Source organism: Lissotriton vulgaris, chromosome 10 (assembly GCF_964263255.1).
Source record: "Lissotriton vulgaris chromosome 10, aLisVul1.2, whole genome shotgun sequence".
In the NCBI taxonomy this organism is placed as follows: Eukaryota; Metazoa; Chordata; class Amphibia; order Caudata; family Salamandridae; genus Lissotriton; species Lissotriton vulgaris.
In genome coordinates, this window is record NC_141698.1 from 335,398,221 (window position 1) to 335,470,309 (window position 72,089).

A 72,089-nucleotide genomic window follows, 5' to 3' on the forward strand; every position below is an offset into this window, starting at 1 on the left:
ACACTAATTATCCTGTCATTTGTGTTCCATTATGAATTAGACAGTAGATCATATCAATGATTCATATATTATATACCCAACTTCTATTTAATGTGTTGTGGATATAAAAGCCCAAAAGACTTATAGCTAGCCGATGGAATATGGGACCTTGCTACATTAAGTCTGGGACACATATAAACATAATATCATGGCAGTTTCTTTACCTTGACAAATATCAAGCAACGTTGCTTACAGTCAACTGCTTACAATAGTCGGCCACCTTCAGAGTGTACCTACAAAGGTTGATAAATGATTAGTGGTGTATTCAATATTTCATACACCCGCCAAAAGATCTTGCTTTCAAGTTTCAAAAGTGGACAGTAACTTGTCCCCATCCACCTTAAATTGTTTATTTTAATGTCTGAAAGAGAAAACGGTACATAGCAGGTAATGCCTCATGTGCATATCCTGTAATGATTTTGTTGATTATGGTAAATATGCCATAATAAGCAATGTGCCATAGCTCTTATGGTTGTAACAAAACACCTACAAAGAGCCAGTAAGTAGCGCTCCATATTATCAAACTGTAAGGTATCTTGTTAATCTTTTCTACCTTGAATTTTACATTGTTAAACCATTAGGCAACAGTTTTTGTATCTAGTGTTAGCCTGTACAATCCGGATATACTTACTATGGTAACATACCTACTCTATGCTATATCGGAACTCATAAAAGAATTTAGGCAATGGCAGCAGATATACGTGTTTGCACCATATTGAATTTTACCAGCGAAAAAGTCTAAATGTTTTTACGTTAGTGGTAAAGAAATAACCATCACTGATCTCAATTACCTTTAAATTAGTTTTCTTGTGCGTAAAATATGTACTGCACAAAGTTCAAAAGATGTAATCAATCACGTCTACAATACGGCCGACCGACTGAGTTTGTCTCCGTTTCTAGTCAGACCGCCCGCAGCCTAAAACCCCTGAATAATACTAGCTATCAGATTGGTCTAATTAAGCACTCCCACTCTTCTTTCGAATTCAGGCCTTTTCTTACAGTGTTCAGGAATGAAATATGCCATTGTTCACGTAATTTCCGTTTTGTTTGCATATTTCCTCCTCTTTTACCTATGATTATTTTTTCAAGAATAAACCACGCGTTTTAAACTATAAAAACAACAGTCCTCAAAGCGGCCAATATCTTTGGAGGACAGAGGAAACAGAACCCCACGTTACGGCCATTATTGTTATACTAGCAGGTATGTGGATAGAGTGGAACCGCTGGCTTTTGGCTTATGATACACGGATTCATGTAACCCTAATACCGTGTTCTGCTTAATATTGTTTTAGGCTGCGGGCGGTCTGACTAGAAACGGAGACAAACTCAGTCGGCCGGCCGTATTGTAGACGTGATTGATGACATCTTTTTAACTTTGTGCAGTACATATTTTACGCACAAGAAAACTAATTTAAAGGTAATTGAGATCAGTGATGGTTATTTCTTTACCACTAACGTAAAAACATTTAGACTTTTTCGCTGGTAAAATTCAATATGGTGCAAACACGTATATCTGCTGCCATTGCCTAAATTCTTTTATGAGTTCCGATATAGCATAGAGTAGGCATGTTACCATAGTAAGTATATCTGGATTGTACAGGCTAACACTAGATACAAAAACTGTTGCCTAATGGTTTAACAATGTAAAATTCAAGGTAGAAAAGATTAACAAGATACCTTACAGTTTTATAATATGGAGCGCTACTTACTGACTCTTTGTAGGTGTTTTGTTACAACCATAAGAGCTATGGCACATTGCTTATTATGGCATATTTACCATAATCAACAAAATCATTACAGGATATGCACATGAGGCATTACCTACTACGTACCGTTTTCTCTTTCGGACATTAAAATAAACAATTTAAGGTGGATGGGGACAAGTTACTGTCCACTTTTGAAACTTGAAAGCAAGATCTTTTGGCGGGTGTATGAAATATTGAATACACCACTAATCATTTATCAACCTTTGTAGGTACACTCTGAAGGTGGCCGACTATTGTAAGCAGTTGACTGTAAGCAACGTTGCTTGATATTTGTCAAGGTAAAGAAACTGCCATGATATTATGTTTATATGTGTCCCAGACTTAATGTAGCAAGGTCCCATATTCCATCGGCTAGCTATAAGTCTTTTGGGCTTTTGTATCCACAACACATTAAATAGAAGTTGGGTATATAATATATGAATCATTGATATGATCTACTGTCTAATTCATAATGGAACACAAATGACAGGATAATTAGTGTCCATAAATGTTTTTGGTTGACACTGCGTATATACAAGTATAAATGAAATCTAATGAAAATCCACAGGTTTTATGGTGTGAATGTTATGTGTAGTAGCAGTTTTGTAATCACATGCTTTATTGTATTATGGTTATAGTCATATGTTGTATATCTTATTTTATATATTTTCATTTTCAGATATTATTTTAAAGTGGGATATCATTATTTTAATCCTGAGGAAGGTTTTTGGCCTTGAATATCTGTGTGCCATAACCGAAACGCGTCGATGCACTTTGTGTGGAGAAACATTAAGTTATACAAATAAGAAGCTCATGTGACTGTGAAATCTGATTTACCTTCCTGGAGCATATCTTATTGAACTATTGAAACTGGTGTTCCTTTTCTCCCCTTTTTAATTGGAATTATTTTCCTTTTATATTGTCCCATTTTCTGTGTAATGAATTTATGATGTATTATAATATGTTCATTTAAATCTGGTTTTTAATTTACTGAAATAAAATGTACATTTTTTCTGTATGACTATTGCATGTTTTTTATTAACTGCTCCTTTTTTGTGAATGTGGGTGAATTCTTTTCACGTCTAGTGTAAAACTGTGGTTTGCGTTTAAGTTCACCCAAAGGGGAAAACTTTATTGACAGTTGTGTCTTTTGGTACCCTACCCCTTTTGGTTTGATTGGGTCCCTCTCTTTTGTTAGAAAAATAAAAACTAACCTGAAACACCTGCAAACCAACTGAAAATGTATAAAACACACCCACACAAGGCCCCAGAGCTCAAAATGGCTGGTCTGTACCTGATGGCGAGGAGGATGCGGCTGCTAGGTGCTCGACAGAGAAGGAGGCGAATCAATGAACGCATATTCAGAGTGCGCATAACTTTGCTTGGGCAGCAGGATGACGAAATACACGATAAGTATAGGCTGAATGAACAAATGATACTTGATCTAATTAATGAATTGGACCCCATTCTTCAACGACAGTCACATAGGACCCAAGCCATCCCAACGCACATACAAATATTACGTTGCCTACACCTACTGGCATCAGGCAGTTTTCAGGGAGTAATTGCAGTAGCCGGAGGTGTCTCACAAAGTGCATTATCAAGAATGTTGAAAGCATTCCTTGATGCCATGATGTCCCGGATACATGCACATATAAGTTTTCCTACCTCAGCCCATGACCTAGCTAAGACTAAGCAGGAATTTTATCAAATAGCTGGCTTCCCACAAGTAATTGGTTGTATAGATTGCACCCATGTTGCAATATGTCCCCAGCTACACAGGAATATTTGTATAGAAATAGGAAATGCTACCATTCCCTCAACATTCAGGTTGTGTGTAATGCCAAAACCACCATAACAGACATTGTTGCGCAATTTCCTGGCAGTGCACATGATTCATTCATCTTCAGGCAAAGTGGCATGCAGACCCGACTTGCAAGGGGAGAGTTTGGAGAGGGACATTTGCTAGGTAAATATGTTCTACACAGCATTACAAACTTGTCACAAATGCATATCTGAAACATATAGTTGACATATCTTCTTTTCTCACATGTAGGCGACAGCGCATACGCCTTGCGCAATTACCTCATGACACCTTATCTCAATCCTGCAACAGCCGCCCAAATAAGATACAATGCAGCGCATATCTCAACAAGGAATGTGATAGAGAGAACATTTGGGCTACTAAAGAGCAGATTCAGATGCCTAGATAAGACAGGAGGAGCAATGAAGTACAACCCAGAGCAATGCTGCAAAATTGTGGCAGCATGTGCCATGCTGCACAACATGGCGACAAAGGGAGGCCTGGAAATTGAGCTTTCTGACAGTCACTCAAAGGATGAAAACCAGCCAATCCTTCACCAACGTGCCCAACAAGGATCTGACGCAGCAGAAGGACGCAGACGCAGAATGGAGATCACTCAAAATTACTTTTAAGGTGAGTAATGATGACACGAAGACAGTATGGTTTGCTAAGTAATTTTTAATATTAAGAATATGTGACCTGGAAAGAGAGGCGCACTTTAAAAGTGACTTTGGGCACACTTTTGTTGCCAACAACATTTACTATTTCTTAAAAAATTTAAATACTTGTCAGTCAGTGATGAGGTCACAATGTGATAATGGTTCATTCACCATCTCAACAGGATTTGTGCATGGGAGCCTAGCGGTTCTTGCCCCGAACACCGAGACGCCTCTCGGCAGCAGCATCTTCTTGCCCTAGGCTGGGTCTGGATGTGATGGCACAGCGTTTGGACCGTCTAGCCTCATTAACAATTGGCATTGGTGTATTGACCATGCCTGAGGCACCCTCACTGATTACATTTGGTGCAGGGATGTTTACACCACTTGTAGATGCAGTCACCATCTCTACTGCTTTTGTGACTTGCTGTAATCCTGTAGCAACATCAGTATTTTCATTGGACATTTCGGTCTGCATTGTTGATAATCTATGTGACAACATAGCTGTTGCTGTGGCCAGTGTGTTATTGGACGCCACTTGCATTTTAAGTTACTGTATGAGTTCTTGATGCTGTGCATTATGTGCATTTTGACCCTCCTGCATGACTCTTGTCATTTCCTGGAGACTAGTGGCAAGCACAGCTAGGTTACCTGACATTTTGGCAATTTCGCCCTTGATCAATCTTGTGTTTTTTGCCTGCAGGCGATGTGACCGAAGCATCTGTCCCTCCAAGCCACCCCAGACCTCATTAAACTGTTCCACCTGCTGTGGCCTTCGTGCTCTGCGTCGTCTCCTTGTCAACCTTGAATTGGCTCTCCGGTTGAAGGATGATCTACTTGTGGCGGTAGTACTTTGTGGGTTGCTGACATGAGGTGCTGCTTCAGCCTCATCATTTGTGTGATAGGGTACCAGACTTTGGACAGGTGTCCTACGTGATTGTGGGACACGTGATTGGATGCTTTTCGAAGCTGGTGTGTTTTCAGGTTCAGAGGCGCTGCTGAGCTGGATGTCCTGGACATCATTGTCCCCGGCCTCACCATGTTCTGCATCTGTGAGGTTAAACAGTGCAGAACAGCATTAATGTATGCTTATTAGGTTATGTGACTGTTGTAACATGAATAAACATTAATACTTTGGCACCGTTACTACACTTTTGGAGTTGGTTTACATAATATGTGTGTCTGTGACTGGTACTGTTTGACCAAACTACATCTCCCATGATGCACTTGCTATACTATTGAAAGTGATGTTAATGTTTCACTGCTTGCCTGTGCGCTATGCAGAGCTACCATTCACACTGCAGTGATAGGGACAATGTACACATGCATTCCTCTTACCTTGGGACGTGTGTGCTGCTCCGGAGGTATCCAGATTTGTCACACCGACAACAGCTTCTTTCTGGATTGTGCTCTTAATTAAATCCTCCATGGGAGTGTTTCCGGTGTGTGGTGGTGTCCCTCCTCCAGTTAGTAGTGCAGCCTTCAAGCGGTCTGCGATGCACGCCTTGGCCCTACTGCGCAAATCGTACCACCTTTTTTTCAGTTCGTCGGTGGTACGATGAGTGACCCCAATTGCGTTCACTCTGCTTTGTATCATGAGCCATATTCTCCTTTTCTCCTGCTCAGGCACCTTGAGAGAAGCCTTCCCAAACAGCTTCTCATTGTTGTGTACAACTCCCTCAATCAGGGCTTCAATTTCTGTTTCAGAAAACTTAAGTTTTCTTTTTCTGCCACTTTGAGAGTCCTCAACAGTTTCTGCAGGCTCCATTTTGTGTACCTTACAGGTTTTCTTAATCAGACACACTCCTCTCCTGCTCCCAGTACCAGCTCCCTCCTCTGTCTGTGCTCCTGGAGTGAAAATGAGGCTCTCAGAGCACACTTCCTGTTTCAGAATGAGGCTTGGAGGGCACAGTTCCTGGTTCTGACATCAGCAATATACATCAACGTGCGACCTCACAATTTGCGATTTCGCAATTTGCGATATCGCAATTATTTCTGCGATTTTTAGCGATTCCTTAGAAAATAGCTATTTTTTTGTTGCATCCCGTTTTGCGATTCCTTATTTGCGATTCCTTAAAAATCGCTAATAAGGAATCGCAAAACGTTTTGTTGATGCATGTCACCGTTAGTGCTCTGTGTGAGCACACTATGCAGTGTGCACCAACCAAACCATATACAGTCTCTAACAGTGTTTCCTTTTTGTCGGTGGTTGCAGGTGGTGGATACCACCACTCATTTTTAAAGACTAAGACCTCCTTTTGATCTTGAAACTTTGACCCGCAGCAAGATGAAGAAAGGCATAAAAAGAAGAAAGGCATGTGAAAAAGAGGACAATAGAGAAGAAGGGAGAACGCAGAGGTAAAAAGACAGGAAATGTAGTGTAGTGGTGCAAGAAAGTCGAGAGAAGTGGAATTGAAAGAGCGAGTGAAATTCTGGAAATTGTATAGGTACATTATATTTACGAATAGTTCGTCCCTGCATATATTCTCATGTGTGTTCATTTTAGTTTGCAAATTGTGTTGTAATAATCAATGGTAAATGAAGTGTTAGAATGAGTCGTGCCATTCAAGACAGTAAAATGGCATTTAGAGGGATTCATGTAATTCTCGATGTTCATTGCAAATGCCTAACAAAGTAGCTCATGTGTCATGTAATCCATTAGATTTAAACGTTCACCGTATTAAAGTCTGCACACGTAGAGATGATTAATTGTGCCTTAAACGTGATGAAATGTAGTGCTTGCAGATGTAACATTTATAATTGCGTGTTTAAATTGCTGTTAAAGGCCTAGATGGAGTATTTGCTTTTTGAACTATGAAGGCCCATTCGTGTTTCTTATGTTAGCTGATTTGTGTAGGCCTGAAATGCACTTTCCCTGGAGGGGCTCTCATTTGGAGGAGGTCAGCAAAATTCATGTGTGTGCAAGGTTGTTCTTTTCTCATGTTTCTGTTGCAGGTGCAAGGATACCGTCCTCGTTAGTTAGACTAACGTCTTTGTTCTATGAGTTAGGTATGGAGGAGACCTGTTACAAAGTATTCAGGAATGTCGATATTTGGAGCCGATATTCTTTCCCACTGAAGAAGCCTCGAACCCAAGGACACACCAACCATTGCTGGATCGAGTACAAGTTTTGGTGGAAAATTTCCTACGAGAGGTGCCTGGCCAGAGGAGGTGTTTCAGAGGTGTGTTCTATCAACTGTGCATTTTTTATTAGGGACAGTGCCCCGAGGGATGAGTGAGCAGAGAGCCGTTAGTGGGACAGAAGGAAGGGATTGATTATTATTAAACAGACCCCCCAGGATATAGCGGCATGGATTAGCAAATTTAGCGGCACAAAAATGGAAATTTAGCGGCACAAATATTGAAATTTAGCGGCAATTTTGCGGCATTTTATGTGGCCATTTTTCCTACAACAAACACAGATATCTTCGTTTTTTTAGTTATTTAACAACATGAAGCTATGTATATTTGGTTTCTTTACAATGTAGACACTTTGGGGCAGATTTACAAGCCCCTTGCGCTGCTTTTACGTCGCCGTTGCGTCACTTTTGTGACGCAGCAGCGGCGCAAAAGATGCACCATGGTGCGGGGTATTTACAACGTGACGCATCTCCCAGATGCGTCACGTTGCAAAGCCCTGCGCCAGAAGAGGCGTACCATTGCAGGTCAGTTTGTGTCTTGCAATAGCCTTAGAGCTTGGTGCCACTGTACCTGCTGCACTAATGATGGCTATACCTATCGCCCCTTTACAGTGTATTTTGAACACGACCTGATATCCCACCGGATGCCCGTTCGACAGATCTAAACACTAGAGAAAGAGCAGTCAAAACCGCCAAGTGGTCACTTGTTAAACAGTAGCAAACTGCATGTTGGTACTTGTAGTTTCGTTGCAACATGTCAGCCTGCAAATCGTCTCTGATTTAAAAGCGGGGACTGGTTGAAGTTGACACCCATGACATGGGGCCACTTGACGCCCGTGTTAAATTTCTCGCCTCTAGGATTATTCCCATGGCTCACTCCCAGGGGGAAATGGTCTGCAATAGGTGAGCTCAACCCTCTGACTTCATCCCTTGTCCAGCGCGCCTCTGCAGATACCCCGTCCCGTGTGCGCCTCAGCTCTCTCGGCTGAGTGGTTCTGTCTGTTTATCTTGAGGGACAGACATCTCTGCACGGCGCTCCGTCTCCAAGCCCGCGAATAGGGTGACCAACTGGCATTGGTGCAAATTCAGGACGGTGAGTGTACAAATTCAGGACAAAGGGTCAAAATTCAGGACACAAATTCAGGACAGGAGGTCAAAATTCAGGACAAAACTTCATGACAATAGGTACGTTTTAACACATCAGAGGTCGCGCAATAGTATATAAGTAAGCCCAGCCATTTCCAAACATATTCAACCGTTTGCAAACCTATCCATCATGTATCCTTCCATCTATCATTTCACTCATCCATCCCTTCATCCATCCCCTCATCCATCCTTTCACTCATCTCCATTATCCATCCACCCTTTTACCCTATCCATCTGTACACTTATCCATCCACTCCTCATCCCATCCATCCATTCACTCATCCATTCAGCCATTTACCCTTTCACCAATCCAGCCATCCTTTCACTTACTAATCCTTCCACCCATCCACTATTTTAGTCATCCATCCATCCTCCCTTTCTCTCTCCATCGACCCTTTCACTTAGCCATCCTTCCTTCCATCCATCCATCCTTTCACCCACCCATCATCCATCCATCCATCTGTCCTTCCCCTCATCATCCATCCTTCCCCTTATCACCCATCCATCCTTTTCCCTCATCATCCATCCATCCTTCTACCCACCCACTCTTCATCCATCCATCCTTCCCCTCATCATCCATCCATCCTTCCCCTCATCATTCATCGATCCATCCATCCTTTCACCCACCCCCTCATCATCCATCCATTCCCTCATCATCCATCCATCCATCCTTTCACCCACCCCCCTCATCATCCATCCATCCACCCTTCCCCTCTTCATCCATCCATCCACCCTTCCCCTCATCATCCATCCTTTCACCCACCCCCTCATCAACCATCCATCCATCCCCTCATCATCCATCCATCCTTCCCCTCATCCATCCATCCTTCCCCTCCATCCATCCATCCTTCCCCTCATCCATCATCCTTCCCCTCATCCATCTTTCCCCTCATCCATCATCCAGCTACCCTTCCACCCATACATCCAGCTATTTACATTTTCTCTCCATCCGTCCCCTCTCATCAATCCATCCATCCTCTCTCATTATCCATTTATTCAATCTTTCATTCTTCCATTCACCCTTTCACTAATTCATCCAGCCATTCACCCATCCCTTCACTTACTTACTCACCGACCTTTCCATATTAATCTTGAGCTGAGCCCTTTTGAGAAGAGGCCCATCAAGAACTTCACCCTCGCTGCAGGGGCCGTTCCAGGACTGGGACAGAAGCCACCCAGGGCGGAGACAGGATCCACCACAGGGCGGGACAAGAGCCATCACAGGTGTAGGTGGCCTGGAGCCACAACATGGGGGGACAGGAGCAATCACAGGCGGGGGATGGACTGGAGCCACCACATGGGGGGACAGGAGCCATCACTGAGGGGAGGGCAGGAGCCATCCCAGGAGAGGGAACAGGATCCACCAGGGTGGGCACAGGGGTGGGCATGTAGTATTCTAGTATCATCTTGGGCTCCTCGCCCCCTCCTGCACAAGACAACGAGAAGACAGGCTCTCTGTCCAAAATGCCACCCCCCACTGTGATGTACAGTACTTACAGGAGATGCTCTAAGAGAACTGATTGAACTGATTGTCCACCATACTTTGTTAATTAGTGTGGGTGCGATTGTGCCATTTCTTTATTTTCTTACATTATTTCTTTATTTTCTTACATTATAGACTGCATGTTGAAGAACCGAGGTTTGCTTACAATTTAGTGACAGTAATTACGCTCTGTGAAGAGAACCACGTGCTGCTTCGGTGTAATCAGGGGTGTAATCTGGCCGAGTCTCGGATGTTTGGGGCCCTGGGTAGAAATGGAATGTGCGAGCCCCCTCCAAATAGCAGAGACATGATGCATTCAGGGCTGTTTGCATGTGAATAGATGTCACTGCTCCTGAGCCTGCAGCCCTTCCCTCTCAGTCACCTTCGCAGCGCCTCTTAACAGGTTAGCAAGGGCTGGAGGTGTCAGGGCTGCTCCCCCCCCTCCTCTCAGTCACCTTCGAAGCACCTCTTAACAGGTCATCAAGGGCTGGAGGTGTGAGGGTTGCCACCCCGCTGTGCCTCTCCAATGCTGCTAAGTATCTTGGCTGCTAGCCCAATTCACAGGAGATAGCCACATAAAGCAGACCTCCCATGATATAGCGAAAAATGCCGCGATTTCTACAAAAAATGCCGATTTCGCTGGCATTTTTTTAAAAATCGCGGCATTTTTTAAAAAGTGCCGATTTCGCGGCAAATCGCGAAATCGCGAAATCGCGATATCCTGGGGGGTCTAATTAAAGAGAGACTTAGAACAATCTATGTAGCTTTGGCTACTGACCCTTACAACGTGAGTGTACTTCTTAGGAAGTCTTCACAAGCTGACACCTTTTCTTGATCTTGCCTGGGAAATGCTAAGTAGGGATGCCACCTTAGTGATAGAGTCGAGATAGATTAACAGATTTCTTTTAAAGCCACTAATGAAGGCTAATACAGATATTGGAGCAGTTATTGCTTGTTCAGTATTTTTGGAGCTGCTTATTCTTTTTATGTTGACTCAGATTAGACAGATTCGTAGGATGAACTTTGTATTAGTGCCTATGTATTTTTACAACTTCGTCATGAGGTGCTTGTATGTTCAGTTTTTTGTTCGCTTTGTAAGAAACCCCCCTAAATTTGAATTCGGAGTCAGTGATCCTTTTCAAGTGTTACTTAATTGGTCCACGCTAGATTGTCATGAATGCATTCTTTCTCCCCTTTACACTTTCAGCTGGTAATAAAGGTCCAGTCGACTGAGGATTCTTAGTAAACTTTTATAGGGGAATCCGGCCTTATCAGTTGGTAGCGAGAGGACGGTTACCTCTGTAGTAAGGGAAGATGTAGAGGAGGGTAGTCATTGAGTCCCCATAGAGCCCAAGGGATTGTTATTCAATGGATTGTGAGCGGAGACTGACGGCGTTGATGGAAACCGACGGAGAGTGACGGTGCAGCGGCAACAGCAGTTCATGGTAGAGGTAGTATGAACAGGGATGTGTGTCTGTTAGATTGCAGTGTTGTTTTGATAGTGTGATGTCTTGCGGAGTTGGAAGGAATGTTGAGTGATTGTGGTTTCAGGCCGAACGTGTGCGGTCCATGAGATTTGATTTATTGATATCCCGGGATAAGAGATTGTGGTGTAGAAGACACACGGAGTTGAAATTGTCTGACCAGTGTTTGTGGGAGTCATGAGACATCGTTGACAAACCCACCGGTGATAGGGAAACATGTGCGTGAGTAACCGATGTAGGTTGTGGGTTACTGCATGTGGAACATTAAGTGATTGGATCCTATCGATTAGGTACATGACTGTCTGGCCGTTCGTGGGCAGATAGTCTGAGGCAATTGTCCGGTCGGTTCGTGGACAGACGATTACCAGAATTGAAGTCGACAATTACGTGAGACAGTCCGGTTGTTTCGTGGACAGACAGTCAGAGAAGTGACTGTTCGGTCTTTGGTGGACAGTTATTTCATTGTATGAGTGAGAAGCGTAAATGCGCAAGAGATTAATTGCAAAGGAGGGGAACGGCTGCATGAGGAGGAAGAGTGACATAAGAGTGCCGCGCTGCGATAGGTCGGTTGGTGTGAAGCGGCGCTGGTATTGGTGGATTGTAATCAGGAAGTAGAATGAAAACAATTGAAGAATAAAGATTGATTTCATCATTAAATGTTTTAAAGTCCTACGAGATATGTGTAGAGGAGATAGAAGAGTGGTCACTCGAGGAAGAGAAGAAGCTCCACCCGAGGATACCCCAGCCCATTACATGGCGACGAATGTAGGATTGCATACTATAATTTGGCTAGAAAATTGGCAAAAAATGACTGAAGGAGAGGGAGAATTGTTTTTTCCGCGTTATAGTACTTTCAGGTTGGAAGTGTTGAACCGATTGAAAACAATGATGTCTTCATTGCGACCTTTACCCAGAACAACACAGTTTGAGGTGCTACATGCATGGATGAGAGCAGCACATGACAGGAAAAGAGACTGAAGTCAGGAAAGGGTGAAAAAGTCGATCAGGGCATTTCAAGATGCGCAATGGGATGCATTGGAGAAGAGATGGAGGGTGGAAACTATTGAAGGGGATAGGCTATACCCATTGATGGTAAAAGTAGGAGAAACCCAGAAGAAGTGTGGTGAGGAGGACGATAGTGACACAGATGACAGCTTGCTAGATAGATTTCTAACAGAACAACCACCTCCATATAATCCAGATTCAGTATCAACAGAGGGAATTGGAGAATCGCACACTTAACCTAGTGTGAGAGTAGTGGGAAGAATCTCAACAGAACAGAAGGGATGGGAATGCAGACACCAGCAAGTACCGAAGCTAAGGGAGTTACAGTTGCTGCAAAGCTACCGGATGCTCTTACAGTGCCGGTTACCATCGGCCCCATAGTTTCAGTATATGACCCAGATAAGGCAGGAAATGTAAGGCTAGCACGATCGATAGCCGGAGAGGGGACTGCTTCTGGAGGGAATGGCATAGTAAGTGGAATAGGTCACCTTCCGAGACCCGTGGAACCAAGTAGGCCATTGCCAGTCACTGCAGACTCCTCTAGAGGACAGGTGGATGTAGGAGCGGCGAGACCGAGGTCTTTGGTTGATTCAAGATCTGATTTGAGGATGTGGGAAGCACCAGTGAGAGGCCCCAGTGATAGGATGACAGGAGACAGGGATTGTGGGAATTCAGGAAGCCGACCAGTCCTAGGGAATATAGTGGAAGAGAACCAATATGGAGATCAGAGCAGTGAGAAAAGAGAGTCGAGTGGTGCATCAAGCCGAGGAACCCTTAAAGTTGCAATCAGAGCAAAGATGTTGGATCTGATTACGTTAAAAACTGAGGTAGATGAGATAATTAGCGGGAACCTGCCTTTGGAAAGAATTGAGCATTATGAACCAGACGAGATGCTGTTTGTAGCAAAGGATGTAACTCATAAGGCAAGAGCAGCACATGAGAAACTGACATACTTGGCAAGAAGATATGAGGTGAATCTGTTCAAAACAAAGTTGTTGCAGGGAAGTCACCGATTGCAGTACAGTGATCAAGAATAGAAGAGAAGAGAGTAATAGGGTTGAAAACTCACATTCGAAAATTGATAGTAGGGATACGTACATGGAGCATGCTTGACAAGCGGGAGGAAAGATGGTCCAAAAAGAAGAACACCAAAAAAAGTGTAGGAGAGACACCGCCTCTGTGAGGGGGGATAATAGGAGTGGAGAATTACCCTTTGCAAGAGGTATCAAATGGAGGATATGTGCATGTGCCTTGGAAAAGGTGATTTGGCAGCATTTATGAATGAATTTCCTCAGCTGAGGGAAAAGCCTGTCGAGTGGCACAAGCAGGTCGACCGGTTTGTTAAAATCTCGAAAGTATTGTGGGTTGACCTGAACACATTGTTTGATATTGTCATACCAAGTGATTTGTGGGCTGCTTGTAAAGTTGCCGTTGATTGGCCAACTTCTGAACCAGACAGGGATTCTGCTACCAATGGTCCTTCACCTATTGTTGTGAAGAAAGTTTGAGCAGGTGATTACATGGCTGAAATACAAAATCTTACCATAAGACATTGATTGGGTTAAGATAGATCGAACTGTCCAGGAACCAAAAGAGTCCGTACATGAGTACTAAGAGGGGCTCTTCCAAGCCTTTAAGCAGAACAGTGGGCTCGACAAGTTAGACCCCAAAGACATGGGATAGTTTGTTTCCAATTTCATCTTGGGTCTGAGATCAGAATTATCTTCATGATTCAGCAGCATTTGATCTGCTGGCAGAACAAGTCGGTGGACAAAATACTACGGTACGCCAGATACTGCAGTGATGAAGTGGACTCGAAACAAAGGAAGCTTAAGGATAAGCTAATGTTGGTCCAAATGCAAACGCTGACAGGGAAGTCCAAACTCAGCCAAGTGGAGAGACACTCGGGAGAAGACAGGCAAACAATCAAGGAGGGACCCAGAATGGGCAGGGTCAAGGAAAAGGGAAACCTGTAGACCCCAAGACAGGAATGGATGTGGTAACACTGAAAAAGACCACTGTGTGTCACCTTTGTCACAAGATCGGGCATTGGAAGTGCGAGTGTAGATTGAATCCAGCGAACCAGGTGCAACAAGAGGAAGTGATGGTGCAGGCATGTGAGGTCGTCAATACGGTGACGAGACCCAGGTCCATGCAAGGGGGACATAGTGCCCTCAGGTGCAAGTTCCGCAACCTCTGAGAATTCCACAGGGAAAACGAACGAACCTGCAGATGCCCCTTTTCGAGGTTTGCGATGACTATAGCTCAAACCCGTTGAAATGACAGTGCCTGATAGGTGAGGAAGACTGCACTCTTTGGGCAGTCTTAGAGGTACACCAGAGGGGATCGTTTGTTGAGGCGGATGTTGACCGTCATCCCACCACCTTTTTGGTTACTGGTGCTACCCGTTCAACTGTTAGATCTGCAGTAGTTCACAAACTACCCCTCTCTGCACAGTCCATCCAAGTAGTAGGAGTATCGAATAAGAAGATGACTAACCCATTGACCGCGCCGATTCCTGTGTGAATAGGAACTTATCGAGATCTACACCAGTTTGTGGTGTGCGATTCAAGTCCAGTCTGTTTGCTAGGACGTGATCTTTTGTGCAAGCTGAATTGTACCATCTATTGCACGCCCAGGGCAGTGGAATTACAGACAAATGTTGATGATGCCACTTTTAAGGTTGCAAATCAGCATTTGTCCATAGAGATGTATCCTATGTTACCAGTGGAAGAACTTCCACTTTATTTGAGAGACTCTGTTTCTTTGGATGTGTGGGATTTCACAGGAGAAGAGATTGGACTGATCAGAGGTGTTGAGCCAGTGAATATCCAGGTTAAGCAAAATGTTGAGTTCCTGAGAACGCCTCATTACAATCTGAAATGATTGCAGGGATTAAACCTGTAATCGATTCCATGATTTAGCAGGGAATTCTGAAGGAGATGATGGGTAGCCCATGCAACTCACCCATCATGGGATTACAGAACCCAAGCAGGAAGTTCAGATTCATGCAAGACCTGTGAAAAGTCAACACAATTGTGGTTCCATGTTTTCCAGTGGTACCAAATCCATCAGTGATACTATTCCAGATTCCATGTGAAGCCGAGTGGCTCACTGTGATTGACTTGTGCCAAACATTCTTTTTGATACCTTTGCATAAGGAGAGCCAATTTTTGTTTGCTTTTTGTCTGGAAGATCGTGTGTTAACGTGGTGTTGTATCCCTCAAGGGCATACAGAGAGTCCATCAATCTTTAATCAGATACTGAAAAGGAATCTTGAGAGCCTTGTACTGCCACAGAATTCTGTCCTCGTGCAGTACATTGACGATCTCCTCATTGCGTCCAAAACGGAGGATGCTTGCAGGATCAGTATGATTGCCTTACTGAATCATCTAGTGGAGAATGGACACAAGGTGTCCCCAAACAAGTTGCAGTACTGTCTGAGTGAGGTTCAGTACTAGTTCATCGAATTGAGAAAGGCAAGAGAAAGGTGTTACCAGACCGAATTGAGGTGATTATGAAAATGACAGTATCTACCACTCAGAAGGAAGTCAGAATGTTTTTTAGGATGGTTGGCTACTGTCGCCAATGGATTCCCAATTTTCCGCTGAAGGCGAAGCCTCTGCAGAGGCTCACGCACAAGGATGAGAGTGATCTGGTACCATGGGACCATGATTGTCTGATTGCCTTCTTGGAGTTGAGAGAGAGCCTGTGTCGTGCTCTGGCTCTGGGAATGCCTGACTAAAACAAGCTCTTTTCATTGTTATGTTGTGATCGGGAAGGTTGTGCATTGTCTGTTCTGACCCAGAGTCATGGAGGTGTCCGTAGACCAGTTGCTTACTTTTCAGCTACTTTAGACCAGTGGCTTCTGCGTTGCCTGGATGTCTCAAATCTGTTGATGCAACAGGTGTCAGCATTGAGAGATATGAACGCATTGTCATGGGTCACCCTTTATTTGTATATGTCCCGCATTCTGTTGACCTTTTGATGACAAGAACTAAAACACAACACCTGACAAACAATACACTCACACGCTATGAGCAAGTCATACTTGCCTCAGAGAATGTGACTCTGTAAAGGTGTTCTGTTTTAAATCCTGCCACACTGATGCCATTGCCAAATGCAGATGATGAAGATTGTAAAGACCATAACTGTCTTGATGTGACTGAACTTTGCACCAAACCGAGACCTGACATTGTTGATGAAGCTCTGTCCGACCCTGATGAAATTTTCTTTGTTGATGGTTCATGTTTAAGAGACAATGTAGGTCACTTGAGAGCAGCATTTGCTGTGTGTACCATTACTGGAGTGGTTGAAGCTGCTTGCTTAGAAGGATTATACTCCGCACAAGTAGCCGAAATCATTGCTTTGACTCGCTCCTGTTTGGCAGCTGATCAGATCCTAATCACCATCTATACTGACAGCCAGTATGGGTTCAGTGTGGTTCATGATTTTGGACAGCTATGGTCACAGAGGGGTTTCCTGACATCATCTGGGTCTCCCATTTGGAATGGAGAATATGTGAGACAACTGTTGGAAGCGTTGCAACGTCCCAAGGAAATAGCAGAAGTAAAATGCGCTGCACATGCACAGTGCACATGGAGTTCGTTACTCTTGTAAATAAGTACGCTGACAAAATTGCACGTTTTTGCGCTGAACAAGGGTGTATATTTATTGGAGATTACACTGGATAAAGCCAAGAAAGAACCGAGCTCAGCATGATGTTAGCCATGGCAGACACTTGGGAGGAACTCAAGAGCCTGCAGGAAGACGCTCCATAGCAGGAAAAGGATGTATGGATCAGGTCAGGTTGTGAGAAGGGGGTTTATGGACATTTGAGTTTCAAGTGATGGTAGAGCAGTCTTACCAGATGACTTATTGAGCCTGATTGCAAGGCAAATTCATGGTTCTGTGCATCTTGGGAGAGATGTGATGGTGCGAGTGTTCAGACAAACGTGGTACAATCCACGATTTTGTGCATTTGCTGAAGCAGTGTGTCAGAGGTGTGTTAAGTGTCAACAGATGAAGACTGGGAAGAAAACTGTGGTTGCGTTGAGTCACATTGGGAGGTCGGGAGGACTTTTCAACAGGATACAGCTTTATTTTATTTAAATGCCTAAGTGCAATGGATTGAGGTACATTCTAGTGGTGATGTGTGTTTTTTCATGGTGGGTGGAAGCTTACCCAACACGAAGGTGCGACACACTTACAGTAGCGAAGCTGTTGTTGAGAGAACTGATCCCTAGGCTTGGTTTTCCAACCTCGTTGGAGTCGGATAGAGGAACACATTTCCACAGCAAGATCATGAAGTTGCTTTGCGCTGCTTTAAATGTTGATCAGAGACTCCATTGTAGCTATCGACCAGAGGCTCCTAGGATACTGCAGCAGATAAATGGAACTTTGAAAATGTGTTCGTCTACATCTCCGAAGTAGCCTGATGCATTGCCCTTGGTGTTGATGAGTGTTCACAGTGTCCCAGATAGGAGGACCAGTCTTGCCCCGCATGAGATCCTTATGGGGAGGGCGATGCAATTGCCAGCAGTACCATTTGCAGCTTTGATAAACATCGCTGATGACTTAATCTTTGATTACTGTAAAGGACTAGCTGACGTGGTCCGTTCTGTGTCTCAGGAGTTGGAAGATGCCGCTCTTCCGACTTCAAGAGATCTCTGTCACAATCTGTGCCTGGGGGATTGGGTGCTTGTCCCCAAGCACGTGAGGAAGAGCTGCCTGGATGCTCGGTGGTGAGGCTCTTACCAGGTGATACTGGTAACAAACACAGCGGTGAAGTGCGGAGGGTTGCGGAACTGGATACACCCTCCCACACCCGCCAAGTTTCAGAACCTTTGGATGAAAAAGCTCCTCTCTGGAATGAAAATTCAGCTGTGGCGGCAGTGCCACAAGAGAAGACAAGTCAAGCTGTGAGGGTTGCTGACGAAGCTGGTTGCTCAACAGAACAGGCTGAGGAGGGTTATGCTACACACAACCAGGTATTGATTCTGAGGAAGTAGGTAACGTTGCGATTGATATAGAGTCCGACTCAGCTGAAGGAATTGGTGCGCAGGGTGTTTTTAGAGAGAGCAAAAGGACTAACTGAGCAGAAGAAGCGTGGACTAAGAGACAAAGAAGGCTGAATCTAAGATTGACCCAGAGATAAATCTTGCCCCTGTGTCTGAGACATCTGAATCGGAAGTGAGTGAAGAGGAACAAGTCCAAGGAGGCTTGAGGAGGTCGTTAAGGAACAAGAGTGCCTTGCCAGAGAAACGCTGCCCCGGAGTGGACTTACGTGGTAACTGATGCCGGGAGTAATGAGTTCCGGAAGGCTGAGGTCTGTGCGAGTGGTCAGCAGGAATCCTCTACTGAAAATCTATGCGGGACTGATAGTTCCAGGACTGGAAGTTGAAAAGGTGTTGACAATCACAGTTCCAAAACCATCAGTTTTGAGCAAGGTGAGGATTCTGATATTGCACAAATTAGTTTTCCCAACATTTGGATTTGAACCATCACCTCATGAAATGGTAGATTTTCGTCTTGAAATTCTGCAACGTGTTTTAGTTGAAATTGAATCTGAGCTCATCGTAGATTGCGAATCAACTGTGTTTTGCAAATAAGTGTTTTAAAGAAGATAATCTAGGCCAGAGCGGAAACAAATACATTTAGTAACTATCCGTAGAAGAAGAAAGAGGGCTAAGGATGTTTTTTGGACTGTGTAAATAAAGAACGGAAGTACTATAAAAGGAATCTCCAGCACTTCAGGAGTGATGTTTGAACTGGTAAAGCAGCAGCTTGTGGTGGGTGGAGAAAGAGACTCTAAGGGGCTCATTAGGATGACGGGCGGACAAAGTCCGCCCGCCATCCTGTTGGAATTCAGGACCGCCCGCCATTAGGGCGGGGGTCCCGTGGGGGGTATTAGGATGTGCCCGGCACAGTGGCGGCACATCCTGCATTTATGTGGCGGGTGGTGCTCTCTGCACCGCCCGCCACAATGCTATAAATGCATAAATGCATTTGCATAAACAAAGCGAGAGGCACCGCGCGGTGCCTGCCGCTTTGTTTATGCAAATGAAGGGGGGTACCACAGGTACCCCCGTGTGCAACCCCCACCCCTCCTTCACTCTGGGGGCCCAAGGGGGCCCCCAGAGAGAAGAACGCATGCCTTTCTGTGGCAGCATTGCCACCACGGAAAGGCATTAGTAAAAAGGCATCCTAATATGGCAGGTGGTGTCTGACAGACACCGCCACCATAGTAACCCTTTTCCACTCCGGTCGCCTTGCGACCGGGGCGGAAAAGGGCGGACGGTCTTTCAGTCCGCCGAGGTCCCCCCTGCCATACTAATATGGCAGGGGGGGGGGAAACGAGTGTTTAAGTCGGGCGGATTGCCCCCGCCAGGCTGGCGGTGGCAACCGCCAGCCTGGTGGGGGCAATCCGCCCAACATCGTAATGGGGCCCTAAGTGTTTATTAGCTGCAGACTGACTCAACCACAATAATGGAAATCTGAACCATAGGTCCAAATGCATAATAGGTGTACTTATAGTAGGAGTGATAGTTTTAATAGCCATAGTCATTATAGTATCAGTTACTGTTCCACATGAAGCAGAAGTCATAGAGGTGAAGGGACACCTACACCCAGTACTTCTAGCAAGAAAGAGGACACCGTAGGAGCTGAAAAGGCTATGCTAGATCAGAACAGTCGTATGTTGCATGTAGATTTGTCTAGAGGTGATTTTAAGGTTAATACTTATGCCAAGCTGCTATATGAATATGTTGAGACAATGGATGTGAGAGACTGTTATGTGTGTATGCAGTTGCCTGCATCAGTGGATGAGGACATTAGATATCACCATCTTCCGTTGACTTATCGGATTTCATGCAGTTTGCTGCTTAGCATGTTTTATGGGAGAGGTCATTATGAGTACTTCTTTTCCAATTATGATGCAGTGATTTCAGAGGTTCCAGCATAAAAGCACCTGAACAAGTATGATTATTACAGGCAGGAGGATAGAATTGGGAAGTATTTCATACCGACTACAACGTGCAATACAGCTTATGCATATAGGCATAACTTGACATGTTGATTAACAGAGATAGAAAAGAAGTTTGTAGATCAAGTAGAAGATAGATATAGTCAACTGACGCAAACATGTAACACTGGAGAAAGACCATTAGATTGGACAGAGCAGGAGATGGCTCACAGAGCGAAAGGGAGCTATGGCCCTATAGCCTTGGACATGGAGCAGAAGGGGAAGCTGTGTGTGAAACGTGTCCAGACCTATTATGATAAAGTCTATGTGGGACAGAGTGCGTGTGATCACATTTTCACTATGGAAGAGTCAGCAAAGAACTTTGTGCAGGGTCCGGTACAAGTGGTGCCAACAGTGTATTTTGTGTGTGGGAAAAATGCTTATGTGAGATTGCCTGCCAATTGGTATGGTGTTTGTTACCTGGCGGTTGTTTTCCCCAAAATCTACCTTGTGGAGGAGCTAGAACTCCTGGAAGAAGGAATACAGTCTAGAACATGGAGAGATGCAAGTGCAGGAGGAGTGATTGGAGATATTCGTGGATCAGTAATACCGGGGTTGGGAGTGATTTTGAATGATGTGAAAATTAGAAAGCTGGTGACTGTTGTGGACAAGTTGTCGACGAATACAGCGAAATCACTGTTGCTAGTTTTTTTTTTTTTTTGTAAGACCTTTATTATCCTTAGTTATTCATACACAGCCAGAAGCCTACAACCCGGGGGCCGGCTGCAATGTATTAACGATGAGATTACAAGCAGTAAGATACAACATTATCAGCATATTAATTCGTACCGCCCCTCATCCAACCTCTTTAGGTCCGGTGGTGTAACGCATTATCTTGAGTCTTACATTTTGTAATTTTGTGGATAACAAACAGTAGATAAATAACTCAACTTAGAGACCTGGAATAGGGACTATCATAATAGGGACATTGTAACATTGTAATCAGTTCGATTCTCCCCGTATTACCATCAAGTAGAGAGGCTCGACCTTTTCATGATGTTTTTCTTTATATTACCGCAAGGATGGTTAGATCACACATCTGTGTCCGTGTCCAGCGAGTTCACATAGTCTGTTAAGTAACCCCAAAAATCCTTGGGCCTAGATCTTACAGGGAGGTCTTCCTCGTATGTCAATAACTTATCTCGACAACCGGACATGTCATGGAGCCATGTAGACGTCTTGGGCACTTTCCTACTGTGCCAGCATTGCGCAATCTGTCGTTTGGCCAGCAATAAAGATATCACACAGAATTTGCGTTTGGTGGCTTTGAGTTGTGGTACAATACCAAGTAGGCATGTTTTTATCGTGCATCCCACTTCCGCCTCTAACATAATAGTGAGCGTATTAGTGATGTCCACCCAATATTCTTGTATCTTAGAGCAGGACCATGCCAAATGTGTGAAGTCTGCACCTTCTCTGAGACATCTTTTGCACCTATCGTCGTCTTGGAGTCCGAACTTATGCATTCTTGCAGGTGTATAGTATGCCTGGTGAATGAATTTATAGTGTATGATTCTTAAGTTCCCATTAGGGGTAAGTATTTGTGTCAGTGCGCATGTTTGTTGCCATTCTACATAAGTTAACGGATCCACTAGTGTCATGTCCCATTGCGTCCTAGCCTTGTCGGTGGTATGCTCTATTTCAGCCTGTGCTGTTGTGTATAGCCTCGAGACTAAGTGTGACAAGTCCTGTGTTGTCATTAATAAGCTGTAGTTAGGTTAAACTATCTGGTTCCGTGGGGAATGTGGGATAATGTTCTTTCAACGCGCGTGTTAATCTATAGTATGTGAAACGGAACAAAGGGGTCTTGTTTTGAATATACGTTAGGTGTTCGATGTCCAGAAATGCGCCCTCTTGAAACAAATCCCCCATTCTGTCTATGCCTGCTCTCTGTAGGAGGGACATACCCACCTTTTTGCCTGTAACTGACAACGCCTGATGGTGGTGCAATGGCAGCGCTGGCGCATACAACGGGAGCTTGTGCGCCAATTGACCACGTTTCCGCCAGGCTTTCACTGTGGTGTCTATGGTGTTGATGTCTTTCGCATGTAGTGGTTGCCTGTCATGTGATATGATTGCTGTTGAAGGAATAGGATCTGCGTCTCCCCCTTCAATAGCTGTGTGTGTGAGGTATGGTATTTCATGGTACCAGTAAGCCGCATATTGTGCCTGGGCGCATAAATAATATAGGAGAAAATCCGCCACCCCGAATCCCCCACGTATATACGGAAGAGTCAGGGTCTGAAGATCTATGCGGGCCTGTTTGCCTGCCCAGATTAGCTTCACGACCAATGATTTTATGCGGCGAAAAATCTCCCCAGGGGGTGTGATGGGAATGTTGTTAAAGAGGTACAACAGTTTGGGCAAGATATTCATTTTCACGATCGCTATACGATCCGCTAAGGACAGTGGCAAGTGGATCCAGCGCTGCACTTTGGCTTCCAGCTTGGATATCGCTGCCCCATAGTTAGACCTTATGATTTCCTCTGGATCCCTATGGTACATTACACCTAGGTATCGAATGGGATCTTGCTGCCATTCAAGTGGGAAGTCAGTGTCAAAGCGAGTGGTGGTATCCGTTAGAGGGATGATAAAAGACTTGGTCCAGTTAATTGCCAGTCCCGAATGACCTCCAAATTTGATGTATTCTCTGAGTAGTCTGTTCAGATGTGTGGTGGGATCGCGCACGTACAGCAACATATCATCTGCATACAGCGATATATGCAGTGGTCTCGAGTTGAACCTCAGAGCAGATTGTTTGTAATTTTGCCGCACTATGCAGGCCAAAGGTTCTAGCGCTAGTGCGAAAAGTAATAGTGATAGAGGGCAACCTTGCCTGGTGCCACGTTCCACGTTCAAGAGCTCAGACACGTAGCCATTTATTCGGACCCTAGCACACGGTTTGGTGTATATCAGTGAAACCCACTGAACAAAGCGCCTGGGGAATCCCATTCTGTTCAAAATAGTAATCATGCAACTCCACTTAATGGAGTCAAACGCCTTGGTGGCATCTATCATGACCGCCACGGCTTTCACGGATGGTTGAAGATAGTGGGACAGGGCAAATAAGGATCTTGTATTGTGGGACGTCGATCTCATGGGGATGAATCCAGTCTGATCTGGAAGGACCAAGTTTGTCATCAGTGGGGATAGACGAACCACCAATATTTTTGCAAGTATTTTTGAATCCACATTAATGAGCGATAGTGGTCTGTAGGAGTCACACTCTTCCGGGTCCTTGGAGGGTTTTAAAAGTGCTATGATCATCGCCTCGCGGAGTGTGGGTGGGAGTATGGTCTGTTCAAAAGATGTACCAAACATGTCTACCATGTAAGGCGCAAGAATATCAGAAAAATATTTATAGAATTCATTAGTGTACCCATCGGGACCAGGCGCTTTGCAGTTGGGAAGTGATTTAATCACTTCAGTCACCTCCTCCACTGTGATGGGCATCGCTAGATGTTCTCTCTGGTCATCCGACAACCAGCCTATTGCTACATTCTCCAAATATCTAAGAATCTCCTCTGTCAACGCTATTGGTTGTGATTTGTAAAGTGTACCAAATGTGTCAACAAAGCTATTCAGAATGTCTGCGGCTTGTGTCTGCGGTTCCCCATCTTTCGATTTAACGCGTAGTATGGCCGAGTGACTCTTCCCTTCGCATATTTTCCTTGCCAGAGTTCCCCCTGGTCTGCCCCCTTCCCCAAAGGCTCTAGCCGCGTGTTTCCGTTCTAGGTATTTTATTTCATTGTCCACAAACATTTGATGTTCTGTGTGTAACTGGCGTAGTTCTACTAATAGTGCGATATCCTGTGTGACTTCAAAGGCCAGTTCTATCTCCTTCATACGTGTTTCGCAGCGCTTAATCTGACGTCTAATGTCTTTTAAGATACCTATAGTAGTGCCTATGCATACGCCCCTTATTGTGGCTTTGAAGGCTTCCCATAAGAGGCCTGGGTCTTCAATCACTGGTGAGTTTATTTGGAAATATTCCTTGATTGCCTTTTTTATGGTGTCTGCGTAAACAGTATCAGAGAGGGCTCAGGAATTGAACCTCCATTGAAACGGGGGTGGTGCGTAATTTGGTAACATGAGTTGTAGTAAGACAGGGTTGTGATCTGACAGTGTGCGCAGTAGGACCTGCACTCCCTGTGTCCATAAGGCAATACTATCCGTGCCTAGCCAGTAGTCCAGTCGTGACCAACTACTGTGAATCGCTGAGATGTGGGTGGCACCCGGTGCGTCAGCATGCCGATGCCTCCAGATGTCAGCTAAGGGCAGATCTATTAGCATATGTCCTAGTGTCGTCCTTGCTTGTTTATGCTGTTCTGAGGAGTTGGGGGGTTGATCCAGTCCATCCACCATAGTCACGTTCCAATCTCCCCCACATATGATGTGCGTGTTTGTGATCGTCTGTTAGTGTCCCCATATTTCTTGAAAAAACTCTGGTGCATCCATATTCGGACCATAGACATTAAGGAGTGTTATGTGCTGCCCACGTATTATGCCGGATACTATTACATATCTACCATTGGGGTCTTGTATAACTCGATGTGATTTGAAGTTTACACCTTTGCGGATCAGTGTGATTACTCCCCTCAAATAAGAGGAATAGGAGGCTGTGTAAGATGATTCTGCCCACCGTTTACCTATATTTTGATGTGTGTTAGGTGCAATGTGAGTCTCCTGCAATATAGCCACATCTATGTCCCATCTGTTTAAATAGGCAAATACCTGCCTGATTTTTTTGGGTTGAGTGAAGCCCCTAATATTCCACGTGAGGAAGTTTAGGTGTGTTCTACCTGCATGTCCAGTGCCCTGAGTCATCGATAAGGCCGTAGCGAACTATCCAGAATCAAACGATAACTAGAGCTGAAATCAGAACCCATCGCAATGCGATTACATACATCAGATCTACCAGTCCTATGCCACAATGGACATAGTCTCATGACATGTCTCAACCCTTTTGGTCTCTCTATACAAACAAAACCCTTCTTCCCTCCCATCCCACCCACTCCAGCAACCCAAACCTGCCGAAGCCATATTCCCTTTGAAGACATTCCCTTCAAACTAGAACAATTCAACCTATTACCCATACAATAGAACTTGTGTTGGATGTTACCCTTGTGGAGGACCGCTTGGGGCACAACTCAACAACCAACATATCGGGTGTGGACGACACCCTCAGCAGATTATTCATACATGTTTGGAATGTCTGTTCGCCCGCATCCCCCTACCCCGCCAGCATAAGCTTTAGCGTGGACTGTGATCATGTACAATAGCACCCATGTAGTCTATGTCATATATACAGTAGCATGATAAGCAAGATTGGGGCGTCTCTCTAGCAACAGTTTTAATCATCACATCGCTCCTCTCGGGCTAATCTCACAACATATATATATCAGTATGTAGTGTCGGATACACACATTTGCATTAGTTAAATTGTATTATCGTTCAGCACATTGCTGTAGCCCCAGTCAGCCAGAGGACGGCGCCCTCGACAGCCCATAGTTAAGGTGCGATCAGGGTGTGTTCGTGATCGGAAGGATAATGGACACTTAACCATTCCACAGTACCTCACAGTTCAAAGAAGAGTTTAACGATAATTCCGAGAACAGCGCGCCGGGGCATCAATGTTTGTGACCGCCAAGAGCAATGTTAGGTGTATAAATATTGTGTGATTCGGCCTCCCGGTCAGACACCCCAAGTCTATCCAGTTGCACCAGTTCATAGTCCCAGGAGGTGAATCAGGTAGCTGCCTGGGCCATGCAATGTTCGCTGCAGCATTTAGTTCGTCACACCCTATTTACTCAACATCACATTGTCTTTTGCCAAAGACAGCCACAAGGATCCCGCCCAGCCAGCTTTCAATCATGAAGAATCTTACCGCAAATCTCTGGTGGTTCCTGCCTGTGCAGTTAGTCCGAGTCTTGATGCTGTTCCTCACGATCCTTAGTCCTTCGTTCTTGCATAACTTTTTGACGAATTCCTGCGCCGCTTTAGGTGAGGGTAGCAGCACCGCCTTGTCGTTCCATGTCACGCGTAGCCTGGCCGGGTACAGCATGGAATAACTGATGTTAAGATCCCTGAGTTTGGCCTTGACGAACGTAAATTCCTTCCTAGCTTGCTGCCCTGCTACGGTGTGGTCCGGATAGAATTCCAGTGAATTACCTTGGTAGGTAATTTTTCCCTTTTCGCATGCAAGCCGTAGGATGGTATCTCTGTCGCAATAATTCAATATCCTTGCCACTATTGGCCTCGGCGTCCCTCCAGGTGGTGGACGAGGTGCCAGGGATCTGTGTGCTCGTTCTACAATGAAAACTGGTGATAGCGCTTCTGCTCCCAAGAGGTCCTTGCACAGATTTTCCACGTATAGTTCCATACGCCCGGTGTTGGTTGTCTCCGGCAGGCCTGTAATGCGCACATTATTGCACCTCGAGCACGCTTCCAACTCCTCTTCCTTTACTTTAATCACCTCTAGGATGCGTTCCATGCCAGTACATTTGGTGGTTGTTGTGCGCGATTCATCTTCTACAGCCGAGAGGCGTGTTTCGGCTTCGTCCAGCCGTTCTCCGAGTTTTTCTTGTCTTGCAGCCATGCCATCCATTCTGCATGTTAAGTTATCCAGCTTACCGTTAATGTCTTGTAAATTCGTCTGAATAGCCAATAATATTTTTTCCATGTTGCTGCTTGGTGCCGGATCCGCTGCCCCATCGTTGTCCGCCATGTTCTCCGAGAGTTTGGCTGCTTTCTTGTTTTCAAAGGATAGTTTCTGTTGTTGTTTATCCGGTTTCCCCATCGCCACTGCCCGTGGGGTAGTTGCCTTCTTCGTGAGGCCCGATGCCCTGGTGGTTCTTGCTGCCGCCGCCGTTTTGCCCCCGAAGGTGAAGGACCTGCCAGAGTCCCCGTGTGTGTATGTAATCCAGGCTCTCCGTCCTCAATGGATCAGGCGTGTCTCCGATACCCCGTGCCTACGCTGCATTCCATCACAGCCGGGATGTCAGTGTTTAGGGGGGACCCGTTACTCCCGTGGTCGGCAGTTCTTGTTTGGAGGTGTAGAAGCCTCCCCTATGCAACCTAATGGGAGATGGAGGGCTGTGTCGCCTCCAGTAGGGGAGCTTGTCACGGAATGAAGTCAGACTATGACCCCAATCCTCCTCTCAGTCGCTGTATGGTCTGGGGAACACGGCCTCAAGCGCGATCACAGCCTGCAGTTTTGCGCCGTTTTTAACATTCTGTAGTGTTTGGTTCGTTTGTTGTTAGGCAGCCGAAATCCCATGAATCTATCCAACAATAGCATAATCGTCGCTGGTTGTTGAAACAGGCATGTTAGGCGCTGCAACGATTGATTCGTCATGCCTCCTGCGACAGTCAGTACCGAGAAATACATTTGCCGAACTCCGGCTGTGCGGGCGCCGCCATTTTACTTTCGTACACAGTCGGGCTCAGCGGACTCAAAGCAGATCGTTACCTGCGTTTCGGTGTGCGGGAAACGCCAGCCCGATGTAGCTGCACTCATATCTTGCCTTCTCCAGCCTCCACCTCTGTCGCGACCTCCGCAGTACTCACACAGACGCTACAGATGTGATCGGGTCGGCAATCCCGCACCCCGCCATCTTGTCCGCTGCGCCGACCCGCACTCAGATCACCGTTGTTTTCCACCTCTTCGCCTGCGAATATTTATTTCATCTTTGGTCCGTTGTTGCTCGGTACCTTCCCACACTCGAAGATTGGATTATTTGGCGGAATGGTGGGGTCCAAGGCAGGGACAGACCATGTCGCTTTCGGTCGTCTGGCGGAGCTGCAGATTACACAGCCATTCCGCTGTGCGCCCCCTAGCGTCTCCCACTGTTGCTAGTTGATGGAGAGATGTTGTCGATAAGGACGATGGTGATGCAGAACAGTCTTGCTTTAGATGTCTTATTGGCAAAAGAGGGCACAGTCTGTAAAATGCTAAAGGTGCAAGAGTGCTGTACTTATATACCAGATAATAGCAAGGATCTGAAGAAATATATAAGTAACATCACTGATATTCATCATGAGATCAAGGATCTGGCTGAAGAGGGTGTTTGGGAGAAAGTTAGTAAAGGGTTTGGTAGAGTGGGAAGTTGGTTTGCAAGCTAGGGAAATGGTATTCTTGGTTACATTCTGAAGCCTATCATTATTATTGTGGTCTGTGTGGTTTCCCTGTGAGGTTTTGCCAGGGCTTATCAGTGGTACAGGGCGAACCAAGTTGAAAGGTCCCTTAGGGAGCGAGATATAAGGATGGCTAGACGGCAGGACCGTCATTACGAGAAAACGGATCTAGAGAAGTTCCGTTTAGGTTGGTTCTTTCTCCAGGAAGTTATAATTTTGTTGATGCCACTAGTCATCAGAGGGGGGAACTGATAGAGCGTAGTGAAAGTTTGGAAATTGTAGGGGTACATTATATTCACAAATAATCCGTACCCACATATATTCCTATGTGTGTTAATTTTAGTTAGCAAATTGTGTTGTAATAATCAATGGTAAATAAAGTGTTAGAATGAGTTGTGCCATTCAAGACAGTAAAATGGCATTCAGAGGGACTCATGTAATTCTCAATGTTCATTGCAAATGCCCAACAAAGTAGCTCATGTCTAATGTAATGCATTAGATTTAAATGTGCACCATATTAAAGTCTGTACACGTAGAGTTGATTTATTGTGCCTTAAACGTGATGAAATGTAGTGCTTGCAGATGTAACATTTATAATTGCGTGTTTAAATTGCTGTTAAAGGCCTAGGTGGAGTATTTGCCTTTTGAGCTAAAAAAGGCCTATTTGTGTTTCTTATGTTAGCTGATTTGTGTAGGCCTGAAATGCACTTTCCCTGGTGGGGCTCTCATTTGTGGCAGTCAGCAAAATTCATGTGCGTGCAAGGTTGTTCTGTTCTCATGTTTCTGTTGCAGGTGCATGGACACCCTCCTTGTTAGTTAGACTAACGTCTTTGTTTTAGGAGTTAGGTATGGAGGAGATCCGTTAGGAAGTATTCAGGAGAGTTGATAATTTGGAGCCTATATTCTTTCTCGCTGAAGAAGCCTGCGACCCAAGGAAACACCAACCTTTGCTGGATCGAGTAAAAGGTTTGGTGGAAAATTACCTACGAGAGGTGCCTGGCCAGAGGAGGTGTTTCAGGGACGTGTTCTATCAACTGTGCATTTTGTATTAGGGACAGTGCCCCGAGGAATGAGTGAGCACAGAGCCGTTAGAGAGACAGAAGGAAGGGATCGATTCTTTTTGAAGAGATACTTCGAACAAACTCTGTAGCTTTGACTACTGACCCTTACAACATGAGTATACTTCTTAGAAAGTCTTTACGAGCTGACACCTTTTCTTGATCCTGCCTGGGAAATGCTAAGTAGGGATGCCACTTTAGTGATAGAGTAGGAATAGATTAACGGATGTCATTTACAGCCACTAATGAAGACTAATATAGATATTGGAGCAGGTATTGCTTGTTTAGCATTTTTGGTGTTGCTTATTATTTTTATGGTGCACCGGATTAGACTGATTCGTCGGATTAACTTTGTATTAGTGCCTATGTATTTTTATAACCTCATCATGAGGTGCTTGTATGTTCAGTAAATTTTGGCTTTGTAATAAACCCCCCTAAATTTGAAATTCGGAGTCATGAATACATTGTTTCTCCCCTTTACACTTTTCAGCTGGTAATAAAGGTCCATTCGACCGAGGATTCTTAGTAAATTTTTATAGTGGAATCCGGCCTCATCAGAATCAAGACTAGGCAACACTGTATTTGACAACCACCCGCATTAAGCAGCTGGCTCCTAAACAAAAATGGGCCTTGCATTTCTGTTTGTCATAACTGAGGCATTGTTCACAGGTTACCGAGCGGAAACATACCTAAATTGAAATTTCTTTTGAGATAATGGCCCGATTTAGAGTTTTGCGGACTGGGTGCTCCATCACGAACGTGACAGAAAGCCCTCTCAGCCAAACGAATGGTCCTCCCCAACATCTACAGGTTTGTATAGCTTTTTGTGGACGGAGCCCTGTTAAACCCTGGTGATGAGGGAATGAAAAAACAAATAATGACCTCCATGTGCTGGCAAAACTCCCTCGATGTGGAGGCTATTTGTCTTTTTGTTTTTCAGTGACAACCTCCAACTTGGGGAGCTTGTTTTTGAAAAGAAGAAACGTTAGTGAAGTTTGGTGAAAGGATATCAAAACCAGTGGCCCCCATACACCAAACTCTTTGATCACTGCTGTTCCTGCCACTGCTGGGCCACATTAATAGCTTAATTTGGTGGACAGTGTTACGCAAACAAATTGTGGACAGAATGCTGAATGAATCATACATTCACTCCCAGTCAAGAGATCTGTGTTAAATCCATCTTTCTTTTGCTCACCGTGTCACCCCAGTTTAGACCCAGCCAAATGCAAATCAGTCTTGGTCCTGTGCCTCATGGGAACAGTCCAGACCGAACTGCAAAGCCAGGTCCACCCTGAACCGGAAACAAGCATCCACTAGGGCCTACGCCACGCTGATTGACTGTACATCCACCAAACAATAGATCTGGACCTAAGCCTCCATGCAATGTTTCATGACAAAAAGTACAACAAAGATAACAATGGAACAGAAGGAAGGCATTCATTGACTTTATATCAGACTCTTTTTGGTAAATTGTGCTAAAGCGTTGGCACATCTAGTATTTGTAATATTACCACAAATCATCCGCGGTCCGTGCAGATTTCTACTGGTCAAACCTGCTGAAGTTTAATGTGGAGAAAAGGCAAGTAAATATCGAGGCAAGTGGATTTTGGTGCGGAAAACACAAAAAAAACCTGCCTGGTATTCTAACTTTTAGAGACAAACTCGTAATTAGTGATATTTATCGAACGTGATTAATTTAGAACCACCTAGGAGTGATAAATATCACGTACTATCCAAGGGTACTCGTATTCAAGGCCTAAATAGCAAAAACTAAACGTGAAGATGTGCTCTTACTGTACATTTAACACTATTGTTGTGTGAATACAATGGGCCTTATTCATGAGATTGTGCCATAGGGCAGTGGTGCAGGCCTTCTTGCTTTGCTGCCCTACGGCAATTCCTGTCCTTTTCCCCTACACTGGCTCACAATGGGCTGCCGCGCGCCTATGCAGCCACCTTTGCACCATGGTGCAAGGGTGCCTGAGTTGCAGGGATGATTGTTTTTGTGCAGGAAGAGAAACCTTGATTCACAAAAACAATCCCAAGAGGCTTTTTCCTCTTTTATTTGTGCTTCAGAATGCAGAACACATAGAAAAAGGAAAAACGAGAAGCAATAAAGATATTTCTCCTCGCTGTGTCTCCTTACGCTTTCCCTGGTGAGGCATCCTTTTTTGGCGCTGCCTCAGCATAACGATTTCTCGTAAATCTGGGGCAGTGTCAAAAAGCCACGGATGTTGCTGGGAACGCCCCCAGCAACACCCATTGCACATCCCTTGAATGCATAAAACTGCGTTAAAGGGAACAATATTTACAAGGCTGCATTAAGCCCAAAAAAGTGCCTTAGTGTTGCCTTGTAAATATGAGCCAGACACTGCGCCTCGGAAAGTCACAAAAAGTGACGTTCCGGCCGTGCAAGGCGCCTCATAAATGAGGCCCAATGTACGTTGTGGCTGTGACTATTATGGAGATGGTAAAGGGGTTAACTATCATTACTTTATTTACCAGGTGAAGTAAAGACCTCATGGCCGCGGGTTTTGGTGAAAAAATGGAAATTACATGCAGGTACTGTTTTTCCATACTGAATTCCGCATGTATAGGAACTTACTGCACATTTTCCAAGTAAACTTTGTTGAAGAAAAATGTTGGTGGGTGTTTATTACCACAGTACTCGAGTTCTGATTATTGTGAATACTCCTGGTGCGCAAGGGCCAGAATTTCCCCACCCCCCTTAGGGTATAAATGATAACCATTGTAGCATACATTTAACTTATAAGGAATCAAATCACCTCAGAAACTGATCTTTTGACAAAGTACACTTAAGAGGTAGTTATGGACAGGGACACCAATAATACACTGGATGTGAGGCAAAGCCCCTATATATATTATCAACAGGAGCAGAACACCACGTATTTTTTAGAAATGGGGAGGTGGGGCAAACCACTCTTCAACTAAATGTTAGATCGGGTGGTGGATTGTGTGCGTATGGTTGTTTTTGAAATGTGTGTGCTTGCATAACCCATATTTCCTTTTCTTGAGCTCACGTATGCATTACTGAAGTTTGCAGGGAGGTTGAAGCTTTTCTGAAGAGCTTGTGGCGTGGCAGTGGGCCAGGAATTTCAGCTCACAGCCTCTTTTCCACTAGGCGGGAGCTTGACACAAATTGCTGAGCTGTCAACCGTTCCCAAAACGCAGTCTCACACACTTCAAGGCCCGTGTGCCAAATGAGATCTGACATTTAATTTAAAACTCATAGGATCTTTTTAATGTCTTACCTCGCTGCAATAATAGCAAGGAAACCGCCATGCATTCCACGGGCAAGCTTTTAATTGCTGCTATGACAAGAATGAATGAGATGGGGCTGTTGTACTGTTTCTTAATATGCATCAAGCCACCCATGAGAAAGCATTTTGACTAGGGTGATACCTTTCAATAGCCACCGGTTTATTAGATGTTGCTTCCCAGTTAAGCTGGCGGTATCTGGCGCTGGATTAGCTCTTCTTAGGGGCTGCAGACGAGCCTGTTACCCTTCCCAGGATGGGAGGCTGGTAAGCAGAGATTAGTGTCCTGTCACTCTAGAGATTGACAAGACAAGGGGAACAAATCAAAAATTGCAGTTTGCAATTCTAGCCCTGATCTTCCTGGGGTTTAGGTGATTGGGTTCTGAGAAGATCATCTGTGTCATATTGTAAGGCTGTTGCAGCAGCTAAGCCCCCCTCAGAGGGATGAAGCTGCTATGACTCACCTGATCTTTACATTTCGGCTACAGGATGTTGGATTCAGTGGCTAAAAGGGGACCTTGGACTCGGGCAGACCTGAGTTTTAATCCTGGCATCTCTGCCGGTCCAAAACTGTGTGGGCCTATGCAAATCACCTCATGCCTCAACTTTCTTAGCTACCAAAATTGGTGTTGCTTATAGAGTGAAAGGACATTGGTGACTCATAGCAATAATGTGCCCATGATGGGGGTCTGTGTTTGACCCTATGGTCAGTGGGGATCAAGCAGTCTTTCATCCTCCTAAGGTAAATAAAAAAAGAGAAACTTTGGTTTGAGTAATATTCAAGACATGTTATTTGGCAACATCACCAAGAGGCGTCTTATGGATCGGTATACACTTTACAAATATGCCTTTTACAGTATTTTATTAATAAAAAATAGATTATTTTGTTTCCCAATGAGTGCCTCAAGATGATACAGTCGTCTGTTGTTCTTGGAAAATCTCCTCAGTCATTGCAAGGGTACTGCCTAAAAAGCGTTTGCCCACCCTATCAGTGGCGGCTCGCAGTGGGAGTGCTGCAGGGCGGTGGGGAGGGGTTAGAGAGGGGCAGGGTGGAGGGGTAGTGGAGTCCGACATACAATGGACAGGAGTAAGGTATGTAATTAAATAAATAAAGCAATTTACCTTGCGTGTGCTGCATCGCCAACTCCGTGATACAACGCCCATAAGTTAATTGTTTTATTTATTTAATTGCTCACCTTACTCCTGTCCGTTGCATGTCAGACTCCACTACCTCCCCACCCCACCCCTCTCCCGCCCCACCCTACTGCCCTGCAGCACTTCCACTGCAAGCCGCCACTGCATCCTATTGTTTTGACTGTTCTTCTCAGGGGTTCCTCTACAGTCTTTTTATGTGCTCAGACACCATTAAAACAGCAATCTAATTACTTACTCAAAATCTCTTTATTTTTCTGGGATTGAAACACAGTGCTAAAGTTTAACAAACCAATTCTGATGCAAGGCCAGACGGTGACCTACATGGTTCATATCAACTGCACATTTGTAAATAGCCTCTTACAGTACAACCAAGAGAAATGCAGATTCATTTCTGAAAAATATGCATGCAAATAAAAATAAATAGTGGGGACATCGTTAATTAGGCATTGTGTAGGATAGGAATGTTTGTGCTAGTGCTGTCTCATCATTTTGAATTACATATGTTATCTGTTTGTATAGTACACGCTTTCAACTGTGAACTCGCTAACCTTACATTTTGTGTCAGGAGCAATTGCAATACGGGCTCTAACCTCATCTAACCAAGTTGGAAAACTATTCACAACAGCAAATGATGTTTATCTTGTGTGGCAAATGCCTGGCCCTGTTCTGTCTAATATGTACGTTCTATTACCTAACTGTGCACCAGAGAAGTCCATTTTCTTAATTGAATTTGAAACACAGCACCCTGGTTAAGACACTGTTGCAAAATCTTTGAGCATTGGGACTCGGCAGAGAGGTTTACCTTGTGGCGTCTAACTGGCGTGGCAAGGGAAAAAGAACATTTGAAGCATGGAAAAAAAAGTTTGTAGCAAGGATGAAGAGCTTGTATTTGAAAAGATACTGCTTAGCAATGGCCAGCCTGCAAAGCAGAAGAGGCAAGTTGTTATTTCTCTCTGAAGACTTAGGAAGTTTTATTTATGTGGATATATGTGTATGTTAGCTGTTGGATAAAGGCCATGAACTGTCACTTTGCTATTATAGACTGCCAATAGAGGGACTTCAGGATAATATACTCTTGGTGATGAAGGGCAAGGATGAGATGGGTTGCATGGTTCGGCTTTTCTGAAGACTGAAGAGTACTTTTGCAAGGAGCCAGTGTAAATTAGATTATATGCATAATGCTCTCCACAGTTCCTCACACACTCAGGGGTCCATTATGATGTCTGGGGGATCGCCACCGCCCGACCGGCGGTGGCGATCCGCCCGACATCATTCCCCGCCCGCCCTCCATTTACCCCCGCCATATTACAATTGGGGGGGGGGGGGGTTACAGCAGCGGACAGAAAGACCATCCGCAGCATTTCCGCTGGTAGGCAATCGTACCGATTGCCTGCCAGGCGGAACTCAGGCCTTATATGGTGGCGGTGTCTGGAAGACACCACCATCCATTTCAGGATGCCTGGCAGAGAGGGCCTTTCCATGCCGGCAATGCCGCCATGGAAAGGCATGCGGGAATAGCTTTGGTGGCCTGTTGTGGGCCCCCGCGGGGTTGGGGCTGCACTTGGTGGCATGCACAAGGTGGCAGGCACCACACAGTGCCTGTAACGTTGTGCATGCCAATGCACAACATGCACATTTAACCTTGTGGCGGGTGCTGCTTACAGCAACGCCCGCCACAATGTCAAATGTGCGGGATGCGACCGCCAGGGTGGCGGCTGCATCCTAATGGGCACAGTGGGACAGCCACACCTCTGGCGGTCGGTCCCGTTCACCGTTACGGTGGCAGGCAGACCTTGTCCGCCCACTATTGTAATGGGCCCCTTAGAGTCTTTTAACATTTCTTCTGCCCCTCCTCCCATTAGTCTCCATCATTGCCTTTTCACTCTATATTTGAATACATATGTGAAAAATGCTCCTATTTTGCTCTGTTTCATTGCACAGTGCACACCTATGCCACATAAATGTAAATGTATTTGAGCTTATATAGCGCACAGCTACCCACAAAGGGTTTCCCGGTGCTTGCTTAGGGAACCCGTCCTGGTATTCCCCTGTGAGATAACCCCGGCAGGGTATCCACAAGGTGAAAGCCAGGCATCCCGCCGCGAGGGGCCGTTGTGGAGATTAAGCAAGCTATTGCCCAGAGTCGCAGAGTGTGAACCCGTGAGTCGAGAAGGCACCGGAGCGAGAATTATCGAGTCCGTGGAATTTTTGAGCCCAAGACCTGCCGAGGGGGGGAATTGAACCCTGGTCCAGGGCCGTTCTCAGCTTCCGGGTCTGCCGCCTCTAACCCCTGAGCCACACTTCTCCACTTTGTTATTATCTGTAAACAGTTGCATAAGGGAACAATGTCTCATGCTGAATGAGATCACAGTGTACCACCGATCATTTAGTTGTCAATGTTCTTCTGGGGTCCTGCTTGTGGAGGAATCACACTATATGGTGCAGTCCATGCTGTCTCTAGTTGCCCTGTGTGTAATGGTGCCATGCGGAAGGGGGTAGCCATTGGTCTCTACTTGCAAAGGATCTCAGTTGTCCAGTCATCAAAGAGGAAGAAGAAAGGGCTAGTAGTCTTACGCGTGGGCCAGTGCAACAAAATATGCCCCACGGAAGGTGTTTCTTACCAAAAAGGACGCAACGCTGTCACTACAGCTTTAACCATCCATGAACAGCACATCATTACTCCACTTTACTATGGGGCATAGCCAAAAGTGCCAGTACTCCTTTATTTGGAGTTGCAAGATGTGAATGCAAGTTGCTGTTCCACAGAGACAAATGCTTACTAAGACATCATTGTGGATTGCACAGACACACATGCATGATACACAACAGGTACATACACATTGGGGCAGATTTATGTTGGGAATGCGCCACGTTTGCATCACGCAACAGCGGCGTAAACGTGGCGCATCCCTATGACCCATTTACAACGTGACGCATCTAGGCAGATGCGTCACGTTGTAAAGCCCTGCGCCACTTGTGGGCGTACTGGCGCAGGGTGGGCGTTCCGGGGCAGGTGCGCCTCACAAAAGTGGCTGAGTGAAATCTATAAGATTTCACTCAGTCACTTTCAGGCCAATGCTGCGTCAAAACCTTGCGCCTGCTTGAAGCAGGCGTAGGTCTTGACGCAGCATTGTGAAGATGGTGCACCCCCGAGCCTTGCTGGAGCTGCGTCGCGCTTGCAACGCAACTCCAGCAATGCGCCACCTTTACGGCACAGATGCGTCACGCATCTGTGCCGTTTTTGCCCCATGGTGCGCCGCATTGTAAATGCGGCGCACCATGGGTGGCGGAGCAGCGGCGCAAAATAACTGGCGCATCACTGGGGATGCGCCATTTATCATAAATCTGCCCCTTAGTGTTGCAACAAATATGCAGTATGGGATGGTAAAGTCATGGTCATGAAGGTGAATGCATGAAACACATTTGCTCCCTTACCTTTTTCAGCAATTTGATCTTCTCCCACATTTCTGTGTCTTGATTTTGTTTTAGGCTCTTCTCTCCTTCCAGGTGTCAGGATGAATTTGAGGCCTGGTTGATTTTTTGAGTTCTAATCTTCATTTACAGTCCAAAGTTATACGATTTCCAACGAGAATTGTGTCCCATCTAAGGGTTTTTCCTCCTTACTGGGACCTTCATAAAGACGCTCGACACCTTACATGTATTTAGAGCGAAACTGTGGCTACTGGGAGGAATTGCCCTCTTCTCAGGCATGAAGAAGGGGACTCAACAGAAGTTCTCACCATCTTGTCCTCAACAGATTTGAAGTCCCATTGCTCTAGGTTTGGAAACGCTATGCAGTTTTTATTGGAGCTAACACAAGAGTTGGGCCTTGAGAATTGGATCTAAAACAAACCTTGGTGACACGTTCTGCAGATATCACAGTAGTCCCTTCAAGCACTCTATACTTTTCTAGGGATCCCGTGAAGTTGCGCAAATGTTTGCATTCTCTTGTAGTGCATTTTGCTTTTTTCCCTGCACAGTATAGGCAAGATCAAGATAAAGTGGGTTTCCTGATTAGTTATCTTATGAATCAGCACTGGCCTAGGCAACTCCATTTATTTATTTATTTAATGAGTTTTATATAGCGCTGGGTAGACCCCTAGGTTTCAGAGCGCTTTACATTAGGTTACACCACAGCAAGTTGCAAGTTACGAGTTTAAATAAGTTACATAATGATTACATATGGAAACGCCAAGAGTACAGTCAGGGTACAGTAACATAAAAGACGGTTGCACGGAAATTCACTGGGGAGGTGGGAAAATCAAAAAAAGGGGGGGTGAAGGTAGAGGGGGACAAAAGTAGTGTAATGAGAGAGGGTGCAGGGATACGAGGGTATGGAGAAAAGGCAAGTCAGAAAGAGGGAGAAACGTTTGAGGATCGTCAAGGTGGGAACAAGGGAAAAGGGTAAAGGATGAAGATTCGACAAGATGGCGGGTCTGGATCCAGAAGAATCGTCGGAGAACAGCAACAAAATGGCGGGCAGGGCAAAAGATAAAAAGTCATAAAGTCCATGAAAGTGACCCAGAGAGTGTGAATAAAAAGTGCAAAAAAAGAAGTTAGGGTGGGGTACGTAGTTCCTAAGACAAAGGCGAGGAGGAAGGGAGAGGAGGCGTGTAGGCTCGGATCTACTTGGGCAACCTTGTAGACAATCAACCGGTTGTGGCTCCCGCAGCCCCATACCTGGGAAAAGTTCTGTCGGGTCTCCGGAGTTGGGGACAAGGTGGAGCATATCCAGGTGGATGGCCAGCGTGGGAAGGCAGCGAGGCGGCAGTGAGGACTGGCAGGCAGCCGATGGAGGCAAAGCTGCGCCAAGGCTGGCTCCATTTTGATACAACAGCGGCGACTCAGCATTAAGCAGAGGGGGAGAGAACAGCAGGAGCAGCGGGACGAGGAATGTCTCCATCAGTAACCACTGTATATACTTGTTTCCAAACTTATGACATTTTCTTGTTAGCATTTAAGAAGTTTAATCCTTCTGATTTGGAATACTCTGTTGAGGAAGCATTGTGTGATATTCAGCAAGGTGAAAGGGATTATTAATTTATATGACATTTTAATCTGTTGGCAGCAGAAAAATCATGAGCTGAACTCAGATGACCCTTTTTCTCTATGTTTTAAATAAGAAATTAAGGATGAACTGGTCTGTTCACAATGTCCTACATCACTTTCCGAACTTCCTGATTTAGGACTATTGATGAAATATAGATCAAAAAGAGAACAAAAGAAGTTGTAGGATATTATTTCAATTCTTCTTGAGTCTCTTCATCTGCAGTCAGCACTCTTCATCTGGTTGACGAGGGATATCGGTGTACCGATTGTTTCAAAGAGACCCTATTGAAGTAGATGCTGGGGGAGGGTCCTTTAACTAAAAGTGAAAGAGAGTTCAGGCTCAAGGTTGGACTTTGTCTGTATTGTAGTGAAATTGGACACGATTCAGTTCTGTATCAAACAGCCTCATAACTCAATCATCATGCAACGTTTAGGAATAATACTGATAAACGGATGTTCTGTCTTCCAATTGTTATGAGAACAGAAGAAGGAAAGGTTGCTAATAGCTCTGTATTGTTGGTTAGTGGTATACATAGAATGTTTATTGACCAGCAGTGAGGCAAAGAGAGTTAAAAAGACTCCTGAAGTGATTCAAAATGTTCACTATTAGCTTACTGACCAAAATGAGTCTTCTGCTCCATTACACGTCTCTGGAGATCTTACTGAAGTCTTATCTTTTACCATTAGAGCCTCACCTAATTATGCTGTAAGGTTTGTATTTCTTTGAGTGAAGAGGCATATGTCAGTTGAACTATTCGAACAACTGCTTTGTTATCACAATTCTGTCTCAATCACTGCTATGCCTTTGGAAGTTATTGGTTACCAGTGCTAAAAACTATCAAGTACCTCCCTAAAATGCTCTTACCTCTGTAAGGGCATAAATAATTCTTGATTTCCTTACTAAAAAAACACAAACTCATCACTTAGGTTTATGTTTATCATATGCTCTCTTTAATTATACACAGCAAACATATATAAACAGAGGTCAGGTGTATCCTGATTCTAAATGACTGCACATTGTAAAGAATGAATTTGTGTATTTTTGGTTATTTCACGTTCCAATATTTCAGTTTGAAGGCAATTAACTAGTGAAAGTAAAGCAAAAACAGATGAGTATGTATTTTTTTGTCATGGTTGTTTGCTGTGATAGCCGAATTCCAAAAGGAACATGCCATTACGTCTGTGAGACTTTTTTGAAAGCAGGATTATATAGTGTTTGTTGGTTGTCCAAAACCCCATAAGACCCGGCGCCAATAACTGAGAGGCAAATTATAATGATTTTTCATGCACCAATTCATATGGTAAAATCTAATGAATGACAAATGGGGATGAAGGAAACCATTTTTTGTTTTTTTACATTTGTCCAAGATAATGCATTTATTCTACAACTCTGGATTTGGGATTACCCAAAATATCATGTTTTCAGAAGACATTTTGCAAAATATGTTCTTCATGGCATTTCTGGCTTACCTCTGGAAGCCAAAAATAGATTAAAAACCAATTAATAATATATTTTCTACAATTCTGTGTTCCCACTCTTGTCCAGATTAAAACGATGCCCCACCTGTGTGGGTGGACCTATCACACGCACTGGGAGGACCCAAAATGCAAATAGGAGACGTAAAGATTTTTCCTTTCAAGGTCAGTAATTAGGTGATATAAATAGCTGTGGAATTTGGGAATGTGTTTGACCGACACCCAGGAAAGCCTTTCAACCGCATATATTTCTGAAAGCTACACTCATAGGGAAGTCCAGGGTGGTGTGACTTGTGTAGATCCCACTACGTTCTGTTTCCCATAGTTTCCTGTAAATGTCAAACTTTGACTAAAATAACAGATTTTCCTCACATTGCTGTTAGGTTAAGTTACAGAATCTGCTAAACATAAAATTCCTCCCACACAGCGTTCATACACTTCTCCCGACAAAAACTGTACCCCATTTGTTTAAGTGGGCCTATCACATGCAACAGGAACCTGCCCAAACTAGGACCATGTGAAGTCAATCTGGTGTCAGTGAAGTATTACTCGGATACAGTTTTGGTCTGTTCTTATGGTGTGTTTTAGGTACAATGCACTGTAAAAGGAGCGAGTTCCACTCCTCGCCGGGTGCGCAGCTTAAATGTTCATGGCATTACAAAATATGCCACCAAATGAATCATTTATTCTCTTCTTCTTTATTATTCATCACAATCATCAAAACTTTTTTCATTCTTCTTGCTTTTGCGCACGTCACAAGGGGGAACGCTTACATTTTTGCTCAACTCTAAATGAGGCAGAAATGCTAATCCAAGCCTTCTTCTGCGCCACGAAAGCATATGTAAGTTCTGTCCATGTACATAAAACTCATTTACCCAATGCATTTCGGGCCTTTTGTTTGGCCCTTCGTCAGGGGTTATCTAAAATGCAAAATACATGATTTAGACTATGTTTTACTCAATCCCTCTCCACATTAAATACAAATAACAAATCTTGGCTGTCTCATAAATCAACGTTTTCCCGCTAGAAAACGTAGCGTAATGCTACATATTTCCATGAATACCTCTACTCTCCTCCATACCTCTCCCTCTTCGTGTATCCTGTCGATCCTTCCTTCCCCATGTGCTCTAAACTTTCCTTTCCAACGTTCATTATCCCCCCATCACCCCTTTGAAACACTCCTTCCCCTGTGCACCACCTTCCATATGACGGTATTCTTTGTAATATACCCGCTACCCCACTCATTTACCATTATAACTTGTGCATACCTGTTCAGAAATATCTACGTTCTCATTCTTTCAAAACCCATGATGCACCTCATGTGCAAACCTCTCCTAAATATCAGAGGTTTGCACATGAGGTGCATCATGGGTTTTGTAGGCGGTGATGAAGTAGGGAGTGTGGAATAGTAGCGTGGGAAGGAAAAGACGGACTAATTGCACACAGGTGTATCAAAAGGGCAGAAACAACTTGTGGTTTAAGTAGTTGGATTCACAGTATGAAATACAGGAGTTTAACACTGGTTCTTTGTGGAAGCAGATGAAAGAATGAGAACGTAGATATTTTTCATCACCAGTCAAACAACTTACACGTGGAGTACCCCAGGGCTCTGTGTTAAGCCAGTTGCTTTTTATTATCTCCCTTGCCCCGCTGGCGGCTCTCAATTTTACATGGGAGGTAAAGGCAGTTTCCTATGCGGACAACACTCAGTTGGAGTTCTCTTTTACAGAACATTCCTCTGCATCCTTTTGCAAATTCAAGGAATGCTGGAGGACATTTCCGACTGGATGAATGAAAACTGCTTGAAGCTTAAGGAAGACAAAACCGAGGTCTTGTTTTTCAATCAAGAATCTCCCCCTCCATGCTGTGGCGTGGCCAGGAGTGGAAGACGGCGGACGCATCCTGCTAACTCTCCGCGCTTCATCCCCGGATTATCCTGGGCATCTTACTACCTCTGGCCTCTGCCCAACCCCTGGGTTTACCTGCCATGCCTGCTTGTAAACACACCGCCGAAGGAGGGATTCCCGAGCCCTGAAATTGCCTCTTGACGGCCCTGGGAGCTGCGGCCCGCTCCGCTGCAGAGGTCTGGGCCTGGTTGCACGGCCGCGCGACTGACTCGCGCTAAGGCGTTCTCCTGCCTCCGAATGAGGGGTGCACCTGCAGTGCTCTTGTGACTGCCTTCTTCCCCGGGGGTGCTGCGGGAGGCACCCTGCGGTTTCTTCTGAGCGGAGGTAACGGCCTGGGAGCTGGCTGTGTGGTGAGCCCGAACCTGGGGGCGTGAGCTGCCATTGCAGAGGCTGATGATGCAACGCAGGAACTGGCCGGTGGGACCTTCGCTGCTGAGGTAGGCCTCTGAGGGGCGAAAAGAGGTGTCTTCTGGTGGAGGTAGGGGGTCACGGGGGTCGGTCGGGCTTAGGGTCCCCTGCTGGTTTGTGTAGCTGCTGTCTCTGTGCACCTGGTGGGCAGTGTGGGCTGCGGAGGCTGATTGGGCCTGAGGCCCCTGTGAGGCCTGCTTACGCGGGTCGACCCTGCTACCTGGGAGCATTGAGCTGCGGCGCCTGCATATGGTGGGGGTCCACGGGGGTCGATCAGCCCTAGGGACCCTCATCTGTGTGTGGTGTTGGGACTGGGACACTGCGACTGCTGGGGGCCCAGGGAGGCGGCCTCAATCATACCCCTGCTGCACCTGGAACTGAGATTGGCGCCCGACACTACCCTTTTCCCCCCTGGAGTGACTGCTGAGCTGCTCCCTACTGCTGGCCTACTTGATTAGACAGGAACATCGCCAGTGGCCCATACATTTCCTCCTAGATGACCTCAGCCAAGAACGCAACACACAGGGAGACATCCACGCACTTATGACTGAGCACTACACTCGCCTCTATGACACCCTCCTGACAGGTAACGCTAGCGACGTGGAATTTTTTCTGGCCACTATGTAGTTACCTACTCAGACATTGGATCAGACCCTGGAACTGGACGCTCCTTTAGCAGAGGAATAAATACAGGATGCTTTGCATGCCTTGGCCTCGGGTAAAACTCCAGGACCAGACAGACTTCCAACTGAATTTTTCAAAACGTATGCAGAACATTTGGTGCCGCAACTGCACTCAGTGTTCCTGGAGGCAGTCTCGGAGTGGGCGTTGCCCCCATCCATGCGTACAGCCAATGTGGTGTCCTTATTGAATTTCGGTAAGGACCCCACGTCTCCTGGCTCCTACCGGCCGATTGCTATAATGAATTCGGATTATAAGATCCTGCCCTTATAAGGTCTTGACCAACCGGCTAGCTCCACTAGTCCCTGAACTGGTACATTCGGACCAGAATGGATTTGTTCCACTGCGTAGTACAGCGCTGAACCTACATCACTACTTTCGGGTTGCGGAATATGACCCAACCGCCTGGCTGCGCTCCGGTTGCATGGTCTTAGACCTTTAGAAGGCCTTCGACTCTTTGGCCTGAAACTTCCTATTTGCTGCTCTGACAGGTTTTGGGGTTGGTCCCTGCTTCCTCAACTTAATACAGTTGCTATACAGTGATCCGTCAGTCCGGGTTCGGGCGGGCCCATATCTTTCAGATCCGGTCCGGGTACGGTGTGGGACATGTCAGGGATGCCTGTTGTCCCCGCTTCTTTTTGCGTTAACGGTGGAGCCGCTGGCGGTTCATGTCTGCATGCACGTAAATATGGGGATCGAGCTCGGAGATAGCGTACACACCATTTCGCTGTACGCGGATGACCTATTGCTATACGCCAGGGACCTTCATGATATCCCCCTTCCCTTGATCGGGCCCTTAGCCTTTTTGCGCGAGCCTCCGGGCTGTGAGTCAAACCAACAAAGTCCATACTCTCCCCGTTCCTAGGGAACGTCCCGGATCCGGGCTACACACTTGGAGGGCACCAGTGGCCTGGTGTACTGATCCTTTTCGTTACCTAGGGGTCCACGTTTATCGAGCCAAGGCTGACCTCTTTGACGGAAACGTTGTCCGTGCTACCATGGCGATTCGGTCTCAGATGGGGTTCTGGGAGACCCTCTCATTGGCATTTTCTGGCAGAATCGCCTTGGTTAAGATGGTGGTCCTCCCTCTCCTCCTCTATTATTTTGCCACTCTGCCCCTCATCATCTCGCCCCCCTTCTTTAAACAATGGAAAAATGTAGTGCGGGATTTTATATGGGGAACCTCACGCCATAGAGTATCCATGTGGTGCCCAATTTCGAACATTACTACCTGGCCTCCCAGCTGCAATGGATTGCCAGGTAGATGTCCTCTCGTTGCCTACTAGACACAGCCTCTATCAACCGCCGCTATCAATGAAAACCCTCCTCCAGATTTTTCCTCCTTGCTCTACACTTAGGCCCCAGATACTTTTCTCCTAACTGTAGTGTTTAAATGTGTCTGTGGTGTCTTTTCCTAACTAGGACCACCATCCCATACACACACGCCATCCCACTATTGGGAACCCCACGGGGAGGCACCTACACGACGCGGCTGAGTTACATCACTGGACCTTGGAGGGGATACAGGATGTGGAGGACCTCTTTTAAGAAGGTGCACTCATTCCGTTCCAGGAACTCGTGGCGGGGGAAAATATGCCTCCCGGGCAGTTCTTGCTACATAGAACACTTATAGCTACGTTCACGTACAAGTGGGGTGGGCTGGCTCAGGAACCTCGCATACATCAGACTCTGCAGTATCTTCATGTGATGGGAAGGGGGAAACATCTTATGCGCTGGTTCGCATCTTCACTTCGCCAACACACAGAAGCAGATCTCACCCGACTTCGGCTTCACTGGGAGGGGGCATTGGGTAGGGCATTTACAGATAGGGAATGGCTGGCTGCTCGTGGAGGTCCAACCCGCATCCCCCGGAATCAACGATTTCGACAGATACAATTTTTCATACTCCATCAGGCCTGCCTACCCCAGCCCGCATCAACATGTATTTCCTTCGCACAGATGCGGCTTGTCCTCGCTGCCGGCAAGCAGATGCTGATCTAATACATATGCTTTGGGGGTGCCCAGTCCTGACTGACTAAATGTGTCCGTGGTGTCTTTTCCTAACTAGGACCACCATCACATACACACACACCATCCCACTATTGGGAACCCCACGGGGAGGCACCTACACGACGGCGGCTGAGTTACATCACTGGACCTTGGAGGGGATACAGGATGTGGAGGACCTCTTTTAAGAAGGTGCACTCATTCCGTTCCAGGAACTCGTGGCGGGGGAAAATATGCCTCCCGGGCAGTTCTTGCTACATAGAACACTTATAGCTACGTTCACGTCCAAGTGGGGTGAGCTGGCTCAGGAACCTCGCATACATCACACTCTGCAGTATCTTCATGTGATGGGAAGGGGGAAACATCTTATGCGCTTGTTCGCATCTTCACTTCGCCAACACACGGAAGCAGATCTCACCCGACTTCGGCTTCACAGGGAGGGCGCATTGGGTAGGGCATTTACAGATAGGGAATGGCTGGCTGCTCGTGGAGGTCCAACCCGCATCCCCCGGAATCAACGATTTCGACAGATACAATTTTTCATACTCCATCAGGCCTGCCTACCCCAGCCCACATCAACATGTATTTCCTTCGCACAGATGCGGCTTGTCCTCGCTGCCGGCAAGCAGATGCTGATCTAATACATATGCTTTGGGGGTGCCCAGTCCTGACTGACTATTGGGATACTGTGTCCACTACTCCCACTAGCTGCACCTACCGCATCATTCCCCTGACCTGGGTAGCCCATGTGTTACATCTCTTCAGCAGAAACAAGAAATACAGAGCAGCCACATGATTTTTAGACCTTGGTCTGATAACGGCCAAACACTTGCTTACCTGGCGGTGGAAGTCCCCCCTGCCGCCGCATCCAATTACTTGGCGTAGGTCCCTGCTCAACTGGGCGAGGGCGGAGGGGGTGGTAATGTGCAGGGAGGACGTGCTTGGCATTTGTATGTTCCCCCTGATACCTCAGTGGGATGCAATGGTTTCCAAACTTTCGGGGGGAGACATGGGCGCGAGATCTCCAATTGCGTCACAGAGGAGCATCCCCCCCACTGATGTGAGCATGGAATAAAACTAACATTCGGACAGTCACCGCTTCTGGGCCATGGATCCCTGCTATTACTATGTCTTTGAGGTGTCTGCGGCCCCTAGCAAATTTAGATATGGCGGCAGGTCTTACACGACTCTCTCTTATCCTTCCTTAGCTTTTGTTGTCCTCATTTTGTTGTACCCTATGTCCCAGGTTATGTTTAATCTGCACTGTTCCTGTGATACTCACGTACCACCTGATGTATAGAATTAGCAGCACTGCTTTATCCTTTACCTCGAGAGATTGCCAGAAGCTTGGTTGTATTAACACACCCAGAATTTGCACTGTCATGCCATTACTAGCCGAAGTGTACCTTACTACTGGTGATTAATTCTCTCCCCACCTTCCTTTTCTTTTCCGTTAATTACACGAGTGCTGATTTAACTGTAATGTTTATGATTGTTGTGCAAAACAAACAAAAAATTACAAAATGGTTAATAAAAACGATGTAAACAAAAAAAAAAATCTTCTCCTCCATCATGTCTTTGGTGGCCTAGGGAGCTGGGTCCCCCACCCACTCATAAGGACTCAGTTTAAAATCTTCGAGTGAGGTGGGAGCAGGACCTCACCCTTACGGCATAAGCCTGGCATATTTCTGCGGCCTATTTTGGGAAAAGGAGAATCTATCAGGAAATGTCCCCGTTTCCTGACAGAAGAGAGCTGTATGATCAAAGTCCATGCATTGGTTACCTTCCAGCTAGATTATGCCAATTGTCTCTAACTTTGGTTGCCTAGCTACCTGACCCACAGGTTACAGACGGTGCAGAATGCGGCTGCTAGGCTAATCCGTAGCGTCCCTTTTCGCCAGCACCTCTCTCCTCACTTGAGACAGCTTCTCTGGCTCCCTGTGGCCAGGATGATTGAGTTTAGGGCACTCACCCTTGCTTTTCGAGCCTTCCATGGCAAAGGCCCAGGCTATTTAAGGTCAAGGCTTAGCCCATATCGTCAGGAGCGGACCCTGAGATCTAATCAGCAGCGTCTCCCCAATGTCCCTCGTTTAGCAAAAATGCGACAAGGAGGCAGGACCTGCACAGTAAAGACTGCCAAACTTTGGAATCCTTTGCCCAGCCACCTGCCCATGTTAGAAACGGAACACGATTTCTGAAAGACTTAAAAAACCTGGCTCTTTAGGCAGGGGGAGTAGTATCTGGTTCTTCTCGGTCCCTCTGTTCTGTTTATCAGCGCTGGGACACCTCTGTTGAGGTAGCTGTGCGTTCTATAAATGGCTGTTGATTGATTGATTGAAGTTTGCAGGGTATTCTGACTAAGAAAATGTGTAGGAATCTGCCAAAACCACAGCATCCTTCATTAGCATGGTGCGCTAGGTTAACGGAATGCCCAGGGGTTGTACGGGTACCGGGTAGCAAGGGTTGTATGCTGTTACAACACATACTTTTACAACGCATGCCTTTACAACGCATTTTTTTACATCACAACATCCTTTACATCCAATGATTTTACATTGCAGGTCACGACAACGCATTTTTAGAAACTACCTTTACAACGCAGTCCATTACATCGCATTATACATTTACAACGCATACCATTACAACCGCATACCATTACATCGCATTTAAGGTAAGTGTTGGATAGTCTAGGGGTAATAATTACTATTCTAACTCCAGTGAGTGCAACAGTAGGGTACGTGTTGGATAGTATAGGGGTAATAATTACTATTATAACTCCAGTGAGTGCAACAGTAGGCTAAGTGTTGGATAGTGTAGGGGTAATAATTACTATTCTAACACCAGTGAGTGCAACCGTAGGGTAAGTGTTGGATAGGGTAAGGGTACTATGTGTTGTAATGGTATGCGTTGTAATGTCTTGCGATGTAATGTCTGCATTATAGTGACATGCGTTGTAATGGTATGCGTTGTAGTGACATGCGATGTAATGCCTGCGTTGTAATGGCATGCAATGTAAAGGATGTTGCAATGTAATAACTGCGTTGTGATGGTAGTGCGATGTAAAAGTTGCGTTGTAAAGGTTGCTTCCCGTTGCAATCTGACCCTGAACCTGAATACTGCAGACATTCCACATGGCAAGTGAAAGGAAATTGGAGGTTCCCTTTGCCCTGGGATGGAGGAGTGCAGTCCAGTGCTAGTGCTGGTCAGGCCAAACCCCTTTAAACATATACAAAAACCTTCCTGGTGCCTAATGATGTTTTCTGTCTCCAGGGGGTGAAAAGATTGGGGGTACCTCCCCCATCTGCCACTACAAGGGGGTAGAAAGAAAGTATGGGTCCCTAGGGTGGAGGGTAATAAACTGATGCTAAGTGCCAACATCCCCCTTCCACCCCATACCTTGTACAAACAAGCACTGGCGTTGCCAATAGGTCTCGCAGTAGGAAAGTTGGAGCTATTGGTTTTGTAAATGACAAAGCCCTTTATGTTTTTAACATGAAAAAAATAAAAGGCATTGTTATTTGCAATGGTAATGGCTCCAACTTTGCTACTGCGAGACCTATTGGCAACGTGAGTGGCGTTGCGTGTGTGAGTGGTGTTGCGTGTGTGATTGGCGTTGCGTGTTTGATTGGCGTTGTGTGTGTGAGTGTCGTTGCATGTGTGAGTGGCGTTGCATGTGTGACTGGCGTTGTATGTGTGAGTGGCGTTGCATGTGTGGCGCTGCATGTGTTATTGGCGTTGCACGTGTGAGTTGCGTTTCATGTGTGAGTGGTGTTGCATGTGTGAGTTGTGTTGCGTGTGCGAGTGGTGTTGCATGGATGAGTGGGGTTGCGTGGATGAGTGTCGTTGCGTGAGTGAGTTGCGTTGCATGAGTGGCGTTGCCTGTGTGAGTGGCGTTGCCTGTGTGAGTGGCGTTGCATGTTTGAGTGGCATTGCCTGTGTGAGTGGCGTTGTATGTGTGAGTGGCGTTGCATGTGTGAGTGGCGTTGCATGTGTGAGTGGCGTTGCATGTGTGAGTGGCGTTGCATGTGTGAGTGGCGTTGCTTTGAGTGAGTGGCGTTGCGTGAGTGGCGTTGCGTGAGTGGCGTTGCTTTGAGTGACTGGCGTTGCCTGTGTGAGTGGCGTTGCCTGTGTCAGTGGCATTGCCTGTGTGAGTGGCGTTGCCTGTGTGAGTGGCGTTGCGTGTCTGAAAGTGGTGCTGTGTGGGTGAAAGTGGCTTTGCGTGAGTGAGTGAGTGGCGTTGCGTGGGTGAGTGTGGTGTTGCGTGGATGATAGTGGGCTTGCGTGGGTGTGAGTGGCGTTGCGTGTCTGTAAGTGTTGCTGTGTGGGTGAAAGTGTCCTGATGTGGCCTGGCGCAGGAGAAATGCTGCTGCTGCTAATTAAATGTAACTAGGGTTGATGTAACTAGGGTTGAAGGCATGCGGTGGAGCTGATGGCCTATTTGTGGGGCGCACGTACTTTCTGTGGATTCTGACAGTCTCGAGTGCTGACTCTGGCGGCTCGGGTGTTTCCCATTGTCTTTTTTTCCGCCTGCTGGCGCAGAAAGAAGCCAAAACAGTAAAAAAACATTTCACTTTGAGATACTGTCCCAGTCGAGATAAGCCCCGCTGCAGAGGATGTTTCCTGTAAGCCTTCCTCTCTTTTAGCGATGGACGTGATGGAAATAAGAAGATAATACCATGCTCTGAGAAACAAGGGAACTCCGAGACAGTTGAAATTGGAAAAAGTAGTTTGAAAGTAAAAAGAAACAAGAACGAGCATCTGATTGACTGATGCGGAGGCAACGACGAGAAAGGAGGCATGGTTTAGACAGGGCGGAACTGAAGTGCTGGCGGGCAGAAAGGACGGCCATGCGAGGTGAGAGGAGATTGAGGCGTCCGCAGCTCTAGTGTGGCAGGCAGATGGCGGAGGGAAGCTGGATGGGGGCGGGAGAGCCTGGGGCGGGAATGCGAGCGAGGGGAGGCGGATTAGGAGGGAAGCCGGATGGGGGCGGGAGACTGGTGGAGGGGCGTAATTTCACTCTGAATTACTGTCCCAGTCGAGATAAGCCCCGCTGCAGAGGATGTTTCCTGTAAGCCTTCCTCTCTTTTAGCGATGGACGTGATGGAAATAAGAAGATAATACCATGCTCTGAGAAACAAGGGAACTCCGAGACAGTTGAAATTGGAAAAAGTAGTTTGAAAGTAAAAAGAAACAAGAACGAGCATCTGATTGACTGATGCGGAGGCAACGACGAGAAAGGAGGCATGGTTTAGACAGGGCGGAACTGAAGTGCTGGCGGGCAGAAAGGACGGCCATGCGAGGTGGGAGGAGATTGAGGCGTCCGCAGCTCTAGTGTGGCAGGCAGATGGCGGAGGGAAGCTGGATGGGGGCGGGAGAGCCTGGGGCGGGAATGCGAGCGAGGGGAGGCAGATTAGGAGGGAAGCCGGATGGGGGCGGGAGACTGGTCGGGGGGCGTGCCTGTGGGAGGGTGATTGAGAAATGTTGCGGCGGATTAGGAGGGAAGCCTGATGGGGGCGGGAGAGCCTGGTGGGGGGGCGTGCCTGTGGGAGGGTGATTGAGAAATGTTGCGGCGGATTAGGGGGGACGCCTGATGGGGGCGGGAGAGCCTGGTGGGGGGGAGTGCCTGTGGGAGGGTGATTGAGAAATGTTGCCGATGCGCGTGCATGTTTAATCACGTGGTTCACGTGAACTGCATGAAAACCGCTGGGCTGAAAGCCCTTTGGTTTCATGATGTTTTCGCCACTTGAATTCTCACTCCGCTCGATGCGCTTGCGCACATCGATAGGTCGCAAGACCTAAAAATGGGACTCCTACGTCTCTAGTGGTGCTTTTTTCCCCACTGCATGGACAGAATGTGAGTAAACTATGTCAATATGCTTCCCAGGGGACAGAAAGACAGTATGCCCCATTGAGTGGAGGGCTGACACCTGTTACCAATATAAAACGAATCCCTGGTGCCTTGTGGTGCTTTCTGCTGCAATGGGAGTGCCGATTGTAGTAAACCAGCTTCCAGGGGGGAGGGAGGAGGGGGCAGTAAGGCTCAACGGGCCCCTGAGGTGGATAGTACAGCCACCAGATACCAGTACAGATGCACACCCCTAGGTAGTGATCAGTCTTGTGAGATTTCACAGGGATAGTGGAACCCAAATCCTCTTTCATCATGTGAAGGCGCACTTAGGAGCACTAGAAAACCGGGCACTAATAGTTATCAGGAGGGTGAACAATAGAAAAATATTGTAAAGTAGTGATGATATCAACGACCTTCCTAATATCAATATTTCCAGCCCCGCCTTACTCTGGGTTAACAGAGGAAATGTTCAGCAAATAATCTGCATGTGCTATTCTTGCCTGCACCAACAGGCAGGCAGATAAGCAGATAGAGTGAAGACTGGATGTGCTTTTCCTATATCCTTTAGTGAAGGAAAGTGAATACAGCTTTGACCCTCAGTCTCGAGTCGCTGGTAAGAAGTTCTTCTCTGTCTCATCACACTCGGTTCTTTATTTTCAGAATAAACAATTAGCAGTTAAACCTTGGCAGCTTTTCATTCACTTACATTGACTAACTCCTTGCCTACAGTTTAAAAACAATATACAAATATTGAAGTTATCAACTTCTTTGAGACCTTGTTCTTTATTTACAAAACGATCATTGGAAAAATAATTCAATGAATATAGCAAAACATGACTATAGTCAAGTAGATTTAATTATCACGTTGCACAATACATCAACAAAAACAGGGAAGTGGCTCTGCTTTACCACAGCGCTGCTCTTCATCATAAAGCCACTGATGTCTAGTGCTGCGTTCTGCACTTCGGTGGAAGGAATACGACTGATGCCAATTTGGGTTAGTCTCCAACCCACTTTCTTAAAAAGAAATCTTCTTTGTTAGTTAGTGGTACTTTCTGTCCCCCTCGAATCAGCAGATTTTTTTTGTCATTTTCAAATGCAGCGAAAACTTTAAACAAAGTTACAATAAATAATAGTCATCAAATACATTAGCACATAGAGATGCAGTACACATTCCGCACATTCGGAAACCTTGGGGGAATAAAGTACTAGGGTAAAAATTGGTGCCAGTTTTTTCAATTTCAAAGTACTTTGTTGGATTTTATAAAAAAAATGCAAAAACCAAAGTTGCCATGATGTAGCAATGCAAAACACATGATGGAAAAGGCACGTAACGTGAATTAATCTTTTGTTCAAAAATGCCTAATGCATTATAAAGAAGAGAAGACGAGAACCAAGCATAAGGTAAAACAAATCCTAAGTATCATATAAAACCTAATTTGAAAAAAGTCAAGATATTACAATAATACCCATGACAATACAGGAACTGAAAGGGGCAGAACACTCATTTTTAGAGAGACAACAGTCTGACGACAGGCAAGAGATTGATTTGTGTAACGTAATAACTATGAGACCAGTGCATGATATGTTGAGGGATTCATGGTTGTTTGGTATTAGTGAAATAGTGATCTAGGGTCTTCCACACAGTTCTGGACTGTGACCTCCAGGAGGAGTTTTGTAGAGTAATGTTATCTGCTCCCCTTAAGTAAGAGATAAAGTTCAACTAGGACTTGAAAGAGGTGGCGTGGTGTTTTTCCAGTTAGTTAGAAGGGATTTACAGGCCACAGACAGTGATATGTCTACAATGAGGCTATCATTATGTGTCTTGAATTAAGGGTTAAGGAACCCATGAATGAGTGAGAAAATGTCCGTTTCCAGGTGGATCCCAAAGAGGGAACATATAAAATCAAATATAGAGACCCAGAGGTGAGAAACAGAGCTACAGTAAAATAGCCAGTAAGGGAGATCACCAGTGGCTTTCTTACAGTTCCACGTTTTGTCTGCTCTAAGAGACATCTCTGGAAGGCGAGAGGGAGTCAATAATGTCTCATGTAGGAGCCAATATTTTGTTTTGGATAAAGAGGGAGCACAAAGATCTACAATTCTTCTTGGATGCAAGGGATGGCATGTTAATAGACCCTCATCAAATGTCTTCCAGGAAGCTGAGCTCCTGAGCCTTCTTGCCTGTCGTTGCTTCACATCTACAAGTTTGTCTACACTGCTACTCAGCTGTTATGTGCTTTCACTCTACTTGCTGTTGAGACAGTTACGCTCCCAAATGCCTTGCATGTTCCAAGTTGTACACAGAAGTTAATAACGCAATATAAGTTTCCTGTTAGTGATTGTTCAGTGTTTTACAGGTATGACACCAGCTTAACACGTTTTCAGATATAGGATGCACCCAATAGTGTTCTGGGCTACCCTTATAACACCCGTCCTCTTAGTCCATTTCATCATGACTTTATAGTCATCTCATGCCCATTTAATGACAAACATTGGCGACACGCCCTCATTTTCCCAACAACGGTCACCTACGGTGGAAATTTGATCATCTTTGCTCACCATGTTTCTTCTACCTGTCGTGCAATTGAGACATTGAACAAGTCTCTAGCGATGTATCATTGCTGACCTTAGTTGAGGTTTTACTCTCCAATATCAAAGCTATTTATCCTATTGTGCTCTCCTTGTTTGCAGACTTGCTGTTTAACCATTTGTTCTATCTGTTTTTGCAGTCTGCCGCGGGCAGCCAGGATATCACCTCACTGTCATCTCCCTCACATTCCTGTTAAGGATGGGTAGGAGGGAAGGTTGGAGGATTAGGGTGCAGGTTTTTTCTTTGTATGGTTGTTTTCAGTTGTATTTTCAAGTGCTCTTTTTTTAGTGCCAGTTTTTATCACGTCAGTAGCACGAGTATGAACGTATCTTGAATACAAATATGTCAGAAATACAGCTGGACATTGGTCGAATCAGGGCACCCTTCACTCTCAGCATTGGAGGCCTACTATGAGTACAGGAGGTCCAGGAAGGTAGTCAATAGACCATTCCAAACATCCAGGTCTTCACTCAGTTTGTCATTACGTCTGACCTGCTTCAATCTCCATTTCTCAGCTACAGTCCATTCTGCCACATAACTCTCTGAAAGCCCCAAATCAAATCAATGCTCCCCAAAAGGCAGGATGGTGGATCTGCTGGATTAGCACCACCGTATTCAGTTTACTGACCACCTCAAACTGTAAGGTGTGAACCGTCGGGCAGTACCAAGCAAGATGCAAAAAAGAGTCTGGCGAATGGCGACAACAGAGACAGTGCTGAGATTTGGCATAGTGTGTCCTGTGGAGCATGAGTGGTGCTACATAGGTACTGTGCAGAAAGTGAAAGTGCATGAGCTTGAATCTAGCATTGTTGGAGGCGGATTGAACTAGAGCACACATTCTCACCCACTGTGCATCCGCAATTGGGGGGGGTGGTGTATGGTCTGTCTGCAGACATGGGCCTGTATAATTGTGTGTCCAAGTGTCATCCTCCCCCCCCTGCTCAAGTAAAGCCTGGAAGGTGTGCGAGGTAGGTGGGGCCCCTGGGTATGATGGCCTCATAGCTTTAGTAATGGCCGTGAGTCTAGGTTATTGGAAGAAGTGTCCAATCCCTACATTAAAGTTATCCTAGGCAGCCTCAAGGTTTATAAATTCTTCATTGGGGAACAGGTCTCCCAGAGCTTCACACCCACTGTCCCAACAATGGGACATATTTTTGGAGGTTGGGAGGTTACTAAAAGGAGAAAGGTCCCAGAACACAAACTCCCAGGCAAAGGGGGGCTCCTTTCAGGATCAGCTTTACAGTGATTTCGCACATCAGCACAGTTTGTCTCACCAGGAAAGGAACATATTCTTCTCCCATCCCCTGCCATTAGGACCCGGGACAACTGATATGTACTTTGAGTAAACAGATTGAGGATAAAATACCCAATCTACCTCCCAGAGGGACAGAAAGATGTGGGGAACCTTGGTGTGGAGAAGTACAGCTAGATATCAATATTCGTATCCGTCTTCCCCAAACATTTAAAACACAATTGTAAGCCCTGGGGCAGTATCATGAAGAGCTACGGTAGCCCAGCATCTTTGTCTTTTAGTTTGGGATGTCAAAAGTGAATACATACAACTCAACATTTCTCAAAATTAAATTAATAAAATACAGGAAGCATAATTAGGAAACAGTGAGGAGTGACTGCATATGTTTGTTACCGACCTGCTATCTATAGTTTATACATTAACTCTGAACATTTTAGAGTTAATACCTTGAACTTTGAATATCTTGAGCACAAGAAACAAAGGTGTGCTACTCTGTGCTGCATTAGTACAGCTCTTCATGATATAACCACTGGTGTATAGTGATGATTTCTGCCTGGGGGTCAGAGTGCGTCATGATGCCAACTTGGGATGTCCTCCACCCTGGTCCTTTAAAAAAATGTTTACTGGGATCTACATTATTTTTGTCCCCCTTGGGTGAGCAGTTTGGGGTAAACTCCCAAATTTGACTCTCTGGACAGAAAGACTGCATGTCCACCTAGGGTGAAGGGGTGTACTCCAATACAAGTGTGGGCAGCCCCCCACTCCAAAATGCAATTGTATTCCTTGATTCTAATGGTGCTTTCTGCTCCGCCCATTGTGGCCAGATTGGGGGGAAACTCCCCCAACCTGCCACCTAAGTAGGCAGAATCAGTATAGGTGTCTTTGGTGGAGGGTCCAGACTAATAACAATTGAGGCCCAGTCTCCCCCACCCCTTTTCTTTAAAAGCAATATACTCCAGTGGCTCGTGGTGTTTTTTGCCTCCCTGGGGTGGGTAAATTGATAACATTCCCAATCTGCCTCCTGGGGCAAGGCAGAAATACTGTATGACCCCTAGGCTGGGGAGTGCAGCTCAATACCAGTACAGGGTGACCCCCTCCAGACATCTAAAAAATGGTAATCCCTTGTGGGGGAGAAAAACTGTTGGTCACTTTGGTGGGAAAGGAGCCTTTTATCTTACCTGGGGGCTGCACCCCTCCCCCCAAATAATGACCTTGATATCTAGTGGATAGATTCCTGCTCAGTGATATCTTTGCTGTAGCAATCCCCAAGCAGGGTCCACTAGGGGGAGACACAATTGGAAGGGGAGATACATGAGTGGAAGAATTTAAACAGAAATCCCCCTGGTTTGATCACCAGAGGGTTCTAAGCACCAAATGATATTACGTCCTGTACACATCCTTAGCACTTAAGAGGTTCTGCTAATGACATGCCGAGCATGGCCTTAGTACTAAAAAGGTTAATCAATACCGTAAAGAATACTATATCCTACCACATTGGCTATTGTTTGAGAGATAAATAATCCACATTGAATTTGAAGATGGCTAATCTTCCTCTTTTACCACTGCAGTATCATGCTTTGTATCCATTTTTTTAAGCTAGGTCAGTGCCTCCTCATCAGTAATACCAATTGAAGCTGGCACTACGGTTCCTTTTGCACATATGCATTGACAGACTGAGAAAGAGAAGGAGATATTAATGGTGTATTTACAGGAGACTTTGCAGAATGGCTTGACTGTACCCACCACTGCCACCTGCTGGAATGCTTTTCTTCTTTGTACCCAAATAATGACCAAGACCTTCGACTTTGTATAGCTTACAGAGCTTTAAATCATATAACAATCAAAGACAGATATATTTGTGTGTCAATAAGGATATTTTAGAGTCAGTGCATTGATCACAAGTTTTGACTAATCTTTATTTAAGAGGTGCTTATCATCTGCTGAGAATAAAGGAAAGGGATATGTGGAAAACCGTATTCCACACACCATTTCAGGATTTTAAATAACCTTTAATAACCTTTGGTTAGTACAATGCTCTCACAGGTTTTTAGCACTTTATGGATTCAATATTCTGAACTGCATTGCATCTGTTTGTGTTATTTTATTTGAGAAGAAAATCAACAACAATTGAGTTTGGCATTACCAAGAATTCAGTAACATAATTTGTTCTGCACACTAAAGTGTGAATGAGAGACAGAAATTGAGAAAACTGGGTTTAAATTGAATGCCCATGGGCCCTCTAAGAAATGTGTCTGCTGTTCTGGTTTCCCCTTCACCTACTAATGTTAAGGAAACCTAAAGTTTACTTTAGTTCACATATTTTAATTATCATGTCATCAAGGATATTGCGGCGATAAGCAAAATGATTACCTGTGGTTTGGAAAAAGAAGACTATGAGGAAATGGTTTTGTTGAAATCACAAAGGAATGAAACATTTTAAAATGCTTCAACAGTTGTTTATTTTAGAAGTAATCCTGTATCAAACTGACATTTCAAAGACATTTGTGAAAAGAGAGTGTTCTGAAAGAGCTACTGGAGCAGTCTTGTCGAAATATCCAAAAGATGATGGACAATATCATCCGGTCTTTTATTTGTCATACGCTTTATCATGATCTGAAAATACCAATTTGTTACTTGTGAGAGAACACTTAGGGCCTCATTTAGAGTTTGGAGGACAGGTTACTCAGTCACAAATGTGACGGCTATTGTTGTCTGTCCTATTACATATATAGATATATATATCACTGCTCCAAGTTGCCCCTCGACAAAGGTGCACACTCCAGTAGCTCGCACAACGGCGTTCACCAGGCAAGGCAGGAATTCGTCCTCCGATAGGATTCACAGTTCTTTAGCCGATCATTAAGAAGCCTGACGCGTTTCTGAGTTAAATACTATTCATCAGAGGCTCGGCGAAAGTTCGTGCTATGACACGCCCATATTCAAAATTAATTCCCCACAGGTGGGTTTCAAACGCAATGTTCACTGGGCATTGTAGTCTGTGTCACATTCATAAATCCATAGATGGATGCACGATGAATTAAAACTGTCCATGAAAGCCCTGGATGGGCCTCAGCGACTTGTACCAAGCCATAATCCTGTCAGCTACCGGTTCCCACATGAGACTCCGAATATTCTGAGCCTCGAGACCCCCAGTAATCACGGGATGGTGCACCTTTCGCAGCTGGGCTGCCGCGTTTAATATCACTGCTCCAAGTTTCCCCTCGACAAAGGTGCACACTCCAGTAGCTCGCACAACGGCGTTCACCAGGCAATGCAGGAATTCGTCCTCCGATAGGATTCACAGTTCTTTAGCCGATCATTAAGAAGCCTGACGCGTTTCTGAGTTAAATACTCTTCATCAGAGGCTCGGCGAAAGTTCGTGCTATGACACGCCCATATTCAAAATTAATTCCCCACAGGTGGGTTTCAAACGCAATGTTCACTGGGCATTGTAGTCTGTGTCACATTCATAAATCCATAGATGGATGCACAATGAATTAAAACTGTCCATGAAAGCCCTGGATGGGCCTCGGCGGCTCGTACCAAGCCATAATCCTGTCAGCTACCGGTTCCCACATGAGACTCCGAATATTCTGAGCCTCGGGACCCCCAGTAATCACGGGATGGTGCGCCTTTCGCGGCTGGGCTATATATATATATATATGCACACACACACACACACAGACACACACACACATATATATTACCTACTTGCTGTCGCCAGTAGGTAGTTCTAGTTAGAACCTAGTTTACATAGGAAAAGCATTTTTTGATTTGCTAATAACTTTGGGGTTGTTTGACAAAACTCTCTGAAATTCTCCCCAAAAAAGTCTATCCAGGTCAGCTCCTATCCTGAAAGTTTGGGGATGATTGGTCAAGCGGGGGCGGATAAAAAAGGGGGTTCCTAAAATGCGTTTTCCCCAAGTTAATTTCCTTAGGAAATTTTGCGACGAGCTACAGCCTGAACAACAGAACGGAATTACCCTGGATTTGGCAGAAAGGTAAAGCTTGGTTCAGAAAGCGGCCTTTTTTAAATGGTGTAACTCCGTTCAGTAGTTTTTGAGAAATTAAAAAAATAAGAGTAAAAAAATCAACTTCCTATAGGAAACTTTGTGCAAGGCTACAGCCGAAACTACTGAACAGATTTACCCCAAATGGCAGAAAGGTAGTGCCTGGATCAGAAAGGGACATATTTAAAAATGGTGTAAATCCATTCAGTAGTTGCTGAGAAATTAGAAAAATAAAAGTTTCGATATCTGGGCGGAGTCTAAGTTGCGTGTGCAAGCTTTACTGTGATTGGCTGCTAGCACTCCAAACCAGGAAGTGTTGGCAGCCATCTTGTGGCATGGTAGAAGCGAGTCACCTGAAAACAGAGAAACAAAGATATAAAACAAGAGAAAGGGACAGGGTAGAAAAACCCACTAGGTCTGCTCAGGGGTTCCCAGAAGAACCCCCAGGGCCCAAAAAATAAAATTCACGCAAGGGTCACGGGTTCTCGCATTTTACTTTAATGAGGCCCTTGGGTGGGCTAGGTTCAGGGGGTGTTCCTTAAAAAATAATAGCAGGGGCTCGCAGGGGTTGCGGGGGTCTGCTGGGGGTTCGCGCAGCCCCGGGGCTTCACTCGGGGCACCACCAAGAAAACTGCATTCAAGGACCGGCTGGACAACAACGCACACAACTGCAAGGAACTCTTCAACATCGTGAAAGAGCTCTCCAACCCCAACGCCGGAAACAACGACATCACCCCATCGCAAGACCTCTGCAACTCCCTCGCCTCCTACTTCCACAACAAGATCGTGGACATACACAACAGCTTCAGCACGCAACCGACGCACGCCACGACCGCACCAACGCCCCCCACCACCACCCTCCGTGCCTGGACTCCGATCAGCACCGAAGACACCGTCCGCATGATGAACTCCATCCACTCCGGATCTCCGACCGACCCCTGCCCTCACCACGTCTTCAACAAGGCCGACGCTGTCATCGCACCCCACCTGCGGGACATCATCAACACCTCCTTCGACACCGCCACCTTCCCGGAGAGCTGGAAGCACGCCGAACTCAGCGCTCTACTAAAGAAACCAACTGCGGACCCCACCGAACTCAAGAATTACCGCCCCATCTCGCTCCTCCCGTTTCCAGCCAAAGTCATCGAGAAGACCGTCAACAAGCAGCTGGCCACCTTCCTCGAGACGAATGGATCCCTCGACCCCTCACAGTCTGGCTTCCGAGCCAACCACAGCACCGAGACCGCCCTCATCGCCGCCACCGATGACATCCGAGCCCTGATGGACAACGGAGAAACAGCGGCCCTCATCCTCCTGGACCTCTCCGCGGCATTCGACACTGTCTGCCACCGCACCCTAGTGCAGCGCCTCAGCAACGTCGGAATCCAGGAGAGGGCACTGGAATGGATCATCTCCTTCTTTGACGGAAGAACACAGAGAGTCCGTCTACCACCGTACAAGTCAGAGGCCACCAAAGTCATCTGCGGCGTCCTTCAAGGATCCTCGCTGAGCCCCACCCTCTTCAACGTCTACATGAGCCCCCTCGCGGCCATCGCACGCCAACACAACCTCAACATCATCTCCTACGCAGACGACACCCAGCTGATCCTCTCCCTGACCAACGACCCCGCAGCCGCCAGAGCCAACCTTCACGAAGGGATGAAAGACGTAGCCGAATGGATGACGACCAGCCGCCTGAAACTGAACTCAGACAAGATGGAAGTCCTCATCCTGGGCTCCTCGCCCTCCGCCTGGGACGACTCCTGGTGGCCCCCCACCCTGGGCACCGCACCCAAACCGACGGACTACGCACGCAACCTGGGCTTCATCCTGGACTCCTCCCTCTCCATGACCAGACAAGTCAACGCCGTCTCCTCGTCGTGCTTCAACATCCTGCGCATGCTACGAAAGATCTTCCGGTGGATCCCCACCGAGACCAGGAAGACGGTCACCCAGGCCCTCGTCACCAGCCGACTGGACTACGGCAACGCCCTCTACGCCGGAACCACCGCCAAGCTCCAGAAGAGACTCCAGCGGATCCAGAACACCTCAGCCAGACTCATCCTCCACATCCCACGACACAGCCACATCTCCGGACATCTGAGAGACCTGCATTGGCTCCCCGTCAACAAAAGAATCACCTTCCGTCTCCTCACCCACGCACACAAAGCCCTACACGATCAAGGCCCTAGCTACCTCAACAACCGCATCAACTTCTACGCTCCCAAACGCCACCTCCGATCAGCCAGCCACGCCCTCGCCGCCGTCCCCCGCATCCGAAGAACGACTACAGGAGGAAGGTCCTTCTCCTACCTGGCCGCCAAGACCTGGAACTCCCTCCCGACCGACCTGCGCCTGACCCAAGACCACCTCTCCTTCAGGAAGAAGCTCAAGACCTGGCTGTTCGAGCAGTAGCAGCACCCCCCCTCCCCTAAGCGCCTTGAGACCCTCCGGGTAAGTAGTGCGCTCTATAAATGTCTTGATTGATTGATTGACTCATGTTGGGAGGGGGTTGCGCCCCCCTCCTGGATTCTTTAATGTGCTTGTAACTTTAGAATAATTTGACAAATCTTTATGACTTTATCCAAAAAGTTTCTCTTTTTTTGATTAGCTCCTATGTTGAAAGTTTGGGGGTGAATGGTGTAGGAGGGGCTGAGAAAAAAAGGGTCCTAAAATGTGTTTTCTCCATGCAATTTTCATACAAAACTTTACAGAAGACTACCGGTGAAACTGCTAAACAGAATACCGCCAAATTTGGCAGGGAGAAAGGTGATGTTCCAGAAAGCACGCTTTTCTTTAAATGGTGTAAACCCGTTCAGTCGTTTTTGAGAAATATAAAATTTTACAGATATCGATATTTGAAAATTCTGACATGTACCACTTTGGCTGAGGGGTTACAAGCACCATCGTGAGGCTTATTGGCTGTGAATGGTTGAAACCAGGAAGTGTTGGCAGCCATTTTGTGATTTACTCCGTCAACTCGCATCTCTCTGCGTAGAAGCCATCCGGTCCGCAGTTTTACCTGTCCGAGGCAACACTGGCATCTGCATCAGATATGCCTTTCAGGCTACCTCTACTCATATTACCAGGTCGCGGTTATGCCTTTAGAAGCCCATCCGTCAGTTCGGAGCTCTGTGAGTCAGTCTGTCGGTACGATCCCCTACACTACCCAAAGACTACCCAAACACCACTGCATTGTTGAAAACTCTAAAACCTCAGCAGGATCCTCTACACTAAACAAACACCACAGCACTACCCTAAACCCTAAAATACTACAGCCAGCACAACCCCCTACACTATCCAAACACCACTGCATTATTGTGAATCCTAAAACACTACCTCTAGCAGGACCCTGTACACTACGCAAACACAACTGCTGTACCCTAAATCCTAAAACACTATCGCCAGCACGACCTGTACAGTACCGAAACACCACTGCACTACCCTAAACTTTAAAATACTACCCCCAGCACCACTCCGTACACTACACAAACACTACTGCACTAACAAAAACCCTGAAACCCTCCTTTCAGGGCCGCCCCCTTCACTACCCACACACAACTGTTCTACCCTAAACCCTAAAAGACTACCTCAGCATGACCCCCTACAGTACACAAACACTACTGTACCATCCTAAAGCATAAAACAGTACCAGTCCATCGGCTTGCAGCAGTGCATCTGCGAGCCATTGTGTCCCTAACTGTACATGTGCGAGTCAGTCCGTTAGGCGATAGGTGTGTCTCTGCTAGCAGGGCGGTTGGCTCATTGGTTTCCCTTTGTGAGTTAGACCTGAGCTCTACCTCTGTGAGCCAGCACGCTGGTGTGCGTTTGCGAGCCGACAGCCCATAGCTTACACTGTGCGAGCTGAGCCGAGCCGACGGGTCGCAGCTCTCCCTCTGCGAGCCTGCGGGATGTCCTGTAGGTCTCCCTGTGCTAGCCGGATCACAGCTGTCACTCTGTGAACTGATATTGGGAATATAAGGCAGCTCTAAAAAGAGCCCTTGTTTCTATTAGTTGGAGCTACATATAAGTGTGGATGCACAGCTTCAGGTTATTCAGAAAAACTCAATTTCCCTGATCCTTAAAGTGTACTCCCTCACTTCTGAAGATATCAGCCATATCAAAACGTGTGTTGTTATTGTAGATCAACCCCATTCTATGGTCTCTGAGGTAGGCAGACACAGCTGTGTTGACATTCTTCCTCGATTTTTCAATCTGAGGACAAAATTAGTTTGACCAGCAAAATCAAATGTCTAAAGGTGTCCTTCATTAGCATTTCCAAACTTACCCCAGTCAATGTGCCTAGGTCATTTCCACCACAGTGCACAATCATGAGGTCCGGGTGATGGAGATGCAAACAGCTTTAACCAAAGGCAATAATTAGTGCCACTTCAATCCTCTCTGACCAAACCATTTAATATCCACATTTTGTAAACCTAGGTCTAAGTCAATACAGCTCTGTTCTGCATTCCTTTTGCACCAGAAAACATAGCTATGTCCTACGATCCACACTAGCATTTTGAAGGTATGGCTATGAGGTATGAATAGATGTCTGTAGCTCATGCAGTTCGCTTGTAGAATCAGAGATATGTTTAAAGATGGGGAACTACTTTTTTTCCCATACAAAACGATAACTGATTGGGAGATGAAAAACATTGTTTTTTATAAGTAGGGTGCACATTTGTTTTGTGGAAAAACATCTTTGTGATTGGTTAAGAAAAAGCAGTTTAAACATCGAGTACATATCATAGGATAAAATTTGCTCAACTCAACCACACCTGCTACTTGCATTTGGAAGGCACTGTTCGAACTTAAAACAATCGTGAACTTTTAACCTGCACGTGCCGTTAAATGTTCGAGAAAATCTTGCAAAAAAATAGTTAGGTTTAAAAAATTGATGAACTTTTACCCTGCACATGTTGTAGAATGTTCTAGAAAGTGTGTTGATAGAATACGTTGCACTTCTAACTTCTATTTGTCATTGAATATTTAAAAAACTGTTTATATAGAAAATTTAAAAGAAAAAAAAAACAATAGAGAGAAGTTTTGCAATGTAAAAGATTCAAGGAACTTTTCTAATTTGCTCTTTACATGTATTTATGTGTGGAGCAACAAAATTACAGACACAACAGCACCAAGAAGAGGTACAAGCAGGGAGTGGGCGGACGGGGGAGATGGGCAAATGGCACACATGCACAATTAAGTACAGCACAACTACAGACAAACCATGGCCAAAATGAAACACACCAACAAGGAGCACAAGTCACACAACCCGCCAACATCACACCACTGAACAAGCATAGAAGTGAAAACCACACTGCCTGAAAAGAAGAAGGGTGAACAAAAGCTGACATGAAGGGACATCTTATACACAATGCAGCACACACACATAGGAAGCAATGTACACCAACATCCAACTCAATGTTGTCTAAACACAAACAGTCGCACATTCAAACACAGGACACAAATGCACTCGCCTGTGGTGGATAAACATCCAAAAGCATCAGTACAAAACAATCACATGAGAATGCATAAGTACAAACCCACAGTCCGGATGGGGTAGTAATTCACGTATGGCAGGCAGCCAGAGTCTGTAACACACACATTGGCATAGAAATGAAGACACAACACATTTGGAGACAAGTGAAAATGTGCAAACTTCATAAAAAAAAGTGTGTGTCAGTACGGCCAAGAGTAGTGTCACGATATGCAGACAAATGCAGCAGCATGTCTGAATAAGGAATGTAGAAAAACATCCATGTTCACCTCGAGGTAGTCCAAAACCAACACACGTCAGTGCCAAGCAGCGTTGGTTGTCCGCACCTCGGACATGAGTTAACACCAATGCAGCCATGTCCACTGTCATCTTGGGACATGTGACCAGAACGTGCAATGATGCAGCGGGACATGTGCAATGTGGCACATCGAGTCGTGGTTGCAGGTACCTTGCCTCTCGTCCATGAACGCGAGTGCAGCTGCGTAAGCCACTATCCCTAATGAGTGACGGTTGGCCACAATATTTGACATGTCGTCGACATAATCCATCATCTGACCGGGACAGATGTGCTGACTCCAACCACTGTACCCAATGTGCACCAAAGCGGAATCGGGAAGTGGGTGAATTTGCTCACTGCATACTACGACACGCGCAATCTCCCAGGCCCAGTTCCCAACATGTAAGCCAAACATCCATGCATGCCATACACGGGCATCACCATGACACTCCTGGTCATGGGCCAACAGGGAGTGCACACACCCGTCGTAATCCATGTGAGCTACCCACCCGTTGGAGAGGCACACGTCCATGCACAACTCGGATAGGCACGTGCGACATTGCATTACAGGTTGAATACAAGTGACGTCCGCAATGCCGCAGCTCAGCCGGTAAGTGATCCGCAGTACTGCCAAATGCAGTGCACCCAGGACATGCAGCATACGTGCAAGGTATAGGTGGACGTGAATGGGGTCGACCATGTTTTTGGGATGCCCTGCCATTACGTGAGTGGCTCTGTTTGTAGCTGCACTGGCTTGCTGTGTGCCAGTCTTGTGGAGAAATGGTACAGCTTGGTGCAATGAGCCCGGTCTTTGTGCAATGGGTGCAGGGTAGGGGTGTTGGGGAGTACGTGTGAAGGCCATTTCACGCACGCTAATTACGACAAAGGACTTTTGAGTGTGGGATGTGTACTTGTTGTTCTCAAATCGAGCAGTGCGTAGTGTGGGAGACGGATGCAAATATTATTGTATCTGTCAGAGGGGGCTTGCCACTTGCAAGTTCCTTCTCCGAGCAGCATATGTGCTAGCGCAAGATAGCTCAGACAAAGAACCTTTCATCCCTACAGTAACTTCTCCAGCTGCATCCATACAGGATGTGTACAAAGGGCAGTTGTGGGTGTTGTGGGATGTCTGCGACCCTGGTCATCATGGATGAGATGCCCAGCATGTGGCACATGGGCGGGTGCACTGTGTGTTACATTGCCAAACAGCTGCTCCTCCCTCCCATGAGCCACCACAGTTTTGTGCGGTGCATTTTTGTATCCTGTGCACTCCTACAGCACACCATTGTAATGCCTATTTATTCACACATGTCCTGCGACATTCCAACCACACAGTGACACTGCCATTTGGAGATGGTGCATGCCACTTTACAACATCAACTGCTGCGGCCCTCGTGGCGGGCTCACCAGAACACAGAGACACACTTACCACACTTCCTGCACACGGACATGTCCGAGACACCCTGTTCCCCTTGCCAGATAGGCACAACCCTGCACTGACCTGTGTACACCGGACCAGTACACACCGCTTGTGCATGCAAGAGGATGCGTGTGTAGCTACATGTCCAGGCTCACTGCCAACGCTGAAGTGACATGGTAACGTCCACTGAAGACAGAACACTGTGATGTTGCAGGACCCGTGCCCATCATGCTAACACAATGACCACACAGACACACTTGCTCAGATATGGGTTTGGGGGGCATTGGCAGTCCTGGGGTTGTTGCGATGAGTGTTGCGGCCCACATGGGTATCTGTGTATCAGGCTCATTAACTCTATGGCACCTGTGGGTGTTCCGGTGTGGCTCTTGTCTGTGTTCCCTTTCATGCTGGAGGTAGTCGTTCTGCTTAACACCAGCAGAAAGCAGGTGTAAAATTCCTGGTGCTAACGCGGCTTATCGCTGGAATTTGTTTCGCATCTCAGTTTTTGTCTTTGGTTGTGAAAGTTGTGATGTGTTTTTTTCGTGTACAGCAAAATAAACGAACTGGGCAGTGTATCCCGTCAAGATCCAGCACTTGACTCACTATTCCCAATCAATATAAATACAATGAGATTTCTTCATTGATTTTGTGTGTACACTGTAAATGCACCCACTACCACAGTGCACTTCAATACAGGATTTTAGTATTTAGAATAAATCGCAAAGGTGCACCTCCTGTCTTTTTGCACGGGAACGCCTACTCTGCATCTCATTGTCAGCACTTTAATGCAACTAAAGTTGAGCTAAATCTAACAAACTATTCAGATGCTGATGCATACTGCAGACATCACCAGTTTTACCGCGATAACTGCCCCAAAATGTAACACCATAGTGGACACCAACAAATAACAGTAATGAGAACGAGAAAGAGTCACACAGTACTTAAGTAACAAACAAAAGCTTTATTGAATTTTTTTTCCAAACTTTATTTTTCTGTTAAAGTACATATAGAGGATAAACTAAATTTAATAAACTCAACACAAAAGAACAAGGCGGAAAACTCCTGTCGGGACCATGTATGTCCATGTCACAGCCTGGAAAATAAAGCACAAAATAAGTATGTGTGTAATGCGCATATCAAAGGAGTGAGACGCAGAGAATGAAAGAAGGAAAAAAACAGAGAGAAAAAGAGAGGGAAGGAAAGGAGGGGAGTGAGAAAGGGAGAAGGGAGAGAGAGTCAGATAGATAGAAGGAAAGGAAGGAAGAGAGTGAGAGAGAGAGAGAGAGAGAGAGAGAGAGAGAGAGAGAGAGAGAGAGAGAGACTGCTGCCCCTGCGCATCCATGACCAAATAATTACCTGCTGCCACCGGAGTATCTACCAGTGGGCACTCCACGTGCCCGTAAAAGCTCAAGGGCCCGGTCCCGCCACCATGGCTTGGTGCACATTATGTGGACCCACTCCATGGCCCACCAGATCTCACATGTCGCTGAGTCCTGAGTCATCAATGGCGGAGACCACATCAGCTTCTGGTGCCGGTAACCCTGTGCAACGCAAGTCAGCGCCACATGGTGGTAGGCCGCTGACGGCAATGCAACTTAAGGTGCGACTAACCCTGTGCAACTTAAGTCCGCGCCATGAGGTGGTAGGCCCCTGATGGCCACGTCAGCTTCGGGTGGCACTAACCCTGTGCAACTCAAATGCGTCGTCCGGGCAGGCCATACTGGTAACAATGTCTGTTGCCTACTGGACTGCGTCATTTGCGATTGCGACTCGATCTGTATTGTAAACCCTACTCACCGCAGTGTAGGCTAGAGGCAGCAGTGAGGAAGGGCCCAAAGCCACGTGTTGTTGACTTGATCAATGTCTTTTGCCAACTGGACTGCATCATCTGCAATCGCGACTCGATCTTAGTTGGGAGCCTTGCTGTCCGCAGTGTATATCAAAGGCAGTAGTTTGTACAAACATAAGTCCGCGGCGCTGTGCCGCTGGGGACCTGTGTGGCAGAAGCCAGTGATCGGCTGAGGAGGCTGGCGGTCACGTCGGCGGCCTCGTGGCAGGGTAAAGGGCACCTCCCTGGCAGACACTGTGGCCTTCCCACAAGTGAACCACGCCCAGAGATCCAGCCTATTTATTCACACTCCTACGCTGAAGTGGCGTACGTCGGACCAGCCCACTGCAAATACGCTTATGCTTACAGGGGGGACGACACAGCTACATGACTGAAATCTTCCATAGTGTTTGACGTAAAATGGTTGGTTCCACTGTCCACAACACTACAAGCACCAGTAGTATTTGTGCACATGGAGAGGTGTGTGTTGTGCATACTGAGATGTGTCCAGCACATCACCGCTACACTTTGCATTTTGTGCATTGTTATTCATGGGTGAATTGCTTCCTTCACATATAGTTTGTTCACACCCGTCCCAATATTCAGCTATTGTGTGGCTGAGGGGCCATGCTGTTTTTGGAACACTTGTTGTCTTGTTCTGCTCTGCCTCAGTCGTAGAGGGATGGGGGCCCTGGGGGTGGTGGTGGGTGTTGTGGCGTTCTTGGGTGTTGGAGCTGCTTGATCAGTAAGTCTATGACATGTGTGGGCCTTCGGATGTGGCTCTGGGCTGTGCTCCCTTTCATACTGTATGTAGTTGTTTAATAATTTAAAAACAAGAAGACATTATATAGTTTAAATAATAAATAAAAAACTTACAAATACTATTTTTAGGTTATTAAAGTTACAAAATATAATCTTATTTTTTCAAAATTACTGAGAAAAACATAGGTTTTTTAAACTTTATAATTAGAAATTAGTATTTATATAACCTTTAGCCCAGGTCGACTTGACCCAACGGCCGGAACACGTGTCGGCTGACATCCTTTGTTTCTTTGAGATCTGAATCAATTGGACTTGTTTTAAAGAAGATGCATTGTAAATAAACACAACAAACTGCTCTAAAAAAAGGATATGAACTTCGTATTTCTTGCTTCTCTTGAATGTATATGGAGGAGTACCCACTCAAAAAACTGTTTGTATGAATTATTTCTGGGGTCCAAGAGGTCCCGAGCCTCAAGTAAACTTCCTCCGAAACTATCTTCCGAAAAAATTTGGGCAATACTTTCCAGTACTGGGATCCAAGGACCTCTTTATTCCAATATTTGTCTAATCAAAGGACCCCTTTCTCCTGGTGTGCCCAGCATTTGTTTGAAATCTAAACTGATACGACCTGTTTTGAGAATATGTATCATACTTCATGGTGCACATCTATATTATACCCAAAAGCCTTGGAAAAGCCCAGGTCGAATTGACCCAACAGGCGAAACATGTGTCGGCTGACATCCTTTGTTTCTTTGAGATCTGAATCAATTGGACTTGTTTTAAAGAAGATGCATTGTAAATAAACACAACAAGCTGCCCTAAAAAATGATCTGAACTTCTTCTTTCTGAGTACCTACTCAAAAAACTCTTGCCTTTGCTGTTGAATTCTGAAGAACTAGAGCCTTCTTCGTTAACATTGCTTGTCTTGTAGTCATGAAGATTGTAAGCTGGGGCCATCCTGAAATGGGACCATAGTTTTAACAGAGCCATTTTTCCAGCTCTCTCTTGACCTACATATCTGGTCTGAATGTGTGTTCTTGTATGTTCTATTATGTTGGTATAGAATGGTCCCCCCCTCAGGCCAGGGGAATAAGTACACCTTGGTATGTGCATGTCGCTCACTGCAGTGTCTCTCTAGCTTTCTAGCCTGTGCGGGGATTCTAGTTTGCATGTAGTAGAGCGGCGACTCTATGATAGGTTAGGAAACCTGTTAAGGAGATTGGAAACTTCTCACTTTCTTGAGTTGTAAATAATTCCAAATACTCATCTGGTCATGGGGAAATTGTGTACACGGGGTTGTGCCAGCACCAACTACTAGTTATGAGCTCTAGTAAGGAAAACGATGCATCACATAAAAACACTTAACAGTAGACAACGACAATGCAATTAAATAATAACAACCTCTAAGAAAGTGCAATGGTTACTTCAGAACAATGCTAGTTGCATTTTAGCAGCAGAATAAGAAATATGGAGTACTGACTTGTTGTTAAAAAAGGTAACTATTTTATAGACGCATAAACTTACTAACAGGACATAACATTTCACCATAAAATACAATTGCAAAATTTAACAGCACCACAACATTAACAATGCATAAATTGAAAACCGTAAAAGAAAATAGAGGAAAAAAAAGTTACAGGAAAATGTATTATTTAGTCCAAAAATACTTAACTTGCTCCTAGCACCTAAAACCTGATTAAAAAGAAATACTCTGCACAGTACACAGAGCAAAGTGAGACTGATAGTCTGTCAGTATCTGCTTGGGACAAAAATAGCAAAGATTTGCATGGAGAAGAAGGAACAACATGACAATTATTGGCCTTCCCTGCCAGACACATCATACACCTTATTCATATAACATGGTTGTTATTGGAGGTGTGTGCATTACTACTCATCCCATTGCACAGGCAGAGCAGTTACTCTTGGTGACACTGTTGAAAGGACCTCCGAGCATAACCACTCCACCTCTGTAATGGAGATAGAGGTAAGAGAAACTATAAATGAAATGAATGCCCTGGCATCCACCTCCAATGAATCCTGTGAATCAGTTTTGAGGGAGGTATTCAGGACGTTAAAGTGGATATAATGTTCCTTACAGAAACATGGTTTCCCCTAACTCAGAGGCAGATATTGTCAGTACGCTGCCCCAGAGATTCCTTATACAGCACCACAACAGAACCCATGGGAAGGGAGGCAGGCTGGCCATAGTATATAGGGACAGGTTTACTTGTAGGATACGTGAGGGTTGAATCACTGACTGCGAAAGTGTCAATTTTAGCCTTCAAATTACCCCAAACAAATCTTTATCCGGTCTTCTTATATACCGCCCCCCCCCCCGGTAGCCTAGGGCAATTTGTGGGCTCTTTGTTAGAAACTACGATTGCCTCCTTTGCTGCGTCACCTAACTTCATCTTATTGGGGGACTTGAACCTTCACTTCGACGATTCTTCTGACAAGGCGGCATCTGATCTTAAATCGGAGCTAAATTCGTTTGAGCTCCATCTAAAAAACAACGAGGCCACGCACACCAAGGGGCATCTTCTTGATCCAATATTTTCAAACATCTTACAGTTAGAAGCATATCCTCCTCGCCCTCTACCCTGGTCCGACCATTTTTTGGTCCTGTTTGCCTGGCAAACGAATACTGACTGTCTACAGGCACAGGTGCCACATACCCTTGCGAGAGCATGGTCTAAACTCTCTTTTGAAAGCTGGACCCTCGGACTGGAGCAGACTGCTCCTCCTTCTGATCCCGATCCAGTGAAGGCTGACATTAATTTTACCAAATGGCTGAATAGCTCCCTTGACTCTGTGGTACCTAGGAAAAAAATGGAAAAGAAGAGCAGGGCTTTTAAATCACCATGGTACGCTCAAGAACTCAGAGATCTAAGGAAAACCTGTAAATAATTGGAACGCAGGTGG